At 39.6% G+C, this 72,089-nt stretch overlaps 1 protein-coding gene across 1 annotated transcript; it reads right to left on the bottom strand.

Moving 5' to 3' along the window:
• Positions 1-27,013: 27,013 nt before the first annotated feature.
• On the bottom strand, positions 27,014-68,911 carry LOC139160393 (monocarboxylate transporter 2-like). Its single transcript, XM_070738184.1, is given in 6 exon segments — positions 27,014-28,953; positions 33,409-34,254; positions 38,270-38,413; positions 58,924-59,102; positions 59,104-59,178; positions 68,894-68,911. Coding segments are annotated over 5 exon segments (1,503 nt in total). The 5' UTR covers positions 59,136-59,178; positions 68,894-68,911; the 3' UTR covers positions 27,014-28,651.
• Positions 68,912-72,089: the final 3,178 nt, after the last annotated feature.

Below are 72,089 nucleotides of genomic sequence, written 5' to 3'. Positions count from 1 at the left end.
AGTGTGTGATGCATCTGGCTCACAGGCCACAAGTTTGATACCCCTGGGATAGATCTATCTATCTATCTATCTATCTATCTATCTATCTATCTATCTATCTATCTATCTATCTATCTATCTATCATCTATCTATCTATCTATCTATCTATCATCTATCTATCTATCTATCATCTATCTATCTATCATCTATCTATCTATCTATCTATCTATCTATCTATCTATCATCTATCTATCTATCATCTATCTATCATCTATCTATCATCTATCTATCTATCTATCTATCTATCTATCATCTATCTATCTATCTATCTATCTATCTATCATCTATCTATCTATCTATCTATCATCTATCTATCTATCTATCTATCTATCTATCTATCTATCATCTATCTATCTATCATCTATCTATCTATCTATCTATCTATCTATCTATCTATCTATCTATCAATCATCTATCTATCTATCTATCTATCTATCTATCTATCTATCTATCTATCTATCTATCTATCTATTTATTAGATTTGTATGCCGCCCCTCTCCGAAGACTCGGAATTAATAAGATCACCCCCCTTTTCTCCCAAGGGACTAAATTCTTTGTGGGGTTGATCTTTCTAAGCATGAGATGTCAGGATTGGGGCCATACCTGACATAATATTCCAAATTGCAGGGAGAAGAATTGTAACCAATCTAAGGACTTTAACAATGTAAAACTTGTCTGTTACAGTGAATCTACAGATTGTAATGTAATCTGATTGTAATGTAATCTGACAAATGTGTATACCATGATGCAACTTTGCACAGGTTTGGCTTATGGCTTATGGTTTAGAGTGGCTTGGGAATTATTGTGAGTTGTGTTGGCTGAAGAATATCGTGGCTGAAGACTTGTAGCTAAGTACTGTGACTGAAAATAGTACAGTGGTACCTCGGTTCTCAACCACAGTTCATTCCAGAAGTGTGGTCGAGAACCAATTTGGTCGAGAACTGAATTAATTTATCCCATAGGAAATAATGGAAATGGATTTAATTGGTTCCCAGCCCATTGACTTGCTGGGAACCAATTAAATCTATTTCCTCTATTTCCTATGGGATAAAGATCTGAGGGGATGGGGTGAGAGGGAATGGGAGTCAGGATCCAACACGCCCCTCCTGGCTGCCCTCTTAACAGCCTCCCAGTCTCTACCGTCTAACTGCTCCAAGCTGCAAGAAGGGTAGGGCTGGCTGCAATACCGGCAGCTTCGGGGAGCTCCTTTTCTCAGCGGTTCAGTTCGCTACCTCCAGGCAGCTGCACCAACTTTTTCTTTCTCAGCGGCGGCAATGGCGGCAGCTTCCCTTCGAGGAGCAGCAGCAGCGTTGGGAACGTCATGTGATGAAGGGAAGCCGCCGGAGCCACTGCAGCCGGGAAGGAAAAAGTTGGTGCAGCTGCCTGGAGGTAACAAACTGAACCGCTGAGGAAAGGAGCCCCCCAAAGCTGCCAGTATTGCAGCCAGCCCTACCCTTCCTGCAGCTTGGAGCAGTTAGACGATAGAGACTGGGAGGCTGTTAAGAGGGCGGCCAGGAGGGGCGTGTCGGATCCCGACTCCCATTCCGTCTCACCCCGTCCCCTCAGATCTTGTGGCAGCTGCTTTGCAAAGCTGCCCTGGTTGCACATTTCGGATAGTAAACAAAATTTTCTGTTCAGTATCCGAATTTTTGTTCGGATACTGAAGCAAATTTTTGCAGAAAATTTTCTTCAGTATCCGAAATGTATGAAAACCAAGGTGTTCGAGAACCGAGGTACCACTGTAGATAGAGAATTGTGAGTATTTTGTATAGTAACTTCTAGAGAGATAGAGATACAGCATAAATAGAGAGTGTAGGTTTGCTACTAAAGAAGTAAATATTTTCCTAAGAAACTCTGCAATACTTGTCTTCAAATATCTTCAAGACAACAAGTTCCTAATATCCTGATCTGAGGCAGATTCGCTAGCTGCTTTGGCTATCTAGGTGGGCTAGCTACTGCAACACAATACTTCAACATGAGACACCCTGTTCTCTTTCTAAGACTTTCACTAAGACTAAGACTTTCACCTGAGAAGCTTAGCACCAGCTCCACCATTGCCTGCTTGCTTGCCTACAAGCAGGTGAGCAGGAAGAATAGCCCTACCTGTTTATGTCAGTGTATGAGAGTTCTTGAATTGGAATAAACATGGTAACAGATCAGTCAATGGGGACTGTTTGGTGACTCAGATGGCTCAGAGCCGGGGCATGGCTTAGCTTGACTGATTTGTATATAAGAGTTGCTTTGTAATATAGCCTCTGTATTATATAGCTTCTGAAATTATATTGATTCTGTCCTTCTGGATTCTGATTGCTGGTTCTGGCTTCTGCTGCATGGGCATTGAATACATGCATCATGATTTATATTACTGTATATAAAGTTTCTTTTATACATGAATCCTGCTGACGTATTTACTTATGCTTACCTTTCTGTTTGGTACTGGGAAGGCAGGGATAAGTGACAAGGACACACAACCAGGCACTGGAATTGGCCAAGTAGAAAAGCTACTCAAGGAAACCAGTGACGTATTACCAAGGCAAAGGTGCTCTCAGTTTAGACTTGAATTTCTGGTGGCCATGTAGACACAAACATGGAGGGTTTTTATGGAAATATTGAAGCCAACTGCCCTTGCCAAGTATTAATCAGAACTGTCCTCCTTAACTTCTGGATCAATCATACTCAGACAGGTAAGTTGAAGCGGGCATATTTAATTTTTTTATTTATTTGTCAAGCATTTATATGATTATAGACAATGTATAAACATTGTTTATTATTTAGATTTGTATGCCGCGGAGAGGGGCGGCATACAAATCTAAATAATAAATAAAATATGAATATACTGCTCAAAAAAATAAAGGGACACTCCAATAACACATCCTAGATCTGAATGAATGAAATATTCTCATTGAATACAAATCTAATAAATTGCATACAAATCTAATAAATTGAATTGAATTGAATTGAATACTTTGTTCTGTACAAAGTTGAATACGTACAACAGCATGTGAAATCGATTGTCAATCAGTGCTGCTTCCTAAGTGGACAGTTTGATTTCATAGAAGTTTATGATAGATAAATTAGTGAAGATTGGGCTTAATCCCTGGATAGTTCAATGGATTTGCAGCTGGCTGAAGCGTAGACATCAGAGAGTTATTGTTAATGGCGAGTATTCTGAGCAGAGACAGGTTATAAGCGGTGTGCCACAAGGGTCTGTTCTGGGTCCTATTCTTTTTAATATGTTTGTGAGTGACATAGGGGAAGGTTTGGTAGGGAAGATTTGCCTATTTGCCGATGACTCTAAAGTGTGCAATAGGGTTGATATTCCTGGAGGTGTCTGTAATGTGGTAAATGATTTAGCTTTACTAGATAACTGGTCAAAGCAATGGAAACTGCAATTTAATGTTTCCAAATGTAAAATAATGCATTTGGGGAAAATGAATCCTCAATCTGAGTATTGTATTGGCAGTTCTGTGTTAGCAAAAACGTCAGAAGAAAAGGATTTAGGGGTAGTGATTTCTGACAGTCTCAAAATGGGTGAACAGTGTGGTCAGGCAGTAGGGAAAGCAAGTAGGAAGAGGGAGATTATGATCCCGCTATATAGAGTGCTGGTGAGACCACATTTGGAATACTATGTTCAGTTCTGGAGACCTCACCTACAAAAAGATATTGACAAAATTGAACGGATCCAAAGACGGGCTACAAGAATGGTGGAAGGTCTTAAGCATAAGACGTATCAGGAAAGACTTAATGAACTCAATCTGTATAGTCTGGAGGACAGAAGGAAAGGGGGGGACATGATCGAAACATTTAAATATGTTAAAGGGTTAAATAAGTTTCAGATGGGAAGTTTTTTTAATAGGAAAGTGAACACAAGAACAAGGGGACACAATCTGAAGTTAGTTGGGGAAAAGATCAAAAGCAACATGAGAAAATATTATTTCACTGAAAGAGTAGTAGATGCTTGGAACAAACTTCCAGCAGACGTGGTTGGTAAATCCACAGTAACTGAATTTAAACATCCCTGGGATAAACATATATCCATCCTAAGATAAAATACAGAAAACAGTATAAGGGCAGACTAGATGGACCCTGAGGTCTTTTTCTGCCGTCAGACTTCTATGTTTCTATGTTTGATTTACTTGGAGTTATAATGTAAGTTATAATAGAGTTATAATGTGTTGTTAAAAGGTTCCCTTTATTTTTTTGAGCAGTGTATATAAGAAGCACAAACATGGTTATTATGAGTACATGATATTTTAAGAATAAATGGGGATTTTAGGACAGGGACAATAGGCACACCCCTTACAGACTTCTTCAGAATGGGCTGAGGTCAACGGTAAACAGTTTAAAGTTAAAGTTTTGGGGGTTTGGGGAAGAAAGTACAGGGCCAGGTAATGTATTCCAGGCATTGACCACTCTGTTGCTGAAGTTACATTTTTTGCAATCAGGTTTGGAGTGCTTTACATTAAGTTTGTATCTATTGCAAGCTCGTATATTGTTGTGGTTGAAACTGAAGTAGTCATTGACAGGTAGGACATTATAGCATATAATTTTGTGTGTATACTTAGGTCAGATCAAAGGCAGCGTATTTCTATATTTTCTAGGCTCAAAATTTCAAGTCTGGTGGCATAAGGTATTCTGTTGCAAACAGAGGAGTGTAGTACTCGTCTCGTGAAATATCTCTTCTCAATTGTATTCAAGTCTGATATGTAGTGTGGGTTCCAGACAGATGAGCTGTATTCAAGAATTCGTCTAGTAAATGTTTTGTATGCTTCAGTTAGAAATACAATATTATCAAGAAGAAGCTATGCAAGATTAGGTTAAGCACTCTTAATGCCTTCTTAGCAATGTTGCAGTGGGCACTTAGATCATTAGAGACGATAATTACAGAGATCCATAGTTTAATTGAAAAGTGTTTGCATTTCATATAAAAGAGTCCAGATTTGGTAAGGAAGAGGAGATTAGAATTGCCCCCACCCTCCCTGTCTTTCGTAAACTACTCAAGACTCATTTATACAGGCAGGCATGGGGGAGTTGTGATAGCTCTTCCCCCTAAGCCATTACAAGTTATGCATGGTATGTTTCTGTGTATGTTTGGTTTTATAATAGGGGTTTTGAGTTGTTTTTATTATTGGATTGTACATGTTGTGTTTATTATTGTTGTTAGCCACCCCGAGTCTGCGGAGAGGGGCGGCATACAAATCCAATAAATTATTATTAATTATTATTAAGAGGACCTGGATAGAAATATTTAAGGACTGTTTCCTAGGAAAGGAAGTTAAGTACAGTGGTACCTCTACTTACAAACTTAATTCATTCCGTGACCAGGTTCTTAAGTAAAAAGGTTTGTAAGAAGAAGCAATTTTCCCCATAGGAATCAATGTAAAAGCAAATAATGTGTGTGATTGGGGAAACCACAGGGAGGGTGGAGGCCCTCTTTCCTCCCAGGAGATTCCTAGAGAGGCCCCCCGGAGGCTTCTCCCTGCTTTTCCGGTTACAGTTTTGGAGGCTTGGGTTTGTAACTGGAAAATGGTTCTTGAGAAGAGGCAAAAAAATATTGAACCCCCGGTTCTTATCTAGAAAAGTTCAAAAGTAGAGGCGTTCTTAGGTTCTTACCACTGTATGTTTATGTCTGAAAAAAGAAGATAATATTCAGAAGCAGCTCAGGTAGGGATCTCTCTAATTCACTGAGATGTAAGAAAGAGGGAAAGTACAGAATAATCAAACTTGCAAGATTTTGTTATTGCAGCCAATCCAATGAGTGTGATTGTAATCTTCCTGTGGTATAGATTTCCTGGTCTGGCTTACCTAGTAGGGTAATTCCATGATTAACAGCTGCAGTATTTACTTAAGGTTAAAGTTCTACTTTAGGTAGAAGGGCTGAGAATGTTTCAAAGATTGTTTACTGCAAAGGGCTTCAAACTTGACCACATTAAGACTTGTGGACTTCAACTCCCAGAATTCTCCAGCCAGCTATGGAATTCTGGGAGTTGAAGTCCACAAGTCTTAACTTTGCCAGGTTTGGGGGGCTCTGGTCTGCTGGACAGAAGAGGTGAACAGACATTTCTTCTCAATTCATTTGACCACAGGAAGCTGATATTTCAAGAACCAAGAAGCAATTGTTCCAGCAATTGTGATACATCAATGTACAACATAGGATTGTATTTAAGGCAGTACAAGTACAAAGGCCACTCATACAATGGAAAGTTCCTACTTTTATCTCTCCCACATCCCAGACATTTTTTTTTTTTGGAGAATTTTAGGATGAAGATGGGACTGCTTGTGATAACAGGTTTTGCACAAAGGAAGGAAGGAATAAAGAATTATCTTAGGGCAAATGTCCTTGTGCCGATGGTGCATTGGATACAACTTTGTAAACTCTGTGCTAATAATAAATCAGAACCTACTGTAAGTCAACTTCAGTGACAGTTTTGAAATGTGCTGAGATATGTATCGGTGATTCCAATGCTCAGGAAATCACCTTTGAAAATGAAGCATCTGAATCAATGTTAATCATCTCTAAATAATATAGATGTCCTTTCGCTTAACATTATTTTTTTTCAATATTTTCTTTTTGATCAATCTGCCATTTATTTCTCTCTTGCCCAACCCAACCCTAACTTGTAAGCAGAGGATGGCAAAACGGCCCAATTAAATGCATCAAGTTATATAGGCTAAATCCGAATTTTGAGATTTGCAGGGGACATAAACTTCCCATGAGACATTCTTCTTATAAATACTATAAAGAGAACAGAATGATGGCATAAAAATCAATCCACTTTCATGAAAGAGGCCATTCATTAGGACAAGATAAAAATATACACTTCCTTCCCATTTACAATCATTGACGTTTATGCATGCTGGAGCTAAGTGAAAAATTTTCAGACGCACAGAGAGACTTAATTGATATTTAGTTAAATATTTGGGGGGTGGGTTTCTCCTTAAGAAATAAAGCTGAAATTTTAACTGAGCTTTTAAGAGTCATAGCAATTTCTATAGCTGCTAGCATGGAATAATCTTACGGTGGGTTGCATGTGTGTAGCACCCACCCTCCTTGCCTTCTGAAAAAGTTTAAAGACTTATCTATGCTGCCAGGCCTGGGGCCATTAGATCTTTCCCCTGACCAACGAGTGTTTTAGTGGGTTTCACGGAGTGAATGGTAATGATGTTTTTAATTATATTAGAACTTTTAGGTTTTTTCAATTCCATTAATTGGATCCAGATGTATTGTTATGTTTTTTGATATGTTGTGAGCTGCCCCGAGTCCTCGGAGAGGGGTGGCATACAAATCCAATTAATAAATAATAAATACAAAAGAAAAAAAAGGTTTGCCTTTTTTGTGCTAGAGCAGTGTGCTAGAGCAGAGCACTGCTCATTGTGCTAGAGCAGTGTTTCCCAACCTTGGCAACTTGAAGATATCTGGACTTCAACTCCCAGAATCCCCCAGCCAGCATTCACTGGCTGGGGAATTCTGGGATTTGAAGTCCAAATATCTTCAAGTTGCCAAGGTTGGGAAACATTGTGCTAGAGAGTATCTCAGAAGTCTGAATGGGTGTGTGCGACCTCTAGTGTCCCTATTGCTTATATACAGGAAGTTGCTTTTGATTGATGTATGTTTTTATTACTGTGACTTAGGTGCTCCTTCAAATTTATGACTGTGATTTAATTAGGAGAAGAGTCAGCATGTGCAAAATCACAGTCCTCATTTCTGAATGACGGGCTAAATCTACCCTTCTAGGAGGGAAAGGAGGCTGTAAGTCAAGATGTGCAAAGGTAGAATTTCCAATCCTGCTGAAATTTTCCTTATCTTACATTTTAAGGGCATAAACACAAAGACAGGTCACAAATTCATTTTCTGTTGATGTCCCACCAAATAGCATTGCCTGGAAAAAGTTTTAGAACTTTAGAGAGAAGGCGGACAGCGTTTTTAGATTTGCTTGCAAACTGCATTAGAAAATGTAGGAGCACTTGGGCTGGCAAATATTAAAAGCAGGAACTTTATCAGGAATCTGTGGGGCAGGGGCGGGTTCCTCTTACCTTCTTATCAGTGTGATGGATGTGCATCATGATGTTGTACTCACCCTCGCGCTCGCCACACTTACACATGTGTGTCCTCTTGCGCGATTTTGCTTCCGCTCATACGCAGAGGGACAACTTTCCTTCTGCGCATGCTCAGAGAAGAAAACAATCCAGTCAATGAAGCAGTGGAAGTGATGTGCCGGTGTCTGGAGGCTGTTGGGGTCTGGATGGGTGTCAACAGACTCAAACTCAACCCTGATAAGACGGAGTGGCTGTGGGTTCTGCCTCCCAAAGACAATCCCACCTGTCCGTCCATCACCCTGGGGGGGAATTATTGACCCCCTCAGAGTGGGTTCACAACTTGGGCATCCTCCTCGATCCAATTAGAGAACCATCTTTCAGCTGTGGCAAAGGGGGCGATTGCCCAGGTTCGCCTGGTGCACCAGTTGCCGCCCTATTTGGACCAGGAGTTACTGCTCACAGTCACTCATGCCCTCATCACCTCAAGGTTCAACTACTGTAACGCTCTCTACATGGGGCTACCTTTGAAGAGTGTTTGGAAACTTCAGATCGTGCAGAATGCAGCTGCAAGAGCAATCAGGGGCTTCCCTAAGTATGCCCATATTACTCCAACACTCCGCAGTCTGCATTGGTTGCCGATCAGTTTCCGGTCAAAATTCAAAGTGTTGGTTATGACCTATAAAGCCCTTCATGGCACCGGACCAGGATATCTCCGGGACCGCCTTCTGCCGCACAAATCCCAGCGGCTGGTTAGGTCCCACAGAGTTGGCCTTCTCCGGGTCCTGTCGACTAAACAATGTCATTTGGTGGGACCCAGGGGAAGAGCCTTCTCTGTGGTGGCTCCAAGCCTCTGGAACCAGCTCCCCCCAGAGATTAGGATTGCCCCCACCCTCCTTGCCTTTCGTAAACTCCTTAAAACCTACCGCTGCGGTCAGACATGGGGGAACTGAGACATCTCCCCCTTGCCTATGTAGTTTTTTGCATGATATGACTGTGTGTACGTATTTTATCTATTGGGGTTTTTAAAGATTTTTTAATGTAAAATTGTTATTTTTAGATTTTAAATATTAGATTTGTTACCATGTATTGTTTTTTATCACTGTTGTGAGCCGCCCCGAGTCTATGGAGAGGGGCGGCATACAAATCTAATAAATAAAAAATAATAGTAATTATAATAATCACCAAAAATTAGAGCAAAAAATGGCATTTGCATGGACCGCACATCCCCTAACGTGATTTTGCTTCCGTGCATGCGCAGAACGATTATTTTTGTTCTGCACATGCTCAGAAAGCAAAAAAATAACCATTGAAAATTAGGGGGGGGGAGATGGTGCTGTGCACAGACAGGCAAAGACAGTACCGGAGCCATTGCGCACAAATTGAGCAATCGGTGGGCCACTACTGGAGCAGGGCACTGGACTGCAACCTCTGTTGTGTGGGGTGGGGGGTGGGGGTGGGGTATTTACACAACCATGGGGGGGGGGGGAAACCTTGCTCCTTTAAAGAGCTGCAAAAATATGCTGTGATCTCTGCATTCCAAAGCATCTATTTTGCGTGCCAGTATGAAGCCCTGTGCATCTCTCATGCATACTGTTCGTTGTGTCAACAGTGAACAAATGCAATTCATTTCAGAGATGACATTTGGTGCTGTCAGAACATGTAACTGGTGCTGCTGGGTACTGTGAGCTGAATATTCAGATTGTGTTTATTGGAGATGATTGTCCTTACTTACGGCCTAGTCACCTCAATCTTTGAGTTGCATATTAATCCAGGAACTTTGCAGCTCAGTGTGTGTTTGGAATAGTCAATGAAAGCAGGAAAATATGCTTTTTATTTGTTTTCCTAGGCAAACATTTGACATGGGCATATCTTCCTTTACCTGGTAGACAAGGTAAGGGTTAAAGGTTAATAGTGAAGGGTTGTGGGATTAAACTTCCAGAATTGCCAGCCAGTCAAAGGGTAAAAAGGCTGGAGTGATAGTTCCAACAATAGTTTGATGTAGTGGTGATGGGGCTGACTTAGAAATCAGGAGACTTTGAGTTCTAGGCATGAACACTGGCTGGACAACTTTCTCTCTGGACCCAGCCCACTTCACAGGGTTATTATTGTGTGGAAAATAGGAGGAGGAAGGAGAACTAGGTATATTTTCTGCCTTAAATTGTTTATACAAATAATAAAGGCAGGATATTTTTTCTAATATTAAAAAAACACACCTGAAATGCATTAAAACAGTCATAGACTAATGTGAAGGGGATTTTAGGTTAATGTGAAGGGGATAAGGAGAAACATGAGATAGATATAAGTCTGTAGACATATTCAATCATCCAGGTCATGGTGGTCCCAATATTCAATCATCCAGGTCATGGTGGTGCTTTTTCAGGAGGCAACAAGACTTTCTTGTGTTTTTTCTTTGAAGCTCATCCAAGATGTTTCTTCAGCACTGAAGAAACTAATTTTCTTGGATGAGAGTGAAGAATAGAAAGAGAAAAATACATGAAAGTTGTCTCCAGTTGCTTCCTGAAAAAGCATCCTTGGGACAAAGAGACAGATATCTAAAATCACATGAAGATAGAGAACATGTTTTATTCCTTTCTCACAAGATTAGAACTCAGAATCCAAATATGGGGGAAATTCAGGATGGGTTTTAAAAAAGCACTTTTATACAGTGGGTAGTTAGATTATAGTTAATGTGCCAACAAGATCAGAAAATCAGACTCTTAATTGCAGGACTGATGGTTGCAATTTGCCTCTTGAATTTTAGGAGAAATGTCTTAAATAGGAACTATTAAGAAGCAGCAGTGGGAGGGAACTATTGATCCCAACCCCTCTTCATTTAGCTTTCTGAATTAACATGATTGGCCACAATGCAATGGGATGCTTAATTGTGAGCCTTGAGCAAAAATATAAGTGCATTCATTAAAAGTAATTTACCATCCCAATCTTGGATATGCTATTTGTATGTGCAATGGTCCATGAGCCAATTCTGATTCCTGCCAGAGGGTTTGAACCCCATAAAGTAAGAACTGGCGATGCACATCTAATGATTCCCTATAAGGATGAAACAAGTGTGGTCACATACTGCCTCCTGATGATTGATTTAATTGGTGAGAAGTGAAATTCAGGATCTATATTTCATCCTACATGCAGCTCATCATTAATCTCTAATTGCCAGAATCTTATGGAAGAGGGATGCGATTCATCTTCAGACTTTGCATTTTAGGAAGTTATCCTTTATTAAGTCAAACCATTGCACCATCAAAATACATGGAACTGATACTGCAGATAGTAGGACAAGGTAAGACGATATATGATGAGCAGAATCCAAGACCAAGCTACAAGAAATAAATTGGAATCACTCTATAATATGTAAATAGATATATTGCTCTTGGGTCAAGTGGACTATATAAGAAACACCCCCGATTTGGTGGTGGGGTATGTGCGTGTATCTGGGTGGTGGGCACATTTCACTATGCACTGTTTTATGTTGTGTGTATATTAAACTTGTTAAAAGTTAATAAAAATATAATTTAAAAAAAAGGTACTGCAGATAGTTCAGAAACTTCAGTTAGCAGCAAAATACACAACAAAAAACTGGAAATGAGGTATATAAACATCAGCCTATTTCTTTGTGATCTTTACTGGCTCCTATTACATTTGAAGTTCCATTGATTGATTGTTTAATTGATTATGTGCTATCAGCTCTTAGATGGGCAGCTATCTAAAATTGTTAAATAAAATGTTAAAATCCATCACCCCGAAACTGATTGCATCCATGTTGCTTCTTTTTATCTTCTGCTTCAATTTCCTTTCAGACGCCAATTTCACATTGATTGATTGATTGATTGATTGATTGATTGATTGGTTTTGTCCAATACACAATGAGGGTTTTAGTGGGTATACACATAGTAAAATACATAATGAAGGTTATAGAGGATATACTCATAGTAAAATATATCTAAGAAAGAAGAGAAGAGAAGATATAGTAATAGAACATATCAATGAAAGAACAGAAGAAGAGATATAGGAATAGAAGAAAGGTATAGGAGATATAGGAGAGCAATAAGACAGGGGACGGAAGGCACTCTAGTGCACTTGTACTCGCCCCTTACTGACCTCTTAGGAATCTGGATAGGTCAATCGTGGATAATCTAAGGGTAAAGTGTTGGGGGTTTGGGGATGACACTATGGAGTCCGGTAATGAGTTCCACGTTTTGACAACTCGGTTACTGAAGTCATATTTTTTACAGTCAAGTTTGGAGCGGTTAATATTAAGTTTAAATCTGTTGTGTGCTCTTGTGTTGTTGTGGTTGAAGCTGAAGTAGTCGCTGACAGGCAGGACATTGCAGCATATGATCTTGTGGGCAACAATTAGATCATGTTTAAGGTGTCTTAGTACTAAGCTTTCTAGGCCCAGGATTGAAAGTCTAGTCTTGTAGGGTATTCTGTTTCGAGTGGAGGAATGAAGGGCTCTTCTGGTGAAGTATCTTTGGACATTTTCAAGGGTATTAATGGCTGAGATGTGATATGGGTTCCAAACAGATGAGCTGTATTTGAGGATGGCATTAATTAATGTTGGCATTAACTTCTAATACCCTTCATATGATCATATTATCAAAAGACCTTTTCAAATTCCTACTGATATCCTAAGGTCAACTTTAAAGGATCCTTTACTGGTGTCTTCTTATCCTGAAGTGTGGTAAACAGCAATGTTGGGTTGCTACCGATTCAGACGGGTTCACACGAGCTGGTGGCGGAAATTTGGCCCTGTTCGTCAAATTGGTAGTGATAGCCCACTTACCATCACTACCGGCTTGCAAACTGCGCACTTCCAAACCAAACAGAAACCCACCTTTGGTAAATGGACTGTTCAAAGAGGGATATTTTCATTGGCAGACCCACCATCTTTTTAAATACAGTTCCCAATATCTTACAATCTGGTGCCATCTTGATGACCAAGAGTTGTGGTGGTCTCCTCAAAGCCTGATAAAATTCAGTTGACAGTTTGCAAAACAACTAGCAGGAGACCAGACACATTGCAAATATATTTAAAAAAAACATTAGGAAAAGATTGAAAAAAACCTCAAATACAATGAAAAATAAATTGGGTTCTAAAAGGAATCTAATTGTTGAGCTTTCCATAACTATAATATATTAATTTTCTCTGATATTTTAAAATTCCTTACTGCTGTTTTTATTATCTATTTAATAGTTTTGTTTGTTTTATCTTGCTTATTTTGTATTTTACCATGTTGTCAGTATTAATTTATTTGTTTTTTTAATTTTATTATAAACTTCTGTTTTTTTAACAAGGAACAGTATATTTATTTATTCAGGTTTTTTATCACCCTCTGGCTGTAATGTGTATAATTTTATATACATTATATATATTACAGACTCAAACTCAACCCAGATAAGACGGAGTGGCTGTGGGTTCTGTCTCCCAAGGACAATTCCATCTGTCCATCCATAACCCTGGGGGGGGAATTATTGACCCCCTCAGAGAGGGTCTGCAACTTGGGTGTCCTCCTCGATCCACAACTCACATTCAGCTGTGGCGAGGGGGACGTTTGCCCAGGTTCGCCTGGTGCACCAGTTGCGGCCCTATCTGGACCGGGACTCACTGCTCACAGTCACTCATGCCCTCATCACCTCGAGATTCGACTACTGTAATGCTCTCTACATGGGGCTACCTTTGAAAAGTGTTCGGAAACTTCAGATCGTGCAGAATGCAGCTGCGAGAGCAATCATGGGCTTCCCCAGGTATGCCCATGTCACACCAACACTCCGCAGTCTGCATTGGTTGCTTATCAATTTCCGATCACAATTCAAAGTGTTGGTTATGACCTATAAAGCCCTTCATGGCATCAGACCAGAATATCTCTGGGACCGCCTTCTGCCGCACGAATCCCAGCGACCAATTAGGTCTCACAGAGTTGGCCTTCTCTGGGTCCCGTTGACTAAACAATGTTGTCTGGCGGGTCCCAGGGGAAGAGCCTTCTCTGTGGTGGCACCGACTCTCTGGAACCAGCTCCCCCCAGAAATTAGAACTGCCCCCACCCTCCTTGCCTTTCATAAACTTCTTAAGACCCACCTCTGCCGTCAGGCATGGGGGAGCAGATATGCATCCCAGCAAGACCGAACTTGCATTGCAGCTTAACTAGAGTTTTAATATTAACAACAGAAATGAAGAGAACACCAAATGCATTTATAAAATAAAACTTCTGCGCTGTCAGGGTATTGTAGGGTTGGTACAAAGTTATTGAAAAGGCAAGTTAAACAGCCCTTTTCAGCAACATATGTATATATATTTACTTTGTGGGAGTTAATGTGAACTTTGGAGCCATTTGAAACAGTTATATTACTCTTGAATCAGTTTTAGCAGCCACGTGATCCCAGGAGATCAGTTCTCTTTGGCAATTCAGCCCAAGTTATACCTGGGCTGAATCACCTTGACCCTATTAAGGAAAACAAAAGCACCATGCACAGCTTTAGAATGTTATTTCCATTGGCAAAAACACATGCTTTTCTCTTAATTTTCCTGTGTTCTCCCTCCTTCTTGCAAAGATTAAGCTGCCCGATAAAACCCCTAATATTTCAGACTAAGCAAAAGAATGACGTGTTACCAGTGGTGGGATGGGACCGGTTTGGACCGGTTCATGCGAGCCAGTGGTGGAAATTTGGCCCCATTTGTTGAACTGGTAGGGATGGCCAGCTTGCGACACACCCCAAATCGGTTCCCCAATCATCACTGCTTGAAAGCAGCTGGCAACGAACTTTCTGTGCATGTGCAAAGGCTTCTGCGCATGCGCATAGGGTCACGATAGAATAGAATAGAATTTTTATTGGCCAAGTGTGATTGGACACACAAAGAATTTGTCTTGGTGCATATGTTCTCAACGTACATAAAATAAAAGATACATTTGTCAAGAATGTGGTACAACACTTAATGATTGTCATAGGGTTCAAATAAGCAATGAAGAAGCAATATTAATAAAAATCTTAGGATATACGCAACAAGTTACAGTCATACAATCAACATGGGAGGAAGTGGGTGATAGGAATGATGAGAAAAACTAGTAGAATAGAAGTGCAGATTTAGTAGAAAGTCTGACAGTGTTGAGGGAATTATTTGTTTAATAGAGTGATGGCGTTCGGGAAAAAACTGTTCTTGTGTCTAGTTGTCTTGGTGTGCAGTGCTCTGTAGCAACGTTTTGAGGGTAGGAGTTGAAACAATTTGCGTCCAGGATGTGAGGGGTCAGTAAATATTTTACCCGCCCTCTTTTTGACTCGTGCAGTGTACAGGTCCTCAATGGAAGGCAGATTGGCAGCAATTGTTTTTTCTGCAATTCTGATTATTCTCTGAAGTCTGTGTCGGTCCTGTTGGGTTGCAGCACCAAACCAGACAGTTATAGAGGTGCAGATGACAGACTCAATGATTCCGCTGTAGAACTGAATCAGCAGCTCCTTGGGCAGTTTGAGCTTCCTGAGCTGGCGCAGAAAGAACATTCTTTGTTGTGCTTTTTTGATGATGTTTTTGATGTTAGGTGACCATTTTAGGTCTTGAGATATGATAGAACCTAGAAATTTGAAGGCCTCTACTGTTGATACTGTGTTGTCTAGTATTGTGAGAGGTGGAAGGGTGGAAGGGTTTCTCTTAAAGTCTACCACCATTTCTACGTTTTTGAGTGTGTTCAGTTCTAGATTGTTCTGGTCACACCACAAGGATAGTTGTTCTGAATGTAACGCGCATGTGCACTTCCAATGCGACACACACACTTCCAAACTGGTAGGGAAGGTAAGAGAAACCCACCCTGTGGGTTAGAATTTGGATGCCCTCCTTTCAACGTGAATGCCTACATTTCCCCCCCCCCAAAAGCACAAAATGTGAATTTTACTATGGTGGTGCTCATCTCCATTTCCAGGTCACTGAGCCAGCGCTGTCCAAAAACATTTCGGAGTTCTTGTGGCCACCATGATGTCATGCAGCACAGTTACCTTCCCACCCAAGTGGTACCTTATAGTTCATAAAATATATTATACTTAAATTGTTTTTAAAGTACTTTAAAATGATATGGGATTATTTTCTTGATTGCAAATAGAATTTGCAACCAGGCCTAATTTTCATTTCAGTTTCTAAATCGCCATAGGAATCTTACCTTCTTACTCTTTCAGCATTATAGTCTAAAAGAAAGATGCAACCTTGTGTTGTATACTGATTTTTGTACCATCCCTCAGTCTCAATGGTACTGGCTCTGAATTTTAGTACTGACCTTTCTAAGGACAGCTGTGACAAAATTATTGCCATTTCTCATTGAACTGTGCATGAAAAATGTTCATGGAAAGGATTATGCTTTCTTTTTTTATATAAAAAACCCTTTTTGTTTTATTGGAGGGGGAAAAGAACAGAGAATCATGTTGCTGACCTTTCTTTGGTCTTAATGAGGTACTTTCAGAGTAGGAAAATAATCATGACAAAAAGAGGATGTCTACTTATATTTGGCTGCAGGGTGATTTCATTGTGGGGGGTTTGACAGGAGCTACCTTTCATATATTAGAGCAATACAAATATGTCTATGTAGAATGCCATTATCCTTGCCGATATATACAATGCATTAAGTCATAGCAACTAATCTAAAAACATAAAGCTAAGCCTGATTAGTATTTAGATGTGAGACTACCAAAAAATACCAAGATCAGACAGGAAAGTCAAAAGACATATTGGAGAAAGTCAATCAAAAACTACCTATTTACTGTTGCTAAGAAAAGCATTAAAGGTTTAGCGTTTTCCTTCCTCCGTATGATGCATTGGATAATTCCCCCCACTCCAACATTTTGTATTCTTTGTTGACTGATTCCGTTTTTGATTTCCATTTTATTGGCTTTTATTGCTATTTTATTGATGATGTCTGCTGACCTAAGTCATAGGTGGCTAAAGGAATCAAATAAATAAATCAACCAACACAAAATAGATATCTATGTAGTCACCAAGAGTGAAGTTCAACTCAAGGAGATTTTATTTAAGTATATTAAATGGCAAAGCTCAGTGCTGGAGGAACATTGTTGTGTCAATATTACCATCCCTCGGTTAAAATTGAATTTATTTAATGCTGAGATTGATCTAAGTGCTGACACAGAAATGGATGATTCAGTTTTGAATGAGGGTATCCAATTTTGTGTCAATAGCATCATTTTCCAGAAATGGCTATGTGTTACACACCATTTTCAGTTTAAGTTTGCGTTGAAAGTTAGAATCAAATCTTGACTGCTGCTACATATTGTCCATAGTTAATATTATATTATTTTGTTCTCTTCTCAATACCCAGCCACTACAAAAGCGCACAGAAATCATGCCTGGGCCAAAATATTTAAAAAAATCATTAAATCCTGAACGCTTATACAAAATTGCATTTCAAGAGAGATATTGGCTTATAAGAAAAAGGTAATACAGTGGTACCTCTACCTAAGAATGCCTCTACTTAAGAACTTTTCTAGATAAGAACTGGGTGTTCAAGATTTTTTTTGCCTTTTCTTAAGAAACATTTTCTACTTAAGAACCCGAGCCTGGAAAAATTTCCGGAAATGTGAGAGTGGCACGAAGGCCCAGCCAGTTTCTTGCTGTTCCCCCTTTAATCCCAGCCGTCTCGGGCTTTTCTGAGCTGCCAGAGGAGCCTTTCGGTGACACTTAAGGAGGTTTTGGCAGTCCAGAGCAAACAAAGCATTTTCCTTTCTCTGGGCACTTGGAGAGGGAATAAACCTGCCAGCACCCAGAGAAAAGAAACACTCCCTTCGCTCTGGGCAGCGACTGTCCTTCTCTTCTTCCTCCTCCTCCTCCCACCCAAATTCTGAGCTTTTATTTCTTTCCTAATGGGTTTGCATGCATTATTTGCTTTTACATTGATTCATACGGAAAAAATTGCTTCTACTTACAAACTTTTCTACTTAAGAACCTGGTCACGGAATGAATTAAGTTCTTAAGTAGAGGCACCACTGTACTGACTGGAAATCCTGGGAATGGTATATATAAGTGTATATTATCTGTATATAATTACAAATTCATACCTGTGTGTGAATTGACCTGAAGCAAGGGGCAATTTGGTCACTGCCATTTCTGCTTTTATTGTAAAAAGCTAGCTAACCCTATTATTCCCCAGTTCAATTCACAGTAAGATCGCAACTTAAGCAACTATATTTTTAAAAGAAAAAAAAATAGTGGCTGATTTCATCATCTGCATTAAACACATTCAAGAGGCCTTGCACAGCCATTTGTTTAAAAGATAGGTACTTCATTTGACACTTTTAACTAGATTTGTGGCCATCACTCTACTCTTGTGTAATAATCAAAATGATTAGCATTTAACTGCTTTGGAAAAATGGTTAAATGAAGTAAATTGGATGTTTAAAAAGCCAAAGGTCAGGTAATGAATTAACGGCAAAGTTCACATACCAAGGAGAAGGTCTAAGACAGCACAAGATTGAACTCTAGTGGTTCTTTTGAAACATTGCAAACAGCTTTGAGCATTGTCTCCCAATAACAGACATTTTGCTTTCCGGGTCTTGAGGAAGACATCAAACTAATAGTCAAAATGCTCCTGGAGAGGACGAGCAACATATGTTTTCCAAAATAAAGGTAGTGGAAGACAAGTTTTCTAGCACTAAACAGAAATCCTCTCTATTCGGAAATCAAAATCAAAGACGTCTCTGTTTCATTCGGGCCCTGTTGTCTTCATTTGTTCTTTCCAGGTGATCAAAAAACAGTATTTTCCCCTTGCATACATATTAGATTAACAGCTAGAGGGGTTCTTTAATTTAGCATCCTCAATTTTATTGACTCAATTGGAATGAAATAAAGGCACACCTTTATCTACAGCTTTCAAGCTTGTGATTTAGTTATTGTACTGATGTCATTTTCCCAAGAGCTGTAGCGAGCTTATACCGGTACAGGGATGTCTACAGAGTGTGATTAAAATAAAACAAAAAAATCCAGTGCATTGCAGTGCAATCAAAGCAAGTGACACACATAAATGAAGCAGTGGAAACATTTTGAGCTGAATGGCAAGGTTTACGTCTATACTAGCAGCCTAGTCGGTCAGTCTCATTTGCCTATGAATGGCCCAAAAGTATGCTATAGAAATACTAGTTCTAGGCCAGAGGCCTGTAGTATATTATACTAGGCCACAGGCCTTGCAGAACAGGGGTCATTTACAGGGGTCATTAGGGGGGAAATGGATATCTCAGAAGAGATATTATTCCAGAGACCAGGTGATGCAACAAAGAATGCCCACTTCTGGAGTCCTATCAGATGCCACAGCAAAACTCAAAACTGATAACTATGTTGGATCAAATACAGGTTTATTGGGGATGGATGGTCCCTCAGATAACCATAGATACCCCAATGCCATGCAGGGATTTATAGATTCTTTTAACTGTGCATACACAAAATGTTCTGTGCATGCACACAGTGTTTACAGAATCCAAATGATAGTGTCCGGGTGGGAGGGCGGATCCTTTCTCTCCGTTTGTGACCCGCTCTCTGATGATGGACAGCCACGAGTGAACTGGGAACATTTTATCCCTGGTTTCAATATCGAAGCAGTTGCCACAAAGAAGAGGAAGTCAAGTTATTCTCCAAAGCACCTTCAGGCAGAACGAGACGCAATGGATGGAAACTTAAGCAAGGAGAGAACCAACCTAGAATTAAGGAGAAATTTCCTAAAATCATACATGGGATAGAAAAGGTGGATAGAGAAAAATTATTTTCTCTATCACACAATACTAGGACGCGGGGGGACTCCCTAAAGCTCATAGGTAAGAAAGCGAGGACAAATCAAGGGAAATATTTCTTCACCCAGAGGATCGTTGGTTTATGGAATTCACTTCCAGAAGAGGTTGTGACAGCTGTCAGCCTTGATAGCTTCAGGGCAGGATTAGACAGATTCACGGATGCCAAGTGTATTGGTGGTTATTGAAACAGATGTCCATGTGCCGCCTCAATGTTGCTTGAGGCAGGCAGGAATCCCTTGTGTACCATTTGTTGGGGGTCAGGGGAAAGGGAGGGTTTTGCCTTCTCTTTCTGCTCAAGATCCCCATGGACAATTGGTGGGCCACGGTGTGACACAGAATGCTGGACTCGATGGGCTTTGCCCTGATTCAGCATGGCTCTGCTTATGTTCTTATGACCCCAGGGACCACTAAATTCAAAAATTTAAATCCCACTGACCACTAATATGATTTGCCTAATCAGTTGCTGGGTGGAGATAGCTACATAGTCATGTGACCGAGTGGGCATGGCCAACTTGATATCACTCATGTCAAGGGGAGCCTCGCCAGCCTCTGTTTGCCCTTCCCCTCCCAACCACTCTTTGCCTGCCTGCTCTTAGGGCCCCAACAGAAAGCAGTTGTTCGAGCTAAGCAGCCACTATGAGAAAGAGCTGGCTCAGTTCAAATTGGATCTGACCGAGAAGGAAGCTCAGCAGAAGCACCTCACTGAGGTCTACTAGCATAGGCTTTCCAAGCAGAGGAAAGACCTGTGGGAGTGCAAGTCTAGGTACCGGCGGCTGTAGGCTCAGCTGGTTGAGATTGTCAGCCAGTTCCAGGCCACGATGCAGTCCCTTTGGAACAAGGCCACCTGGCTCTTGGTCACCAGCAGTGCTTCCCTCCAGCCTTTTCCCAAAGCTCCATGCCAGGAGGAAAATCCCCAAGTTGGATTTTCTGTCCCCCTCTGACCCGCACAAAAAGACCCTGAAGGGGGAAACTCTTTGCAGCAACACAAGCATTCATTGCATGTATCTGTCTGAGAGGCTGTAGTTTGAGGACCCCTGATTTAGTGCAACATAAAAAATGCAAATAATTTTTCTGTGGACCACCCAAATTTTCTCATGGACCACCAGTGGTCCCCGGACCATCAATTGGTGACTGCTGGACTAGAAGACCTCCAACTCTTGTTATTCTGTTAGTATGCCCTGCAATGCCTGGGCCACCACATTCTGTAATTTGTATCAGCTGCAGCTTTTGAATAGTGTTCCAGGGAAATCCGTTGCAGAACATGTTCCAACAATGCCAATGCAACAAAATATGAGTGACTATCTAGAGGACCTCTCAGTCCAGAAAGTCAGTGTACAACTGGCACACAAGACGTAACGTTTGTAAAAATGCTCCCTTGCTATTTTTAAAATTAGGTATGGTACCATCCAGTGGTGGGTTCAGAGCAGTTTGCATGAGCTAGTGGTGGATATTTGGCCACCTTTGTCAAACCGGTGATGCCTTGCCTTGCTGCCTTGCCACCCCCACCCCCCCGAACTGATTCCCCGATCACCGCTGCTTGAAAGCAGCTGGCAACGAACCCTCTGCGAATACGCAAAGGCACAGGGGGTCGGAATCTGGATGTAACGTGCGACGCATGCACTTCCTGTGTAACACGCGCAGTTCCGAACTGGTAGGGAAGGTTAGAAAAAACCCACACCTGGTGCCATCTGTATGATCCAATAGCAAGAACATGGGGGGTTTGTTCTGTTCCTAAAAGAAATTAGCATTTCATTCTTGTGTTGTCTAATACTGAAACTCATAAAGAACACCAGGATGCTGTTTCTTTGATGCTTGCACAACAGCTGTTGTTTTCTTTGAAGTCTCTTACCTGATATTTGCCCAGGTAGCAACATTAATTGATAAAAGACCTGCAAAGGCTCTGTTCTGTTAGTGCTCAAAAACATTTGCATAAAGAGGAAGGGAAAGATTGATGTATACATTACTTTATCAAGTATATTCCACTTCTTAGACAATGTCTATGGTATGTGTGTGTATTCATATGGACTGCATTTTTATTAACGTCTGGCCATTATATCCTAATGCAACAAATGTTAAAGCATCAGTAATGCTTTAGTAATGACAGAACCACAACTATACAGGTTGCACAACTCCTGGGAAGCCATTTGTAAACTACAGCTGGGAACCACCTAGGGAAAAATGAGACACTCTACTTGAACAGCATGTATACATTAGATGGTGAAATTTCATCACACGAGGGAGATAAACATCATTTTCCAGTACACCTTCACCTCAGCAAGCATTACAATTTAAAGCTAGTAGGGAAACTACCGCCACGTATTTACCTTCTGGGAGATTCTTTTGAAATAATTTGTTTTCCTGTTACAGATTGTACCTGATTTTGATTATTCATTCTCTGTAACTACATCTATTTTTCAGTCATTTCAGATGTGATGAGTACACAGTGAGTATCCTAGGAGCAATTAAACATTACTAAGCATGGAAAGAAATCTCCAATAAAAAGAAAACTTGAAGGGAAGTTATTTATAAGAGGGTTTCATTTGAACAATTTGAATATTACAAAAAATATACCACGCAGTTAAAAATAATGAGAATATTAACAAATGTGTAGGGAGTACATTTTCCCACTTTGGGATAAGATAGCAAATTCAAAAATTAAGAGCAGATCTTGCAAACTGGGATTCTAACTATTATTGTCATCCCTCGTGGCAAAAGTATTCTATAAAATTCAGCTTCAATGTTAATTAATTTAATAAAAACTTTTGTAATAAAATCCATAGTTGCATTAAAAGTATATTTCATTTGTAATAATGCTTATAATGAATAGAATAGAATGCATGCAGGGAAGCAATAAAACCTCACCAAAATGTGCCTGCATGTACATCCCTGTGCGCGATTTTGCTACCTGAACAGGTGCAGGAAGCATAATTGTGCTCGATTGTACAATCATGTTCTAGAGCCACCGGACTGCGTGCAATTGGACCGGACTGCATGCAATCAGCCCACCTCTGGATGCCAATGACAGATACCATACCTGAAGCAACTTTAATTTATCTTTTAAAGATTCTAGCTTTAATAGAATGCTGGGGGGGGGGGAATACATTTTATGTTGAACACAAAAGATTGCTAAATATGTTTTATGATGATATATCAATCCACTATTGTTAATTCTCTAAAATTGCTTTAAAATAAAGCTACTGAATCTCTTTTTTTCCATATTGGGTGGCAATGTTGTGAATGTCTACATTTCTGGAAAAGGATTTGTACTTGATTGAAACAAAATTTAATAGCTTAATTTCCATTTTAACCAGAAGTAGTCTTATTAAAGCTTACTAAATCATATATTTCCCCTAACTATACTGAATCAGCTTGGTATATGTTATTATATGTTTCTCACAGAAAAGGATGTCTAATTCCCTCTTAACCAACATGCTTCAATTTGCAAAATAATTTTAAATTGACAAAACCTTAATTAAAATAGGACACTAACTCTGACTTATAACTCGATATAAGGATTTGTACTCATCCAAAATTTGAGTTTTTCTATGCATACAGTCAATATTTCAGTCCTATGGGATGTTTAAAGTAAAACAGATTTTTAGTTTTGATTGTATTTATTGTAGTTTATGATTTTATTTGGCAATGTATACTTGTTGTTCATTGTTCTTAATTATCCCTGCTTGAAGTTTAATTATGATTTTAGTCATTTTTAAATGATTTATTCAATCATTCCAAATTAATTTATACCAGGAAACTACCATCTCTTTGATATTTTGGGTCCCTTGTACATTTTGCTTTTTCTCTTTGTGTTTACTTTATGTAAATTTTTTCCTCAAAAGCTTAATAAGTAGAGGGAAAAAAATCAAGATTTTAGCCTTAAAGAGCTTCTTTTCTTCCAGTTCAGCTTTTGCAGTGGATTTGATCTGCACACTTCTTTGGCAACAGATGAAGTCAGGGGTTAGGATCTGCCCAGCTTTTATCGGCCACAGACCTCCACTAACATTTTGCCTTGCAAAAAAAGGAGAGATAACACTTATCTGCCTGTGTCATGCTTGGTCTGGTATATTCTATAACATATAGCATATCCTACACGAGCACCTTATATAAATACCAGTATTTATAAGAGGTTTGTACCTAGTTTCAGAAATAGACCATCTGATAGGCATGAAGGAAAGGTTATCAAAAGTAATGGAAAGCATTTTGCTCTGCCAGTTCCTTAGTAATTGCCCATTGTTTGCTAGGCAACTTATGAAGTACATAAACCCACCATTTTAAGCATCTGCCTATGTTCATCTAACCCTGCCACAGTTGTTAGAAAAAGTGATGGGTAACTTTGGGCGGTAGGAAAAGCAAGTAGGATGCTTGGCTGCATAGCTAGAGGTATAACAAGCAGGAAGAGGGAGATTGTGATCCCGCTATATAGGAATCCTCAATCTGAGTATTGTATTGGCAGTTCTGTGTTAGCAAAAACGTCAGAAGAAAAGGATTTAGGGGTAGTGATTTCTGACAGTCTCAAAATGGGTGAACAGTGCAGTCAGGCGGTAGGGAAAGCAAGTAGGATGCTTGGCTGCATAGCTAGAGGTATAACAAGCAGGAAGAGGGAGATTATGATCCCGCTATATAGAGTGCTGGTGAGACCACATTTGGAATACTATGTTCAGTTCTGGAGACCTCACCTACAAAAAGATATTGACAAAATTGAACGGATCCAAAGACGGGCTACAAGAATGGTGGAAGGTCTTAAGCATAAAACGTATCAGGAAAGACTTAATGAACTCAATCTGTATAGTCTGGAGGACAGAAGGAAAAGGGGGGACATGATCAAAACATTTAAATATGTCAAAGGGTTAAATAAGGTTCAGGAGGGAAGTGCTTTTAATAGGAAAGTGAACACAAGAACAAAGGGACACAATCTGAAGTTAGTTGGGGGAAAGATCAAAAGCAACATGAGAAAATATTATTTTACTGAAAGAGTAGTAGATGCTTGGAACAAACTTCCAGCAGACGTGGTTGGTAAATCCACGGTAACTGAATTTAAACATGCCTGGGATAAACATATATCCATCCTAAGATAAAATACAAAAAAATAGTATAAGGGCAGACTAGATGGATCATGAGGTCTTTTTCTGCCGTCAGTCTTCTACGTTTCTATGTTTCTATCTCCACTAGCATATGATGATTCGTAAGAAGAAAAAGATTCCAGGAAAATCAACTAATCCCTTTCTTTAAAATGCCTTATAACTGATCAGTATGAACGGAACCATCCACTGACTTGGTTGTAGCAAAAGAGATATCAGCAGGGCCCACACAATCTATACCACCAATTTTCCCCCCGAGTCAGCTCAAGGATTGATGGTTAGCACTTCAGATTTGTTTTGAGAAATGGCTGTGCAAAATTTCTTATTAGGACAAAGAATCACTTGGAGCGTTTAGCTTAACAGTTATCCAAATCCTTTTTAAAATTAGAAACAGCAAGTCCTTTACAACAAGTACCTTATTATTATAGCAATAACCATAGAACTTATATACTGCTCCATAGTGTTTTACAGTCCTCTCTAAGCAGTTTACAGAGTCAGCATATTGCCCCCAACAATCCAGGTCCTCCAGGATGGAAGGCTGAGTTAACCTGGATGAAAATCCTGGCAGTGGGCAGTTGGCCTGCAATACTGCATTGTAACCACTGCACCACCAGATTCTATGATTACGGTTAGTGACAATCAGCCAGATGTTTACACTGAACTTGGCATTTTTGGTCCACCTATCATCATGTCCTTTTTAAAGATGTGGAATTGCCAGATGTTGATGTTGAATAATACTAATGCTATTGTCACAGGATGCACGCTGTTCTGAGTCAAGTTGCCTTTTGCAATTGACTGATGCTGATTTTGTCTATGCCAATGGTGTTCAAGTGGTGCCTCCAGTATTTTGGGATTGCACCCAAGATACCTCTTATCATTGGTACTATCAGTGCTTTATTTTGCCACAGTTGTTCCACTTCAATTTGAATGTCTTTGTATTTTGTGACTTTCTCCAGTTCTTTTTCTTCTATACTGCTGTCTCCAGATATGGTCAGGTCCACTATCCAGATTTTTTTTTCTTATCTTTCGTTTCAACAATTGTTAAATCTGGGGTGCCACATGGCAAGCATTTGTCTGTTTGCATTCTAAACTCTTTAGCACTTTAATTCTTCATTTTCTATTATTTTGGCTATTTTATGGTCTTACTAGTTCTTGCTTGCAGGCAAATGGTATTGACTGATGATGCAAAGTAGAATCATATCATAAATACCTATATGGCTTAGATTCCTTCCTTTGGAAAGTGAAAAATTGGGGTTTTCCCTTTTTTAATCTGCATTTTCCATATGATTATTCCCTAAACTGACTCACTGATATTTTGATAACTCTGGGTTGATGAGGTGCTTTAAGAGTTTTAATTTTTCCAAACCCACCGCATAAAGTCAAAAGTAAAATAGAATGGTTAACATAATGCTGAAATAAATATTGTTCCTTTTTTAAGATAAGTGTGTTATATTAAGTTATTGCTTTGGTCCCTATGTGTTTGTTTAAATCAATGGACCTAGCAATATTCTGAAATGGCAACTGGACATGTCTCTGTGAGTTTTCTTTCAAGCAAGCATATCTCACTATTTTATTCTATATAGAAGATTACCTTCAAATACAAAGCAATTAAAAATACCATGATTTTTTTTTTAAACTTCTCTGAGATTTTTCTTACAGAAACTTTTTGCAGACCTGGGTTTTTTTACTGGAATGTTGAGGACCAAATCTTGGATCTTCCAGTATAAAAAAGTGCTGTGGGTTGTTTGTGCGTTGTTTTAAAGAAAAAAATCTTGCATTTTCTATTAAACATTTTTTTCCTCTTTTAGTTTTGCTAAAATAGGAACAGGAGTACAGGTCAAAATTCAAGTATATATATATATATTTATCAGCTAGGGCAAGTATACTCTGAGTTCTTTAGTAAAAGCAAGGTAAGTGTTGTGGCCCGCCAGCAGCCCATGTAGCTGATAGCGGATTCCGTGCGAGAGACTGATTTGGTGATGCGCCAGCAGTCTGTGCAGCTGGCACCCGAGTCAGTCAGTGAGGAGGGTGACGAGGACTTGGAGCCCGAGGCCTTCGGAACTTTCGGCATGATTGATTTATTTATTTATTTATTTATTTATTGGATTTGTATGCCGCCCCTCTCCGTGGACTCGGGGCGGCTAACAACAGTGGTAAAAACAGCATGTGACAATCCAATAGTAAAACAGCTAAAAACCCTTGTTATAAAAACCAATCATACATACAAACATACCATGTATAAATTGTAGAAGCCTAGGGGGAAAGAATATCTCAGTTCCCCCATGCCTGATGACAGAGGTGGGTTTTAAGGAGCTTACGAAAGGCAAGGAGGTTGGAGGCTATTCTAATCTCTGGGGGGAGTTGGTTCCAGAGGGTCGGGGCTGCCACAGAGAAGGCTCTTCCCCTGGGTCCCGCCAAACGACATTGTTTAGTTGACGGGACCCAGAGAAAGCCCACTCTGTGGGACCTAACTGGTCGCTGGGATTCGTGATGAGGAAGAATAGCCTTCTCCTCTTAATGCAAGAGCACGCAGAGCTGCCAAAAGGCAGGAGTGATTACTCGAGGAGGTCTCCTCAGGAGTAAGACTTGGGGCGAATTGGCCACATCCCTAGTATACTTAAGGACAGCAGAGGCAGCTAAAAGGCTGCAGGAAGCAACGTTTTAGAATCATGTATCCATTACAAGTACCTCGTGTCCAGGGATGTGCTACTGCCCAGACCGGGGGAGGGGGATGCAATGGGTAGCAAAACTGGAGCTCCACCCCTATTTGCACTAAAAAATGTTGAAAGAAAATGCAGAGCGTCCTGCATAAGCCACACCCACAGTGTGGTAGTAAAAATTTTGGTAGCCCTTCACTGCTTGTGTCTAAGAAAATCTCTACTCTGTTTTTCTACTTCGGATTGCTTATCAGGAAAGACTTCTAGGCATTTTGCCCAGCCTTTGAAACTTTGTGAGATAACAAGATAGAATTGCATGGCTCTGATTTAAGACTTTGGTGACTTATGCTAGCTGCTAATGAAGATTAATTAGTAGCTGAGTTTTTTGTAAGAAAATATTGCTTTTAGATTTGTGTGTTTGTGTCCACTACTAAGCCAGTTATTAATAGTGGTTGATTGATTACATTAAGTTCATCCAAACTGTGTGTTTGCTACATTCTTAACTGGGGCAGAACAATAATGCTTAGATTTGCAGTACTGTAAAGCCAGCTCTAAGTAATTGTCATGTATCCATATAAAATGTGACTATTTTAACATTTAATTTCATACTACAGGTAGTTCTCCACTTATGACCAGAATTGAGTCCAAAATTTCCTTTGCTAAGCAAGGCAGTTGTTAAGTGAGTCATGCCCCTTTTCACAACCTTTTTTTCTTGTTATGCTTCTTAAGCGAATCATTACAGTCTTTAAGTGAATCATGTGGCCATTAATCTTTTGATCTGGTGTCCCCCATCGACTTTGAATGTCAGAAGCTTCCTAGGTACAAATGACAATCACAAGGCCCTGAGATGCTGCAACCACTGTAAATTCATGCTGGTAGCCAAGAAACCTAAATCTGATCAAATGATTGCGGGAATGTATAAGAACTGCTCATAAGTCACTTTTTTCAGTGACGTAACTTTGAACAGTCATTAAAAAATGGTTGTAAGTTGAGGACTACCTGTATATTTTTAGTCATTTTAAGGAACAATTTTCCATTCAGAAAACTTTGGATTGGACTTAAGGTTCAGTTGCAAGGTTTGCCCCATTCTTGAGTCCATTCTCATCACTCTTCAAAGGAGCTGTTTCATTAACATCTTGGAATTTTTCTACTGCTTTTAAGTTTCCTTCATCGCTTTCTGTCCTTGCATCCTCATGAACTTTATTTTCTCTGTCTTCCTTCATCCTTTCCTTCTGTTCTTTTGCAAGCGCTCTGTAGTTGTAGTAATTCATAATGAAGAGGAATGTCCCAGCCAAGACCATCACTGCCCCACATTTAATGAACATGTATTTATAGTCTCCAAAGGTGTCAATAAGAGTACCTGTGAATGGAGAAATGACATCTTAATTATTAGGGAAACTTATTGATCAACATAGAATAAGGCTGCACAGATTCCAGGCAAATTTTGAATCGAGAATCGAGAATGGTTAAAAAAATGGTATCTACTCAATCCCACAATTAAGGATAGGCTTTTCTTAAAATAAGAAATATCAGCAAATCCTAGGCTAATTTTGAATCAATATTTTGACCCTTTTTTCACTTTCACTTTCATCCTCCAAATTAATGTGCAATCATGGTTTTCTTTGACCATTTTCTGTCCTTGAAATACTGTGCATTTAATAACCATGGTGAAAATTTATTGAAAGCATGGTACTTAATTATTCTAATGTGTAGTCAAACAAACCACACATTTTGTAACAAAGATGAGATGCTTCCAGCTTGGGTGGATAAAAATACTGCACCAAGGAGCAACATAGCCCACGTTCATGCTTTAATTTGGGGGCATTAGCAAAAACATCAAACAGAGGCTAATTGCAGCTATTCTCAATTTCTGCTAATCAGGATGACCTTAAGATCTGCAAAATACATTTCAATGAGAGTTTTAATGAGAAGAGTACTGGAAAATTCAACAGTAGAAGAGTCTTTCCACATCCTCCTTTGAGAATAAGAGAAAGACATAAAGCACACCAGGAAAAATTACTTAGTCCATTAAAGCAAAACCCAGTAGTAGGTTGTTAAATGCCAAAGAACCAATCAATTTACCACTTATTAAATAGGGAGCAGCATACTGAACTCATATCGCAAAGTATTATAAAGCACTTTTTAGCCTCATTAACAGTCTTCAACAATTAGCCCTAATCTGCTTCTTAAAACTACATACTGAAGAAAACATGCAAGCTGACCTCTCACTCTAAGACAGGGAAAAGAAGCTAAGCCTTTGCATTAAAAAAGGATAATTGAATAATAAACTTGTTTTTTGTAAAAGCCATTGAAACCACTTTTTTGACAATTAATGGCCCTCTGGTATAAGTTGAAGTGTCATCATCTACTGAGTCCCCCAGGAGTTGGGCAGCATACAAATTAGATAAATAAAATAAACATCTGTATTTCAACAATCCTCTCATTTAAACCACATGCATTTAAGGGTACAGCTTTTTGTCCAAAGCTATTTTAGTTCCACTACAGTCAACAGGGTTAAAGCAAATTAAATCTTGTGGAGTAATTATTTTCTTAACAGCAAACTGCAATAAATTAATATAGATTGCAGTAATTTTGAACCTGCCACACATGGTCCTTAACGTCTTCGATTCAAGATCTGAAGGTCAGCGGTTCAAATCTCATCACCGGCTCAAGGTTGACTCAGCCTTCCATCCTTCCGAGGTGGGTAAAATGAGGACTCGGATTGTGGAGGCAATAGCCTAGCTCTGTTAAAAAGTGCTATTGCTAACATGTTGTAAGCCGACCTGAGTCTAAGGAGAAGAGCGGCATAAAAATCGAATAAATAAAAATAAATAAAATAAATAAATAAATAATACTGTTTTTCCAGAATAGAAACATCCTGTATCTAACGTTTGTGAAAAATCTAATTAAATCATACTAAAATAATTCAAAAGAAAATGGGCACATAAAAGCAGTGGATTCTCTCTTGCTGGCAATTTTCAGATAAGGATGGCTTTCAGGGATGATTTAATTGATTCCTGCAATGATCAGAGAATCAGATAGGCTGATCGGTAATTCAAACATTCTTTACAATGGCACCTCTAACTAAGATCGCCTCTACTTAAGAACTTTTCTAAATAAGAACTGGGTGTTCAAGATTTTTTTGCCTCTTCTTAAGAAACATCTTCTACTTAAGAACCTGAGCCTGGAAAAATTTCCCAGGAAATTTGATAGCGGCATGAAGGCCCGGCCATTCACCCTTTAAGCCCGGCCATCTTGGGCTTTTCTGGGCTGCCAGAGGAGCCTTTTGGTGGCGCTTAAGGAGGCTTTGGAGTCTAGAGCGAACAAAGCATTTTCCTTCCTCTGGGCACTTGGAGAGGGAATAGACCATCCTAAGATAAAATACAGAAAATAGTATAAGGGCAGACTAGATGGACCATGAGGTCTTTTTCTGCCGTCAGACTTCTATGTTTCTATGTTTCTTTCCTAATGGGTTTGCCCGCATTATTTGTTTTTACATTGATTCCTATGGGAAAAATTGCTTCTACTTACAAATTTTCTACTTAAGAACCTGGTCAAAGAACGAATTAAGTTCTTAAGTAGAGGTACCATTGTAATTCTTACCAGCAGTAATCTCCAAGAATTTATTAGGAAAATTAAACATTTACCTTTGACCCAGCTGCATCCCTTTCATCTTATCTTAGCAATATCCTCTGATAAAGATTTCAAATGTTTTATGAAATTCTTAAACGTGTCTTAAACATATGTCTTCAGCATGTGAACAGTATTGCTATATATATTCACATTTCTTTGAATGGTGCCCCAAGATGTTACCAGTGATATAGAAGGCATCTCATTGTAATCAATAAAAATAAATGAAGTGTAAAAATCTGAATGATTACTAGATGGTGATAAATAATTAGAACTGTCAATGTATTTAATATCATCAAGTAGTCATCTGGATTTTTGTAGTTTAGTTGGTGAACTATTTGTATATTTTGTCTTTTTAACTTTATATTAAGAATAATTAAATACTGAGGAGTGCATAAATATAATGAACAGAGATCCTATTTATAAATTTACTAAAATAAATTACATGAAGATATATATGTGAGCCGAGGTGGCGCAGTGGATAGAGTGCAGTACTGCAGGCCACTAGATCTGACTGCTAGTTCAAATCTCATCACTGGCTCAAGGTTGACTCAGCCTTCCATCCTTCTGAGGTGGGTAAAGTGAGGGCCCAGATTAGGGGGGCAATATGATGGCTCTGTTAAAAAGTGCTATTGCTAACATGTTGTAAGCTGCCTTGAGTCTAAGGAGAAGGGTGGCATAAAAAAATTGAATAAATAAAAATAAATAAATAAATAAAATATGTATCTTTTAATACCACTCATGCATCATCATTAAATCTCCAGAATTGAAAAAACCTAAAAACTTGAAACTTGGCACATATGTTTCTCTTGACTTCTAGGTACTTGCAAAGAAAGGATTTTTTAAAATGACCATCAGATCATTAGTTATTCTTATATTATGATGCCAAGGACTTAAGACGGTCTATTCCCCATCCCCACTTGAAAAGAACTCTGTTCCAACTGCCAGTCCGGCCTGTGGGCTGGGAGTTTAGACATTCTACTCCATGCTAATGAGTTAAGTTTTGTAGCAAAGCATGGCCACTAGTATATTATGTTAATCTTTATCCAAAATCTATTAACTTGCCAGCAAAGAAGTTTGAGGTTTTGCAATGCACAGAACATTTAGTTAGCAAGTTTCATCTACACTGATTTTTAAACAGCCTTTGGGTAGTTTTGACAGTTTAGTTCTGCAACATCCATTTTAATGATTGTAAAATTCCAAGGGAATGAATTTTCTTGTTGAGTGATAGTTTTATTCCTTGAGGCATACTTCTGATAAACCTAGTCTAAATGAAATTTGAAAACTTCGGAGAATCTGGAATTGATCAGGACAGTGCAGAATCAAGAAACCAGATTTTAAGAGTAAAAGGGAAAGCATTAACACCTATTGTTTTTTCCTTGAAATTAAAAATAATGATTATTTTTTATTATTGTTGAGCAGACTCCGGGATCGTCTACTGCCGCATGAATCTCAGCGGCCGATAAGGTCCCACAGAGTTGGCCTTCTCCAGGTCCCGTCGACTAAATAATGTTGTCTGGCGGGCTCCAGGGGAAGAGCCTTCTCTGTGGCAGCCCTTGCCCCCTGAAACCAACTCCCCCCAGAGATCAGAACTGCCCCCACCCTCCTGGCCTTTCGTAAATTGCTTAAGACCCACCTATATCACCAGGCATGGGGGAATTGAGACATCTCCCCCGGGCTTATATAGTTTATGTATGGTGTGCTTGTGTTGTATGATTTTTAACGACAGGTTTTTAGATAATTTTTTAATATAAGATTTGTTGCATTGTATACTGTTGTGAGTCGCCCCGAGTCTGTGGAGAGGGGCGGCATACAAATCTAATAAATAATAATAATAATAATAATAATAATAATAATAATAATAATAATAATGTCAAAGGATCTCAGCGGACATTTGAAAACCATTGGAATTGACAAAATCTCCATCTGTCAATTGCAAAAGGCCGCTTTACTGGGATCGGCAAACATAATTCGCTGCTACATCACGCAGTCCTAGGTGCTTGGGAAGCGCCCGGCTGGTGATGAAATACGAAATCCAGCATAGTGATCTCGTTTGCTGTGTTGTATTGACATAATAATAATAATAATAATAATAATAATAATAATAATAATAACAACAACAACAACAACAACAACAACAATAATAATAATAATAATGGAAAAAAAGGAGTATAAATGTTCTTACCCCCAATAGGTGGCCCGAGTAATATGGTGCAACACTCCACTATGGTGACTAGTCCTACGGCACTTGTGAAACGGCTGGCACCAACAAGATCCATGAGAGTTTCAAAGAGCATTGCACAAACCATACCAAAGGCCAGGCCAAAAAAGATAGAATAGATGACTAAGCCCATGTAACTTGTTGCCAATGGGCACAGCAGGTGGCAAACACCATTAAAAGCAATGGAGAAGCTGAAAAAATACTGAATTCTTGGCCTCACCCATTTGCTATTTGCAATGAGCCCAGTAGCTGGCCTGGCTATCATGTCAACTATTGCAAGAATGGAAAGGAGAAAAGCTGCTGAATATTCATCAATCCCACGGTGCTTTGCATAAGGAGCCAAAAAGACAATCGGTGCAAAAAATCCTAAAAACATCAGCACGTTCCCTATCAGATAGATCAGGAAGCCTCTGTGTTTAAAAAGTGAAAAGTCAAGGAACTTGTTGAAGTTTTCACAACAATCTCTGTCTTCCTTTGTTTCCATATCCTTGTCCCTCATTTCAGCAACGCTTCCATCAGGTTTTTCGCCTATGGCCTCTTTTGCATCTTTGTTTTTTTGCCTCTCAGGCGTCGGTCCAATTGGTCTGAAGAGGGCTCCAGCTACGCAACAGTTCAGCAGAATTGCCCCGAGAATAAAAAAGCTTCCCCTCCATCCAAAAGTGTCAAAAAGGAACTGGTTCAAGGGTGCAAGGGTACAAAGCATGACAGGACTTCCTGCCATGGCAAGTCCATTTGCAATGGGACGTCTTTTCAGGAAATACTTCCCAATGATGATTACCGAAGGTTGGAGGTTCAGAGCAAGACCAAGTCCTATAGTGAGAAAATAAGAGAAATGTTATTTCATTAGATTAAAAACAACAACCCAACATGCGCCGAGGTGGCGCAGCAGGTAGAGTACAGTACTGCAGGCTACTAAAATTGACTGTAGATCTGCAGGTCAGCAGTTCAAATCTCATCACCAGCTCAAGGTTGACTCAGCCTTCCATCCTTCTGAGATGGGTAAAATGAGGACCCAGATTGTGGGGGCAATATGCTGGCTCTGTTAAAAGTGCTATTGCTAACATGTTGTAAGCCGCCCTGAGTCTAAGGAGAAGGGCGGCCTAAAAAATAAAATAAATAAAATAAAAATAAATAAATTATCATAGAGACTGGTCAGTTAAGTGCATTCCAAACAGTTCTGTGGCAGGAGCATATTACTAAATCTACTTTGCCCTAACTCGGGATTCTTTGGTGGTCTACATGTTTTGAAATTATGTTTTGAAACATCTTTTGAAACTTAGTGGTCTACATGTTTTGAGACTACAGATCCCAAAATACTCATCATCACCAGGTCTGGCCCATTTAAAGGTCAGATACAGTGATACCTCATCTTACAAGCGCCTCATCATACAAACTTTTCGAGATACAAACCCGGGGTTTAAGATTTTTTTGCCTCTTCTTACAAACTATTTTTACCTTACAAACCCACCGCCACTGCTGGGATGACCTGCCTCTGGACTTCCGTTGCCAGCGAAGCACCTGTTTTTGCGCTGCTGGGATTACCCTGAGGCTCCTCTCCATGGGAAACCCCACCTCCGGACTTCCGTTGACAGTGAAGCACTTGTTTTTGCAATGCTGGGATTCCCCTGGTGGGATTCCCCTGCAGCATCGCAAAAACACAGAAGTCCAGAGGTGGGGTTTCCTATGGAGGGGAACCTCATGGGAATCCCAGCAGCGCAAAAACGGGCACTTTGGCTGGCAAAAGGGGTGAATTTTGGGCTTGCACGCATTAATCGCTTTTCCATTGATTCCTATGGGAAACACTGTTTCGTCTTACAAACTTTTCACCTTAAGAACCTTGTCCCAGAACCAATTAAGTTTGTAAGACAAGGTATCACTGTATTTCTAAAACTCATCCTCATGAAAACTGATGTGCAGGTTTATTTTTAATAAACTTTTCAAAAGTAAACAATAGGTTTGCTAACAAAATATGTAAGAAGAATCTATACACAGCAGTATTTTGGACAGCCCTATCTAAAGAATAAACTGCTGTGAAAAGGGCATTATTTTAAAGTCATGACAAGAGCCAGAAATACCGTACATATAAGCGGACAAACTTTTTATAGCAGAAGGTTCACGACTGTGCTTTGAAAACAAAATAAATTGTATCTATTTTCTGGGTCTATTATAAATCATGACCAGCATGTGAAATAAAGAGGTCTGGCAGCTATTCTTTCTCTTTATACCACATTTCTGAACTTGTTCTGAAAAAAAGTATTGTCATAGAAGGTTTTTTTAATTATTATTTATTTATTAGATTTGTATGCCATCCCTCTCCGGAGACTCGGAGTTTTGAGGATATGGTAGTCAGGAAATTAAATAAGTTCCATTAACTGCTTTTAAATGAGAATAGTCCGTCCTTGATTACACTTTATGCTTTGGTATCACTGAATATTAAGTGCTTATTTTCTATTTTACATTTATGCTGCTTTTCTAGGAAGAGCCCAAAATAACATAGCAATAAGGACAACAAATTGATGAAGGGAATTGTGGAAACCATAGAAACATAGAAGATCGACGGCAGAAAAAGACCTCATGGTCCATCTAGTCTGCCCTTATACTATTTCCTGTATTTTATCTTACAATGGATCTATGTTTATCCCAGGCATGTTTAAATTCAGTTACTGTGCATTTACCAACCACATCTGCTGGAAGTTTGTTCCAAGAATCTACTACTCTTTCAGTGAAATAATATTTTCTCACGTTGCTTTTGATCTTTCCTCCAACTAACTTCAGATTGTGTCCCCTTGTTCTTGTGTTCACTTTCCTATTAAAAACACTTCCATCCTGAACCTTATTTAACCCTTTAACATATTTGTTTCGATCATGTCCCCCCTTTTCCTTCTGTCCTCCAGACTATACAGATTGAGTTCATTAAGTCTTTCCTGATACGTTTTATGCTTAAGACCTTCCACCATTCTTGTAGCCCATCTTTGGACCCGTTCTATTTTGTCAATATCTTTTTGTAGGTGAGGTCTCCAGAACTGAATACAGTATTCCAAATGTGGTCTCACCAGCGCTCTATATAAGGGGATCACAATCTCCCTCTTCCTGCTTGTTATACCTCTAGCTATGCAGCCAAGCATCCTATTTGCTTTTCCTACCACCCGACCACACTGCTCACCCATTTTGAGACTGTCAGAAATCACTACCCCTAAATCCTTCTCTTCTGAAGTTTTTGCTAACACAGAACTGCCAATGCAATACTCAGATTGAGGATTCCTTTTCCCCAAGTGCATTATTTTACATTTGGAAACATTAAACTTCAGTTTCCATTGCTTTGACTATTTATCTAATAAAGCTAAATCATTTACCATATTACAGACACCTCCAGGAATATCAACCCTATTGCACACTTTAGAGTCATCGGCAAATAAGCAAACCTTCCCTACCAAACCTTCCCCTATGTCACTCACAAACATATTAAAAAGAATAGGACCCAGAACAGACCCTTGAGACCCAGAACCATAAAAATATACTACGGGAGAAAGGATTTCTCTGCCACCTATAACTTGCCTGAACTTGTTCATGAACTTATAGGCCAAAGTGTTCACTCCACCAAAGTAAATCTTGAAGGAAAGTGAGGGCTCTGGAGAATTATATATATGTTTTTGATTCTGATTCTTGTTTGACTCTTGAGAGTCTTATCTTGGGCTTTTGGCAAAGTGGCTTAATACAGTATGTGATCGTAAGAGCTCAGTATTACTATAGCAATGCCTAAGTATACAACATCATGGTCAGAATGTGGCACCATACTCATAGGTAAATGAATATCATCAGGTATCTCTGGGGTCTTCTCTTGGGACATAAAACTTCTGTAAAGTGGGCTGTGGTGGCACCAGTGGTTAGAATGCAGTATTGCAGTCTAATTCAGCTCGCTGCCAGGAGTTCGGTCCTCACCAGCGCAAGGTTGACTCAGCCTTCCAGCCTCACAAGGTCGGTAAAATGTGGAACCAGAAACATGCCAGTTCTGTAAACCACTTAGAGAGGGATGTAAAGCACTATTCCCAGGTTTGCCTGGTGCATCAGTTGCAGCCCTATTTGGACAGGGAGTCATTGCTCACAGTTGCTCATGCCCTCATCACCTCGAGGTTCGATTATTGCAACGCTCTCTACATGGGGCAACCTTTGAAAAGTGTTCGGAAACTTCAGATCGTGCAGAATGCGGCTGCGAGAGCTATCGTGGGGTTTCCTAGATTCACCCACGTTTCTACAACACTATGTGGCCTGCACTGGCTGCCAATCAGTTTCCGGTCACAATTCAAAGTGTTGGTAATGACCTTTAAAGCCCTTCATGGCATTGGACCAGAATACCTCTGGAACTGCCTTCTACCGCACAAATCCCAGCGGTCGATAAGGTCCCACAGAGTTGGCCTTCTCCGGGTCCCGTCAACCAAACAATGTTGTTTGGCGGGGCCCAGGGGAAGAGCCTTCTCTGTGGCGGCCCCGGCCCTCTGGAATCAACTCCCCCCAGAGATTAGAACAGCCCCCACCCTCCTTGTCTTTCGCAAGTTACTCAAGACTCACCTATATCTCCAGGCATGGGGGAACTAAGACATCTCCCCCAGGGTTTCTTATATGTTTGGTATGTATGTGTTGTATGGTTTTAACAGTTGGAGTTTTTAATTTTTATTATTAGATTTGTTCCATTGTTATACTGTTTTTATTACTGTTGTGAGCCGCCCCGAGTCTTCGGAGAGGGGCGGCATACAAATCTAATAAATTGAATTGAATTGAATGAAGAGGTATATAAGTGCTATTGCTATCGAAAAGGGAAAAAAATTACCTGTGATGAGTCCAGCACAAATGTATAATTGAAAAATGCTGGTGCAGAATGCTGCTGAAACCATTCCTATGCCACATAGTAGCCCTCCAAATATGACCACTGGCCGGCTACCAAAACGATTCACCAAAACGCTGCTAAGGGGACCTAAAAAAATGAAGGGAGGGGAAAGAGGGAATGAATCATTTTTAATGTGACACACTTTAAACATTGATAGGTTAGACTGATAGGTTCTTAAATTCAGGAATCAGAATAAGGATTAATTAAGGTGTAGGAATAACTCCCAGCTGAGTAGGAGAAGAAAGATGCCTGTACAGAGTCTGTCAAAAATATCATTTTTGGAAACATTTGTTTATATAGCTAGCTAACCCAACCACTAGCCATAGCATTTGAAAAGAGAAAACAACATTTGACATAGGGGCATCTAGAAAGAAATTGAAAGGAACGGAGAGCAAAAGAAAACAGGAAAACAAAGCTTGCTTAGCAGTAAGTATCATTATTGTATGATCCACAGCTACAGTACATGCAGTGACACAGTAAGATTAGAGAGGATTGTCGCATCTGATGATGGATAATATCAAGAGAGGGGAGGAAAGAGAGGGAGAGAAGAGAGAGGGAGAAGAAAAGTGAGGGAGGGAGAGAGGGGAGAGATTCATTCATTCATTCATTCATTCATTCATTCATTCATTCATTCATTCATTCATTCATTTGGACTTCTAGGCTGCCCTTCTCCAGGGGACATGGAGACAGAGAGACAGAGAGAGAGACAGAGAGAAAGAGATGAGTCAAACTTAATTTGAGAAAAAAATGTTTTCCTTAAATGCAGAAAGAGCATAATCACACAATATTTTTCACAGGTTCATGACACTTGGTCTTTCTATTTCAAATACAGTGGTACCTCTACCTAAGAACGCCTCTACTTATGAACTTTTCTAGGTAAGATTTTTTTGCCTCTTATCAACAACCATTTTCCACTTACAAACCTGAGCCTCCGAAACTGTAACCGGAAAAGGCAGGGAGAAGCCTCCGTGGGGCCTCTCTAGGAATCTCCTGGGAGGAAACAGGGCCTCCACCCTCCCTGTGGTTTTCCCAATCGCACACATTATTTGCTTTTACATTGATTTCTATGGGAAAAATTGCTTCTTCTTATAAACTTTTCTACTTAAGAACCTGGTCAGGGAACGAATTAAGTTTGTAAGTAGAGGTAAGAGTTTGTCTTTTCACTTGTGGGCCAGAAAAAGATATATTGTTAAAGACATGAATGCAGTGTTCTTTTTTTTTTCCTCATTAGGGCTCCATACCTGAGCTGCCAAACTCTAGCTGATTATAAATGGTAATAGACCATTTCTTTGCTGACAGCTAGTGATAGTCTGGGTTTTTAAAGGTCAGATCTGATAGCCATAACAGAGTATTGCCCAGAAGTAAGCGCAAAACGTAAGATAACATGGGAACTATCATAATTCACTATAGAAACACAAGTATGTTTTATCACGAAGATAATACAATGTTTACTACTAGATTGCTAGATGCATTAGTCTACCAAAATGAAAACAATAGACATTAAACTCTAACCAATCTTTTATGATATACATTTATATGTAATAGAAATGCCAAAATAGTTGGATAGAGATTGTATTCATAAATAAACTGGAAAAAATGTTAAAAGTGGAGAAAAAGCATATGAAATACAAGACACCCTGTTTACATTTCTTTCAAAGCTCAAATGTGATTTGGAAATATGCAATGATAATGTATAACAGCAAAACCTAACAAATGCTGGGAAGATGATATTTTTAGCATTTAATATTCACTTACCTTTGGTGCACATATTTTTATATAGATAGATCTGAATGTTCTGGCTTCATTGAGCTCACTTTTCCACTAATGCTTTTCTGCTTTCCCAATACAGTACAAGTTTTGCTGATATGCAAAATGGCTTCGGTCAGGATTCGGTCCTGCGCTTCTTAGTTACTATACAAGTCTAACATACTTTTGAAAGAGTACTTAGATTATCTGGATTTTTTCCAACCCAGATTCAGATCTGGGTATGCAATGACAATAACATTGATCATACTTCTGAGTGACCTCTAGCACAGGCAGGACAGGGTTAGATGACCCTACATCACCTTTTAGCAGCTTTTGATACTATTGACCATGATATCTTTATGGATCAGCTCAGAAGGTTAGGAGTGGAAGGCAAGGTATGGTTCACTTCCTTCCTTTAGGGTCAATTCCTGAACAGTAATGATTGGGGAGGAGAGGATTCATCCTCACTTTTAGAGGTTTTTGTGCTTTCTCATGAAATTATGATTTATGGCTAAGTTTATTAGAAAGAAAATAGATAATAGAAAAAAAATTGTAGTTATAGTTATATTTGCTGGAAAGCTAAGGTAATTTTGTAATTATATTTGCTTCAAAGGAAATTGGAAACTATTTTCTACATCTCTTTATTCTTTCTTTGTACACTTCTTGTCTTATTTTCTATTTTCCTTTCTTTCTTTCTTTCTTTCTTTCTTTCTTTCTTTTTTCTTTCAATTAAATAAATAACTAAACCTCCTACCACTTATCCCATCCCATTGGGCTCACCAATGGTGATTACAGAGAATGAGGTACAAGGTCTATTTCACAGACCAAAGCCAGGAAAAGCACCAGGCCCAGACAAGATAACTCCTTCTGGTTTAAAAACTTGTGCTGACCAACTGGCCCCCATCTTCATCTGTATCTTTAATAAATCACTAGAAATGTGCTATGTCCCTTCTTGCTTCAAATGCTCTGCAGTGCGGAAGAAAACCTCCATCTTCCACTGAATGACTTCAGACAGGTTGCAGTCATAAAGACTTTTGAAAGGCTAGTGCTGGCCCACCTGAAAATCATCACAGATCCACTGTTAGACTCTTTGCAATTTGCCTACCAAGCAAATAGTTCAACAGATGATGCTGTTAATATGACTCTGCACTACATCTTACAACATTTTGAATCTCCAAAGACCTAAGCAAGGGTCCTCTTTGTCCAGCTCAGCATTCAATACCATCATTCCAGATAGTTTTCTAACTAAACTAAATCAGTAGTTTAGCAGTACCTGACCACACATGTAAATGGATGATAGGCTTCATAACAGACAAGAAGCAACAGGTAAAGCTAAGCAAAATCACATAAGATACCTGTACAATTATCACAGGAGCCCCTCAGGGCTGTATACTCTCTCCACTTCTCTCTATACACCAATGACTGCATCTCAAAAGATGTTAACATACTGAAGTTTGCAGATGATACAACAACTCGATTGAGATAATGATGAATCTGCATATAGACAGGAAGTTGAACAATTTGTGGTGCAATCAGGACAATCTTGAACTAAATACACTCAAAATCATAGAAATGGTGGTAGATTGGAAGAAATGCTCCTATATTACCACCTCTTACATTACTAGACAACAGAGTATCAACAGTAGAGGCCTTCAAGTTTCTAGGTTCTTTCTCAAGACTTAGAATAGAATAGAATAGAATAGAATTTTATTGGCCAAGTGTGATTAGACACACAAGGAATTTGTCCTGGTGCATACCTTGTGTTCACAATTCCTTGTGCTCACAGAAAATGAAGACCTAACATCAAAAATATCATCAAAAAGCATAACAAGTGCTTTTTGACTCTGTCATCTGCACCTCTATAACTGTCTGGTTTGGTTCTGCAACCGAACAAGACCGACACAGACTTCAGAAGATAATCAGAACTGCAGAAAAAAACAATTACTGCCAACCTGCCTTCCATTGAAGTCCTGTATACTGTGTGAGACAAAAAGAGAGCTGTGAAAATATTTACTGACCCCTCGCATACTGCACATAAATTGTTTCAACTCCTACCCTCAAAATGACACTATAGAGCACTGCACAACAGAACAACTAGATACAAGAACAGTTTTTTCCCCTAACTCAATCATTCTGCTAAACAAATAATTCCCTCACCATTGTCAAACTAGTCACTATGGCTGCATTACTATTACTATTACTATGTCTTCTCATCATTCCCATCACCCATCTCCTCCCTCTTATGACTGTATGACTGTAATTTGTTGTTTATATCCTTATGATTTATATTAATATTGTTTCCTCATTGCTTATTTGTACCCTATGACAATCATTAAGTGTTGTATCTCATGATTTTTGACAAATGTATCTTTTCTTTTATGTAAACTGAGAGCATATGCACCAATGACAAATTCCTTGTGTGTCCAATCATACTTGGCCAATAAAGAATTCTAATTCTAATCTAATCTAACAAAGAATGCTCTTTCTGTGCCATCTCAGGAAGCTCAAACTCCCAAGGAGCTGCTGATTCAGTTCTACAGAGGAATTATTGACTCTCTCATCTGCACTTCAATAACAGTCTGGTTTAGCTCTTCAACTAAACAAGACAGACACAAACTTCAGAGAATAATCAAAACTGCAGAAAAAATAATTACTGCCAACCTTTCGTGCATTGGGGACATATATATTGCACAAGTGAAAAAAAGGGATGTGAAAGGGGTCTACAGATCTCTCAATCCTGGACATAAATAGTTTCAAATTCTACTCTCAAAACAATGCTATAGAGTAGTGCACACCAGAACAACTATATACAAGGACAGTTTCCCCCCCGAATGCCATCACGCTGTTAAACAATTCCCACAACACTGTCAGATTATTTACTAAGACTTTATTACTACTATTCTTCTCATCCTTCCTATTACCCATCTCTTCCCACTTATGGCTATAACCATGTTTCTTGCATTTTTACAATTTATATTGTTTTGTTTCCTAGGACAATTTGATTGCTTATTAGTAACCTATAACTATCACTAAGTGTTATTATTCTTTATTTTTATGGGGTTTTTTCTTTATGTACATTGAGAGCATATGCACCAAAGACAAATTCGTTGTGTGTCCAATCACACTTGTCCAATAAATAATTATATTTTTATTTATTCTTATTCTATTCTGCTCAGTTTCATCTTTTCAAAACCCTTAAGAAAAATATTAAAATTTATATTTTAAAAAATGAAAGAAAGATTCAAAGGACCAGGTTATGGATAAATTTTCTCATCATGGAGAGAATTTATCTATGTGGTTACTAATAGTTTGCCACTAAATTGGCAGATAATAATCAGACCAACAAAAAAATCAGAGTAGCCTACTTTTTATCCAGCCCAAAAACTGGAGGAGTGGACATTCATAAAGCCATGAGAAAGGCCCTTTATGCAGACTTTTTTTCCTAATATATATCTCTACATATATTCTACAAACTGAAAGGATGTACTGTATTTCAAATATATTATGATGATTTGGGGCTAAACTGGATAGAATATACCGTACAATTCTTTAATTTTAATTGCTCTTTTAAGATTTTCTGGGAGGGGGAAAGAACTACTCTTATAGTTCTATCAATGAAGGGCTACAATTTTTTTTTACTACCACACTGTGGGCGTGGCTTGTTTTGTGGGTGTGGCTTGCTGGCCATGTGACCAGGTGGTAGTGGCCTGATGATCATGTGACCGGGGGTGGCTTAAAGGTCATGTGACTGACTTAAAGGTGGCCAACTTGACATCACTCACGTCAAGGGTTTGGGTTACGGTGCCTGGCCTCTCCTCGCCTCAAAGAGATACAATTTCCATATCTATTTACTGAACATCCAAAATATACTATTTAATTCTATGTATATATGCCATATGTGTACATACATATTATACACAGGCACACAAAAATATACATTATAAACTATATAAAATGTATGTACACACATACACACACACACACACACGGACAGCTCTTCTAAACTTATACACATTCAACCTTATTTAATGCGATAGGAAAAACATACCCAGAGCCCAGAAGGGAAAAAAAAGAAAAAAATTCAAAATTTTTCTAGCTGTCCTGTGTACCTGACCAAATTTTTTTACCGATCCTACGTACCTGACCGTACCTGTAGGAGCCCATCACTGAGTTCTATGTAAAAGAATTGATACTCTCAGACTATATTTTGGATTGTCCTTCATTGTATAGTCTCTGCTACGTTTCCCCTTACTTTTTACGAAAGGCTTTAAAAGGTGTTTAAATGTGTGCTTCTTAATTAAGAAAGCAAGGTGAGAATGAAAGCAGGAGAAACAGCTGGCAAGGATCTTCTGGTATACTCATAAAGCTGCTCTTTACTTGTCTTGACCTTGCTGAGAAAGTGATGGTTGTGTTGATAGATTCCCATGAAACTTTTCAGAGCTCAGGAAGTGGCCTCAGAGGTCTAGTCAACAGCTGCTGAAAGTTTTATCAATATGGCCTGCAGCTTTTAAAAAATGGAAGGAAGGGAAACCACCGGAGAACAATCATTACTAGTTGCTACGTGGAGTCAAACAAACAAATGCCTGGCTCCTCATAATAGGAAGCTTAAAAGATTCTGTATTGACCCTTCTATCAATTAAAGACAGCTGCCTGCCTGATTTGATGAACCAAATACAGGATTTTAAGAACAAATATCTCAGTGATCCAATTAGACCAATTATTTTCTTTTAGTCTCCAACTCAAGTGGGAAAAAACAATTATGTATGCAACTTTGGCAATCTTTCAGATGCTGTCCATTATTTTTTACATATTTTATGCATCATCTCTCTGCAGACAAAAGAGCTGGGGGGGAAACCACAGAAAATAAAAAGAGGCATCTGATTTTTATTCTGCAATTAAATTATGAACTAGAAATTACCAAGATGAGACACAATCTAGGGGATAGACTTCGTAATTTTCATATGAAGTCCATGTATACAATAGGGACTCAAATTCATACCAACCATATTTTAGACTAAGATGCATTGCATGAACCCAGCCCATGTGATTTGGGGTTGAATAAACCAAAGTTAATAACGGTGTTACAAAAACTAAATTTGTTTGTTTGTTTGTTTGTTTACTTACTTACTTACTTACTTACTTACTTACTTACTTACTTACTTACTTACTTACTTACTTACTTACTTACTTACTTACTTACTTATTAGATTTGTATGCCGCCCCTCTCTGCAGACTCAGGGCGGCTAACAGCAATAGTAAACACAATGTAAAATACAAATCTAATATTTAAAAACTAAAAAACCCATAATTAAAAAACATACACACAACATACACACAACACACGAGTCTTCGGAGAGGGGCGGCATACAAATCTAAGTAATAAATAAATAAATAAACATACCATACACAAATTATATAGGCCTAAGGAAGATGTCTCAATTCCCCCATGCCTGATGGCAGAGGTGGGTCTTAAGAAGTTTACGAAATGCAAGGAGGATGGGGGCAATCCTAATCTCCAGGGGGAGCTGGTTCCAGAGGGTCGGGGCCGTCACAGAGAAGGCTTTTCCCTTGGGTCTCGCCAGCCGATATTGTTTAGTCGACAGGACCCGGAGAAGGCCAACTCTGTGGGACCTAATGGGTCACTGGGATTCGGGCGGCATTGCTGGGAGAAGTAGATGAATAGAACCAAAGTTTGACCATAGAGAATAAAGAGTATGTATAAGAAGGTGAAGAAATAAGGATGTCAATTTTGACATTAGACAAGAACCAGAGATAAAAATGTTATCTGCCATGTAGTTTGCAAGGCACATTTGACCTAGTAACCTAAATGTTCAACCAAAGGACAGCTTTCGTGATGATGAACTACAGTTGACAAAGAATGTAAACGGAGATGGAACACATCAAAAACTCCTAATGCATGCGCACCACTATACAGGACAGTCTTGTCTTTCCCAGTCCCTGTATATCACTTAATCAGAGTACAGTCAAGTGAATACAAATGGGTGAGTAATGCTTACACAATTGTAAGCTTTTGTAGGTTCATAAAAAGCAGGAATAGGGGATGCTATGGCTTCTATACACAGCCCTGGACTCTAGAATATCTTTGCAACTTATTGGAAAACACCCAGAACTTTGGGAGATAGTCCATATCTCCATTCCCATTGTTCCTGCATAAGAACATAAGCAGCATCTTGTTGGATGGTCCAGCAGCCTGTTCTCATAGTGGCCAAGGATGTCCACTAGTTTTCTAGTCAGTCTGCATCATAGCCATAGATCTCCAATTCAAAATCTCTTTTGAAACCAGCCAAACTGGTAGCCAGCATCATATCTAATGATGGTGAATTCCAAAAAATGTAAACGTATCTACATGTGTGTATATGCCTGTATACCACAGTCATGTCTCTTCTAATTCACTTTCTTTCTAAGCATATTGCAAGAAGAGAGTGTCCCCACAACCTTGAAAGAATTGAATACATCCATGTGGATGGCAGCCAATTGCTGCCTAGAACTTTTTGGGTATGTGTGAGACGGTCTACTGATAGGAATCCAGTTGAACTTCATCCACTAAACTTTTATACCTGTGTCCTATGACATCATAGAAGCCAAAGGAAATAATGCTTTGGGGAAGGGGAATCAACATAGACTCCAAAATCAGATATGTTCTACCTTGAAAAACATTTTGAAATGATGGTCTTCTGCCTCATGTATCCAAGAGGATGGTTAGGTCCCACAGAGTTGGCCTTCTCCAGGTCCTGTTGGCCAGATAATGTCATCTGACGGGACCTAGAGGAAGAGCCTTCTCTGTGGCGGCCCCAGGCCTTTGGAATGAAGTCCCTCTGGAGATATGTACTGCCCCCTCCCTCCTGGCCTATCGCAAAGTTTTGAAGACTCATCTCTGCTGGGCATGGGGGCCCTGAGCACTGAGATTAACTCTGACCGATAATATGAGTGACTGGATTAGATGAATGTGGATGCTTGTGTTAGGATAAATGGGTTTTTAGGAATTTTTTAGTTTTTGTAGTATTTTTAATATTAGGTTTCTATCCATTGTACTGTATTTATTGTGTTGTATGGCGCCCTGAGTCGGTTGAGAAGGGGGCATAGAAGTCAAATAGACAGACAGACAGACAGACAAATTGTGGCTCTACAACCAAACAAAATTAAGAAAAATTCTTATATTTTTACGGTGTGTTACTTCAACATGGCATGAGTCCCAGGTCAGGTCCCACAGAGTCGGCCTTCTCCAGGTCCTGTCAACTAGACAATGTGCTTGGCGGAACCTAGGGGAAGAGCCTCCTCTGTGGGGGGGCCGGGCCTCTGGAATCAGCTCCCCCCCAGAGATTCGTACTGCCCCCACCCTCCTTGCATTCCACAAGAATTTGAAGACTTACTTGTGCTATGGATGCGTACTTGTCCTATGGATGAATGTATGTTGAATGGAAAGTATGTTGGTGGATTGGAATGACTGTTTTTAAATTAAATTGGGGTTTTAGACTAGCTGTTTTAGTTATTATTGGATTTTAGAATTGTATCATTTTTACATATTGTAAGCCGCCCTACGTCCTCGAAGAGGGGCGGGACACAAATCCAATAAAATAAACAAATTGTTTAAAGATTGCCTATCAGGGAAATGATGCCACCAGAACATTAAAGCTAAGCTTCTTTTAAGACAGGCTATCTTAACAGTATTCTAGAAGTCTGCTTATGTTTTAGCTTTCCTTCCTCTTATCCTGCATTGAGGGAGGGAGGAGCCAACCTGAGCCTCTTCCTGACACTATCTCCTTTCCCAGGGCTGAAGGAATGTTTCTGTCCTTTTTGTTTCTGTAACAACTTCTGAATCTTCCCATCAAGGTTATCTCTATGCCTCTCTGCAGTTAATGTCAATAAAGATGGCAACACTCGCTTTTCCCAAACATGAATATGCTTATTATCAGAATAAGCTTCAAGCTGTAGGTGAGAGATCATAGTAGAATGTTACTAGTACAAAGCATTTCTCTCTTCTTGAATTCTCAGGTATCGCTTGGCCAGAATACAGCAAACTAAGCAAGTAGAAGCATGCATTTCAAATGACAGATTGGCAAGGTAGTCCAGGTATACAGAAAGAAGTATGTTATTTACATTGAACGTGTACAGCGTGAGAAAGCTACATGTACATGTGGGCATTCACCCTAGTAAGGTGGTGGTCACAAGATTAAAGCTGGACAAGGATCGCAAAAAGATCTTGGAACGCAAAGCAAAGTCTCGCCAGGTTGGAAAAGAGAAAGGAAATTTCTTGGGAGCATGATACCATGGCCTTTCGAGACTGAATGATGCCAATGCAATTGCTTAAGCAATTGAAATTAATAAAACACTTGAAGATTCTCTGTGTTCTGGGTTCCCTTGAGTATTCTCATACTGCATAAACTCCTGAAGTTCAAATCTGCAACAAATCTGTAAATGCGATATGCACATATAGCCCAATGCTCTTAGAATAATATTTGGTTTGTCCACCAAGGGAGCCCTACTTTAGATAAATGAATGAAGCTCAAGATAGTATTGTATGTACAATTTATGCATGGTATGTTTGTGTGTGTGTTTGTTAGTAAATGGGGTTCTTTTTAAATCTTTTTAAATATTTTAAATTTATTTGGATTTGTCATGAATTGCTATATCTTGCTGTGAGCCGCCCCGAGTCTGCGGAGAGGGGCGGCATACAAATCTAAATAATAAATAAATAAATAAAATAGTTTAAGGCAGCATCATATGCTCATTTTATCTGGGTTCATACATCATGATAAGCCATCACTTGTTTAGTAATATAATGAATATGCCACAAATGATTGAATTAACACATCATGCTAAGCCACAGATGATTAATTTAAGAACAATTTTCGATTTGGGGCTCTAGGTATTTCATATGTAGGTTTTTAATGTCACGAATTCATCGTTTTAAAAATTCATTTTTTGAAAATGTTTATTATTAGCTGCCCAGATTTTGTGGATGCTGACTGCATACAAATCTTTTAAATCAATGCCACTACACTGAAAATATGCATTTTATTTTCATATTATTTATTGAGCCAATGGATGGACGGATGTGACAATGGATCACCGTGACAATGGATCACAGAACTATAAGATGAGCCAAGAACCCATTCCTATGACAATAGAGACAATTTCCTAATGCACAAAACAATGATTTGGTGTTTCTCAAATGTCATTTACAATATTGCCCTAAACAGGACTTCTCTTCCATGCCATTATAGTACAGGAATAGGACTGACTTTGAGAGTTTAGAATTTGCTAGAGCAGGAATGGTAGCTATTTTAGACACCAACTAACACTTAGCACCAAGTCTGAGAGATACAAAACAAAGGAGAGTTTGTTAGGTCATAGGAACAGCAGGGGGGGGAAAGCTAGATTTTCAGATATCATTGAAAACTCCTACTGATAGTGAGCAATTAGTTGCTTAAAATGGCTTTCTTATCTAGCTTATTTAATTTTGCTGTGTTGATCTCTGGATTAATTTTTCAAACTTGTACAGAGGCTTAAAAGTTGGGTTACAATTCCATCTGATCTTCAAGGATTGGAGGACTCATTTCACCATATCATTTGAACTGTATATTCCAAAGAAGTTGTTTTAATAGAACTGTTCTTGATTTGGCATAGGGAATACAAGAAGGACCTGTACTGCTTTAGAAACAACACATATAGCTGGTTTCACATCATTAATCTTGATTGATTTGGCATTGTAGCTTACTTAAGTCTTTTGTTATTAATATACCGAGGTCTTTAACTGAGTGGGGGTTATCTGTGATAATTTGATTGTTCAGTTCGTATTTGGAGTTCAGATTCTTTTTCCCAATGTGTAGGATGGAGAATTTGCTGGTTGAGATTTGGATTCTTGATTGCAAGAAAAACTGTTACAAAATTAGGCATCCTTTGCTAACCCATTTTAAGTATTACCTAAACACGTACCCGAGTCTACGGAGTGGGGCAACATACAAATCTAATAATCTAATAAATAATAAACAATTATGCAAACAACATCATTCTGGTATATCTTATAGACAAAGGTGAATGAGAACAAAGTTCCTACAAAGATATTTGATCTGTGAATAACTACAGTGCAGCTGGAATGCCTTCGCAGTGTTTGCAAAAACCACTGATTTAGAAAAAAAATCTCTGGTCAGCAGCTTCTAAGCCTCAGTGTAATGTTTTCCTTAGCTGATTCCACTTCCGGAAATATTAGGAGATTCTGAGCAACCTGAATAAGTCTCCGAGTAGAGGCTGTGTAAATTCCATCTTAGTTTTCCCCAAGGTGGGTGTCCACCAAACGTGAACTTCAATTCCCAAAATTGAACCTCAGCAATGATCATGATTGCTGGGAATTGTCACCCATATCTAAGAACCTTGTCCTATCAGATACAAAGGCAGAATCTCAATCCATGAATTCAACATACACATGCTACTCTAAAGGTCTTGAGAATAAAATGGTTACCAAATCTTAATAGAAGACTAATGGTTAATTGCTGCTGAGCTCTATACTGGAACCTCAAATTAGGCCAGTCCTTCTCAACTATTTTCTGTTACGCCGCCCCCTCCCCCCCAGAAGAAGCAAACATTTCATGCCGCCCCAACTCTCAACTGTGATTGTAAACAGTCCCCAAATTGCACCCCACTGTGAGACACACGTCCTACCTGATACTTGTACCGGTACTTCCACTGCGTTCCTTGGCGTTGTGTCCAGAGCAGCCCATTCTAAAAGAAAATGTCTTGCGAGTTCAAGAAGTTTGATTGAAAACGCAAGATGTTTTCTTTTAGAATGCTGAGGAATGCGACAGAGGTACCGATAAAATTGTCAGGTAGGATGCATGTCCTATTCTTTACAGCAAAAAAAAAAAAAAAAGCTCATTTCCTAGGGTCACACACCTCCTCTGGCATCACTTGGGGGGGCACCCCATTATTTGAGAAGCACTGGATTAGGCTAACAGTCTTCATGCCACCAAATGAGAAGGAAGGACTCACTGGAGAAGAGCCTAGTGCTGGGGCAAAAGAAGTCGGGAACGACAGAGAAGGAGGTGGCTGGCTGGAGTCAATGAAGCAGGCGGTGTGAGCTTAAATGGACTCTAGAGCAGTGTTTCCCAACCTTGGCAACTTGAAGATATCTGGACTTCAACTCCCAGAATTCCCCAGCCAGCATTCGCTTGCTGTGGAATTCTGGGAGTTGAAGTCCAGATATCTTCAAGTTGCCAAGGTTGGGAAACACTGCTCTCTAGAGGATGGTAGAGAACAAGAAGGCGTGGAGGAACATTGTCTATGGGGTCACAATGAGTCAGACACAACTTTGCGACTAACAACAACAATGGCTCCCTGGCTGTTTGACTTGGAAAGGCTTTGCTTCCTTGTCCAAATATTTATTATGTTATCTCTACCTATGTCAACCTTCTTGGATAAACCAGGCAGGAAAGATGACTATATGAGCCATATCTATTTTGATTTGATTTTGATTTTATTTTATTGGATTTGTATGCCGCCTCTCTCCGCAGACTCGGGGCGGCTAACAACAGTAGTAAAACAGCACATGACAATCCAATATTAAAACAGTTAAAAACCCTTATTGTAAAACCAAACATACATAGAGACATACCATGCATAAAATTGTAAAGGCCTAGGGGGAAAGAGTATCTCAGTTCCCCCATGCCTGGCGGCAGAGGTGGGTTTTACGAAGCTTATGAAAGGCAAGGAGAGTGGGAGCAATTCTAATCTCTGAGGGGAGTTGGTTCCAGAGGGCCGGGGCCTCCACAGAGAAGGCTCTTCCCCTGGGTCCCACCAAGCGACATTGTTTAGTTGACGGGACCCGGAGAAGACCCACTCTGTGGGACCTAACTGGTCACTGGGATTCGTGCAGCAGAAGGCAGTCCCTGAGATTTTGTTGTAAGGCTACATTAACAGAATCTTGCAAGTATGAAAGTTCAAACTTTCTACCCATCAAATTTAATTGCTGGACCCATTAGGGCAGATTTTCCTAAGTTTTGTTTTTTGACTGTTAAACCAACTGCAATTAAAACCTCCTGCCTCTTTTGTCTGATTGTTTCCTAGGCAGCATCTCCTCTCTCCTTTCCTCAAAGTTATCTATGCATTCCATTGCATCCCCTCTCGAATCATGCTTTCAACTTCACTCAAGGTTCTGCTTAAATTATTGACTCGGATTCATGCATTACACTAAGTTGTAATGTGGGAGTTTAAATTATTTTCATCATAAATATTCTATCTTAGATAAAAGATTCGCATGGCTCCTTCCAGTTCCTGAACATGTTTACAGTCTTCCGATTAAACTAATGCATTATTTAATTTACATGATGTTTATATTTTGTAAACTATTTATTCACATTCTACTAAAATTATTGGAGTATTAGCAGCTTTACTGCACTCTCATCTGAGTCCATACAACCCAATTTCTGTATTTGGGTATAACTGAATTTGTCTTTTGCCGGATCAGACTAAACATGTTACCAGCATTTGTATTTGATTTCTATCAAAAGGTTGATGCATTCTGTCTAAGTAATTACTAAAGAGTTTATGCAAGACTTGGTTTTAAGATATATTTCTTCCTCTGTCCAGTTCCAATTGGTAATAAGATTCTCATATGAAACTTCTTTGTGGACAGGTCTCTACATAGGTAGACTTTTGCAATCATTTCTGTGACCAGAATGGTACACTTTCCAGTCTTTGGAAATTCCAATAGAAGAGAATATATGTATCTCAGGGTTGAACTGTGGAGTTCACATTGCCCTCTGAGATTGCTTGTTTCCTTGTAGATATTTCATTCCCTAACATAGTCAGGGAATGAACCATCTGAAAGCAAACAATCCATGGACAGACAAATATTTCTTAAAAAGAAATATTTCAAATATATTGCAGAGTCTTACGGGAAACATATTATGTAATCTTGTGATCCATGTTTTGGCTGCTTTAGTACAAAGTTGGAGCCCTACAGAACAGGGGTGTCAACTGACTGGCTTTTCCCCAAAGGAAATTATTTCAACTTTCAGAGAAGGGGTGGAGGGGAAGGGAAGAGAGGAGGGAGGGGAAGGGAGGGGAGGGAGGGAGAATGAAATAATCATTTTCTGTCTTTTTTCCTTCTTCTATAAGGATACTTGGCTACATTTCAGTATAACTTCTGCAAACAGTTCTTTTTCCTGCATAAAAATATATGAACATAAATTCTGTATTTTTTGGAGTATAAGATGCACCATTTTCCTCCCCAAGAGGCTGAAAATTTGGGTGTGTCTTATACTCTGAATGTAGCTCCCCCCCCAGCTTTATTTTTTAGCCCTAACTAAGTGCTTCCCAGATCTTACTTTGCAGGCTTTTTCATTTTTATTCTCACCAAAGAATGTTTTTCCAGCCCTAAATCTTTTTTTCATTGCTCTACTAGCTCCAAATAAGTTTCTTTCCAATCCTAACAAGGTGCTAATGATGTTCCCCGCTCTTACCGGCTTGCAAGCTCTTTCAATGTTATCTCTCCAAATATGGGTTTTTTAAAGCCCTAACCAGGGGATAAAATAATGTGCTGAAGCTGACCAGACTAAGAATGCTAGCTAGATGAATACCTAGTAGGCAGATTTTTTCCCCTCCTATTTTCCTCCCCGATGCACTCTGGTGCATCTTATACTCTGAAAAATAAGGTAAACATATATAGCAGGCAGATAGTGTTGCAATATATGGGTGGCTGCTTCTCTTTACACAATAGTATCAATCACCCCTTCACAAAGGCAGCGTTATAGCTCTTTGCTTTAGATTCCGTGCAAAATTTTAAGCTCCAGAGAACTTGCATATCACCAAAGCACCATGCCATTTATCTTCAACTTAAAGTCACTTAATCGTTATTAATAAGTTAGTATAATGTTTATATGAATAGGTAGAGTAGAAATAACACACATGGTGATGTCAGTGACAAGTTAATGAGCTACTGTCATCTCTTCATCACACACACGGAATAGCTAATTACAGTGGATGGATAATTTTTTCCTCCAAAAATGTAGAAGCGGATGTTTCATTAAGAACTTGCTCAAGAACAAAAAATTGGTTTTAAGATGCTAATTTCTCGGTTTATCTGCTGTGAGTTGCAACTACAAAATCAGGCTTTATTTTTATGTCTCAGTTAGACCAGGCTTTCTGTTATCTGCCACTGTAATTTATAATAAACGTTGGGTAATAAAAGTATACAGATTTGAGTGTATCGAAAATATTCAAGGTTAGTTGCCTACTAAACTTCATAAGTGTAGTGCAATGACCTACAGGCCAGAGATTCACTAGTTGAGAAACTGCTGGCTGAAGAAAAGGTTCGTTAATATCACAGGGATAAAAAGAGCTTCAGGATTATATATTCCAGAGTTTAATCCAATACTTTCAAAGAATAAACAATGAAGGCCAGTAATTAGGAGATCTGTACAGTATCTCAGATTAACGATGTTTCAAATACTTTGGTACATATGTAGGCATATTGAAGACATATACTGCATGTTAATTTTGTAAGATTTTTTTTGTAATTCTTTTGTAAGAATTAATTTTTCATTAATTAATTAAATTTGCCTGCCACCCATCTTCTCATGAGGTGATTCTGGATGGCTTACAAAATTAATTAATACAGTATCACCCTTTATTCTTTTATATGCTTTATACATGCAACAGCCTTATTATACACGAAACTATATTGAACCAAGTTGCTGTATTCAGCATAAATTTCTGAAGAGCACTCACATGACAATATATTTCATCAAACATTAACCCTGCAATTCTGTCTAAATTGGTGCAATCCTATCTGAATTAGTGTCTGATCGGTCTAAAATAAATGGTATTCTTTCCTTCCACAGTATTATAATCTATATATCAAGAAGCCTTCCCTGGATCCAGCCGTACTTAATAACTATCGCCCAGTCTCCAACCTTCCCTTTATGTGGAAGGTTGTTGAGAAGGTGGTGGCGCTCCAGCTCCAACGGTCCTTGGAAGAAGCCGATTATCTAGGTCCCCAGCAGTCGGATTTCAGGCCCGGTTACAGCACGGAAACTGCTTTGGTCGCATTGATGGATGATCTCTGGCGGGCCCGGGACAGGGGTTTATCCTCTGTCCTGGTGCTTCTTGACCTCAGCGGCTTTCGATACCATCGACCATGGTATCCTTCTGCACCGGCTGGAGGGGTTGGGAGTGGGAGGCACTGTTCTCCAGTGGTTCTGCTCCTACCTCTCCGGTCGGTCGCAGTCGGTGTTAGCGGGGGGTCAGAGGTCGACTCCGAGGTCTCTCCCTTGTGGGGTGCCTCAGGGGTCGGTCCTCTCCCCCCTGCTATTTAATATCTACATGAAACCGCTGGGTGAGATCATCCAAGGGCATGGGGTGAGGTATCATCAGTACGCTGATGATACCCAGCTTTACATCTCCACCCCATGTCCAGTCAACGAAGCAGTGGAAGTGATGTGCCGGTGTCTGGAGGCTGTTGGGGCCTGGATGGGTGTCAACAGACTCAAGCTCAACCCGGATAAGACGGAGTGGCTGTGGATTTTGCCTCCCGAGGACAATCCCATCTGTCCATCCATTACCCTGGGGGGGAATCATTGACCCCCTCGGAGAGGGTCCACAACTTGGGCGTCCTCCTCGATCCACAGCTCACATTAGAGAACCATCTTTCAGCTGTGGCGAGGGGGGCGTTTCCCCAGGTTCGCCTGGTGCACCAGTTGCGGCCCTATCTGGACCGGGATTGCTCACAGTCACTCATGCCCTCATCACTTCGAGGTTCGACTACTGTAATGCTCTCTACATGGGGCTACCTTTGAAAAGTGTTCGGAAACTTCAGATCATGCAGAATGCAGCTGTGAGAGCGGTCATGGGCTTAACTAGGTATGCCCATGTTTCACCATCACTCCGCAGTCTGCATTGGCTGCCGATCAATTTCTGGTCACAATTCAAAGTGTTGGTTATGACCTTTAAAGCCCTTCATGGCACTGGACCAGAATATCTCCGAGACCGCCTTCTGCCGCACGAATCCCAGCGACCGATTAGGTCTCACAGAGTGCGCCTTCTCCGGGTCCCGTCAATTAAACAATGTCGGTTGGTGGGCCCCAGGGGAAGAGCCTTCTCTGTGGCGGCCCTGACTCTCTGGAACCAACTCCCCTCGGAGATTAGAACTGCCCCTACTCTCCCTGCCTTCCGTAAACTCCTTAAAACCCACCTTTGCCGTCAGGCATGGGGGAACTAAAACACCTCCCCCGGGCATGTACAATTTATGCATGGTATGTTTGTATGTGTGTGTGTGTTAGTATATTGGGGTTCTTTTTAAATTTTTAAATATTTAAATTTATTTGGATTTGTTACGATTTGTTGTGTCTTGTTGTGAGCCGCCCCGAGTCTGCAGAGAGGGGCGGCATACAAATCTAAATAATAAATAAATAAATAAATAAATAAATAAATAAATAAATATGTGATTTTTTTTGTCGAGTCGCCCTGGTATACCCAAATATGGAAGGAGAATACAGCTTCCTTTTTGCCTCTCAGTCCCACCAGAGGCCATATTCCAAGGCAGATAAACTTTTTTATAGCCAACAACTATAATCTATAACATATTTTTGCTGATAAAGAAAAGGAAGAGACTAGTATAGATCTAGTTTGATCTTATTTGCTCTTGTCAGCCATCCATACCCTTACTGGGATTTGATCTATAGACGTATAGATATATAGAGTAGAATAGAATAGAATTTTATTGGCCAAGTGTGATTGGACACACAAGGAATTTGTCTTGGTGCATATGCTTTCAGCATACATAATAGAAAAAGATACATTTGTCAAGAATCATGTGGTACAACACAATGATTAAGTGGTCAAATAAGCAATGAAGAAACAATTAATAAAAATCTTAGGATACAAGCAACAAGTGATATAGTCCTAAGCGGGAGGAAAAAGATGATAGGAATGATGAGAAAAACTAGTAGAAATAGAAGTGCAGATTTAGTAAGTCTGACAGTTTTGAGGGAATTATTTGTTTAGTAGAGTGATGGCTTTCGGGGGGAAACTGTTCTTGTGTCTAGTTGTCTTGACGTGCAGTGCCCTGTAGCGACGTTTTGAGGGTAGGAGTTGAAATAGTTTGTGTCCAGGATGCGAGGGGTCAGATCTATAGATCTAGATGTATTTATTTATTAGATTTGTATGCCGCCCCTCTCCGAAGACTCGGAGCGGCATCTAGATCTAGATATGTATCTTGTATCTTGTTGCTTCATGATACCAGATATTTTTTTCAATGTTCAAACGATTAACAGAAATACAGAGTATTAATTATTTAAAAGTAAAAAAGCATGGAAAAAAATTAAGTATTCAGAGCAGTTTTGAAAGATACAAGTTTTAGAAAAGGACCATTATATGATGCTTATTTATAATTACTTAAATATATTTCAGTATTATTGTTGGTTATATAACAATTACCTGTAGCAAGATAATACTACTATAAATTCATATGTTTCTATGAGACACTATTTTGCATTTTTTATTTCCATTACCCCCTTTCATAATGGTTATGTACCCCATGTGCAGATGAAGAAAGAAACGAATACAAGCCCATCTAATATAAAGTATTATACATTTTCATGAACATATAGTGAATGCCATGATTCATTACTTAAAAGTTGAGAATTCTGCCTGCACAACTGAAAAATCAATGTAAAAACACAAAGTGATCCTTTATAAAAGGAGTTCAATACTCTAAAATTTTAAGGACTCTTCAAATATGTCTACAACCAGATAGCACTTGACCTGTTTACAAAATGAAACCCCTCCAGCAATATCAGAGAAATAGCATCCTTCTCTTGCAATCACACTGAGTTACCCATCTTATATTGCTTCACAGCAGTATATCAATGGTTTATATTGCTTTATAACTCAGGTTATAAATTGTTTAGGATGTATAAAAGCACTTCAAATTTATTATGTAATGTGAACAAGAAAAAACATTTCATCATGTTTGTAAGATGTGCAAAAAAGCTTGAAAACTCTAATTCAGAGGATTTTAAAGATTAATATACAATTGAGAGCAGAAGTTATTCTTTAGGGAACAATGCATAAACAGTTGGAAAAAGTTATGGAACTTTATTCCCATACATAATAACTGCAGTGAGATTTTTGCATGCACAAAGATGGGAAGATTCAGCACTACCCACAAGGAAGGAATGGTTGGTAAATGGTTGGTACTTTCTGATTGATTGAATTCTTTGATAAGAGAAAAGACAGTATTTATGTTAATAGTGATTGCAAATCCCAAATCTCACTTTTTGAATGAAACAAAAAATACTTTATTTCTAATTTATGATTTGATAATTAAGTAAATTATTGATAAAGAGAAGAGCCATGTTGTGACAACCACAGAGTAAGAGATATAGCTAGAATTGTACTTATAACTGTTGTAGAATAAATTGGAAATTATTTCTTTGTATCTGTTTTCTTTTCTGATTTTCTTTTATTTTTTTTCCATTCTTACACATTTAGGTTTTTTCCACTTTTTTTTCTTTTTCTTACTTTGTATGAGTTTATATTCATTTTAATATTTCTTGTTGGGAAAAACATTTAATAAAATAAAAATAAAACTTCGTTTCCCAGCATTACTACTGCAGCAAAGCAAACACGAAACATCTTGCACCCAACCTGGTTACATAAGATCAGATTTGAAGAATTCAGAAATAGAGTTGAATAATAAAACCAGTACCATGGACTACTATGTGTAAACATAATGTACCTGCCAATTTCAATAGTGTCCGCAGTTTAATTTGGGGACATTTAACTCCTACAAGTCAATGCCAAGTTAACAGATTACAGTAGTCTCTTCTACTTACCTCCACCATATGTAGCTGCCAACATAATTGAAGAAACCCATGCAATCTCACTGTACGATGTACCAAAGAAATCCTGGATTTCTTTGTAGAAGATTGCTATTCCTTTCGGGAAAGCATATGAAAATCCAATGGAAATGAATGCTCCAAAGACCACTGCCCATCCCCATTGACCATCTGGTATAGGCTAAACCCGTGTCTGTTGGAGGTGGCATGGCAAGACTAAATTAAGTTCCTGTAAGCACTTTTCTGGAAGCCCTGAAAAACAAAGTGCACACCCATAATAAGATAATGACACATCCTCATAATTAGCTCATTACTTTGGCATAATTTTTTCTTCTCTCTCTCTATGCATTGTATCTCTGAATTGCGGCAGCTCCTCCAATGCACAAAAGAATTGCTAGAGATACTTAGAAATCTTATTTTCAAGAAAACATTTACTCAGCAGCATGCATCTGATTAGAGGTATTGATGGATTGTTTCTGCCCTTCAGCTACCTTCCTGTAACTTTTAGGATTCTCAAAATCGTTACAAAAATAATCTCCAAGAACATGAATGATTTATCTGTGGACTTTATCAATGCAATGTTGCATTTCTATTTACATCCTATATAATATCCCAAATGACTATATTGTAGTCACAATCACAGATTAGTTAGAACGCCTTCTTCTGACACAAATCACTGGGTATCCCCCCCCCCCCCTCTCTTGGTGCCTTTAAGTCAGCACTGATACCAAGTTCATTAAGTTTTCCTGGTATGGTTTTTCAGAAAAACTGACTTGCCATTTCTTCCTCCTTAAGGCTTAAAGTGATTGACCCCCAGATCATCCAGATGGTTTTATGCCAAAAGTTGAAATAGAACTCCCAATCTCCTGGTTCCTAATCTGATTTTTAGAACATGTCAATCTTGTTTAAAGACTGAAACTTGTCATATGAGTAAGTGCCAGGGATTTAAAACAGAATCAGAACTGTAAGAAAAATTAACCTATAAGACTAATTTTAACATCGGGTGCCTATGTAATAACAATACAACAAAAAGTAAGTGGCACAGAAATTATTCATCAGCAAACAAATGAATCACTAGTTTTTAAATAAATTGGAATTCCTGGGCAAAAAGGAATAAGAAGGAAAGTTATTAGCAGTGGTAATAACTCCCATTGGATGGCAACATACAAAATATTTGTATTAGGAAATAAATGATAAGTAATAAATTGTTGTGCTGCTTCCTAACCGTTAATGCTCTGATATTAACCATACACTTGGTTAAAATGTACAATATAGAAAATTTGACTTTTCCCAATTAAACCTTCCACAGAAAATCTATTGATGTAACAAAAATGCTATCCATATCAAGAGAACTTCAGAACAAGGAAAGGCAAAAACCCCTCGAGGTATGCATCCTACTCCAAGCTCTCTAAGGTGCTCCAGATAATTCAGTTTAATTTCCAAAGGTGAAGTACATTTTTTTTTATTTCTGCAAAAAAAAAAGTGTCACTGACAATTCAATCTTCATGAGGGAGTAGCCTGAAAACAAGAACCAATTTAATAAAATCCCTCTCCTCCCAATTCAATACCATCTCACACAGTTTCAAACTTCTATACTGTGTCCTGAAGAATATATTCAGCTGATGACAGGCTTATAATAAGTTAAGACGTTGTCATGGTTGTCACTGTGGCCTGAAATCTCAGTTGGTGGCAGCATGGGAAATGAAATACTTTGGGATGACTGTCTTGTGGTGTTGGTTTTTTCTAGCTCTGTCACATAGATTAATAAGTGGGTTTGCTGGATGATTTTCCACTTTGTTTTTGTGTTAGTACCTAATTAAAAATATCCAAATATTCATTCACCATTGGAAAGCTACATCTATTGCTTATTGATGGAGAAGATTTCTTATTGATGGGGAAAAAAACCTGTCCCTGGGCCTCTTTTTGTATTGGACTGCATACTTATGCAGATAGAGATTGAGAGATTTATTCTAACCATTTAACTGTAATAATGAATCTTGCCAGATGTTTCTCCTGTAAGTCCATAATTTTCCATCTTGCACTCTGGAATGATGGAAAACATCATCTGACCTCTGAGGTAACTGAGGTATGCTTGTGGTATTGGATAGATCCTGGTTGAATGGTCTTTTAATGTTTGGGGGTTTTACATTTTGTAATCGTTTTTATACTGTAAGCCGCCCTGAGTACACAGGAAAAGAGAAGCTTATAAATGAAAACAAACAAACAAACAATCTTTTAAGTATTTGGAAAGCGACTATTCCTGTCATCTCAATTTTTTCAATTACTCTTCATGGGCCTTAGTTTCTAAACCTCTCATTCTCCTTTCTACTCTTCCAAAGTTTCTTTCATTGTGGCTTACTTCTCAGGATATTTCTCACCCAGGTTTATGTAATCTGAAAATTTAATAAACATTTGTTCTACCTTATTGAAATATTAACAAAATGTTAAAGAGTGTGGGGATAAATACTCCATTTGATTCTTCTCTAGGGTTTGGCAAGTATTTTTTAAATAGAATTTTCAATCTGCTATCCAGCCCACACAAACTGATTTATTATTATAAGAATATATTTTCCTTCCATTGAACTACCTCAGTTTGCTTTACATGTTTTCTTGCTCATATACTATATCTTGATATATCTAACCATCTTATTTAACTGGGTTATCGAGGCTTCAGCCTCAAACATTTCTAGCTTTGACTATTGAAACAGGATCCTCTATTCTATTTTTTTTCTCACTTGTAAAAAATAAAAGGACTGCTTAAATAAGTGCAGGAAAAAATAGCCCAAATATATAAAGAAGCAGATAAACAAAACAATGGTACAATTTTAAAAAACCTTTAAATTGTTAAGTTTAATGGGAAAAATATTGATATTATTTGCATGGTCTGGGTTTTAAAATTAGGCTGAGTCATTCTTTATTCCTTTTTATTTATAATTTCTCTTTTTTAAATATATTTATTAAACTTTTTCCCATTTTAAAAACAATACATATTCATATTTACATATTTACATATTTATTTATAATTTCTTTGAATCCAAGAGATGCAAAGAATTATCCATTCACATACGATTTTGCTCAAGCACTAAGGATTATCATGAAATAAAGTCTCTCTCTAGATGTCTATGGAGATTCTCAATAATACAGGTCATGGTTATCCCAAAGGTATTTTTCAAAAAGCAACTGGACCTTCTTTGTTTTTTGAAAATCTTTTCTTCCTGATCTAAAAACTGAAGAAGCTTCTTGGATGAGAAGCAAAACGTCTTCAAAGAAAAAACAAAGAAAGTCCAATTGCCTTTTGAAAAACTCCTTTGGAACTCTCTCTGGATTCTTCATTGGGTAGAAACTGGAAGATGCATCTTGTTTATAGTCTACTTTGATCTACTTGCCCTTATTTATTTATTGGATACAAAATTGCTAACTCCATTTAGATTCATGAAATCTTACAAAAATCAGAGCGTGCTGTGATGATGTCATTATTCAAACAAATAAAACATCATGGTAAGCATGAAGAATAAAATAATGTCTACAAAGAACTGTAACCAGCATTAACAAAGAACTGTACAATCAATTAGACTCAGTAATTAAACTATCTTAATTCAATTACACAAGAGAGCAACTCATCAATTGTAATAATAAGCAATATTCAGCCTTCAAATCTCTTCAGAATAATTCAGTCTTTAATGTTTTCTGGAAGGGAATCATAGGGGCACAAGTCTAACATTTATAAGGAGGCTGTTTCATAAGTCAACGAAGCAGTGGAAGTGATGTGCCGGTGCCTGGAGGCTGTTGGGGCCTGGATGGGTGTCAACAAACTCAAACTCAACCCAGACAAGACGGAGTGGTTGTGGGTTTTGCCTCCCAAGGACAGTTCTATCTGTCCGTCCATTACCCTGGGGGGGGGGGAAATTATTGACCCCCTCAGAGAGGGTCCGCAACTTGGGCGTCCTCCTCGATCCACAGCTCACGTTAGAAAAACACCTTTCAGCTGTGGCAAGGGGGGCGTTTGCCCAGGTTCGCCTGGTGCGCCAGTTGCGGCCCTATTTGGAACGGGAGTCATTGCTCACAGTCACTCATGCCCTCATCACCTCGAGGCTCGACTACTGTAACGCTGTCTACATGGGGCTACCTTTGAAAAGTGTTCGGAAACTTCAGATCATGCAGAATGCAGCTGCGAGAGCAATTATGGGCTTCTCCAAGTATGCCCATATTACTCCAACACTCCGCAGTCTGCATTGGCTGCCGATCAGTTTCCGGTCACAATTCAAAGTGTTGGTTATGACCTATAAAGCCCTTCATGGCACCGGACCAGAATATCTTCGGGACCGCCTCCTGCCGCACGAATCCCAGCGACCGGTTAGGTCCCACAGAGTTGGCCTTCTCCAGGTCCCGTCGACTAAACAATGTCTGGTGGGACCCAGGGGAAGAGCCTTCTCTGTGGGGGCCCCGACCCTCTGGAACCAGCTCCCCCGAGATTAGGATTGCCCCCACCCTCCCTGCCTTTCGTAAACTCCTTAAGACCCACCTTTGCCGTCAGGCATGGGGGAACTAAAACACCTCCCCCTTGCCCATGTTGTTTTGTTGATTGATTGTGTGCCTGTTTTTTATATATACTGTTTTTATGAGATTATTAATTTAAATTGTAACTAGATGGGTGGGCGTTGGATTTGGTATTATGTACTGTACTGTTTTTTTATTATTGTTGTGAGCCGCCACGAGTTTGCGGAGAGGGGCGGCATATAAATCCAATAAACCTAAACCTAATGCATGAGCCAAAACTAAAATGCATCTTCTCCTGGTTTAGTTTCCACACACTAAACTATGTGGAAACTAAGAGCTGTTCTAGAGCTGTTGTTGCGCAGTGATTAGAATGCAGTATTGCAATTTCTGCTGACTTCCAGGATTCTATTTGTACCAGGCTCAAGGTTGACTCAGCCATCCAACTTTCCAAAATCAGTACAATGAAGAGCCAGATTGTTGGGAGCAATATGCTGACTCTGTAAAATGCTTAGAAACAGCTGTAAAGCACTTAGAAATAGTATACAGTGGTACCTCGAGATACGAGTTTAATTTGTTCCGGACCTGGGCTCTTAAGTCGAGCAGCTCTTATCTCGAACGACTTTTCCCCATAGGAATTAATGTAAATTATTTTAATTGGTTCCAGCCCTCAAAAAACTCACAAAGTTAGTCTAAATTATGCAGAAAGACATGTTTTTAATGAAGAAATGTACATGTACATATAAATGAATAATGAAGTTTCTTTCACTTAACTTGTAAACTTTCTTAAACTTTTAAATTTACATATGTTCAACTTCTCTGCCACCCAATCCTGTAGGACAGAGGTCCCCAACCCTTTTTGCACCAGGGACCGGCTTTAAGCGATCAAGAGAGGAATGGGTGAATGAATGGACGGAGGGTGGGAAGGAAGGAAAGAGGGAAGGGACAGGAACAGAGGAAGGAAGCAAGGAAACTTATGAAAGGGGAGAGTAAGAGAGGAATGAGTGAAGGGAGGGAGGGAGGGAAGAAGGTGGGAAGGAGAAAGAAAAGAAGAAATAGAGGAAGGGAAGGTAAAAGAGAGAAAGAAAAAGAGAAAGAAAGAAAGAAAGAAAGAAAGAAAGAAAGAAAGAAAGAAAGAAAGGGGGAAGGGACAGGAACAGAGGAAGGAAGCAAGGAAACTTATGAAAGGGAAGAGTAAGAGAGGAATGAGTGAAGGGAGGGAGGGAGGGAGGGAAGAAGGTGGGAAGGAGAAAGAAAAGAAGAAATAGAGGAAGGGAAGGTAAAAGAGAGAAAGAAAAAGAGCAAGAAAGAAAGCTGCAAGCACCCCCCCGAGCCCCCCAGGCCGGCTGCAACCTTTTAAAACACGCGCGCCGCTTCGCAGCTGTCTCCTGAAGCCGAACGCGGAAGTTAGCGTTTGGCTTCAGGAGACAGCTCCTTGGCGCTTGTATCTCGAATTTGGGCTTGTAAGTAGAACAAAAATATCTCTCCCCTCCCAGCTCTTATCTCGAGTTGCTCTTAAGTAGAGCAGCTCTTATGTCGGGGTTCCACTGTATAAATCTAAGTGATATTGCTATTCTTCTTCAGCGATGACCATTAATGGTTAGAGAAGACAGCTGTAAAGTTATGGAGAAGGATATAGAATTTTCTTGAAGTACTAAGATTAAAAATGATAATTGCCTTACAAAAATATTGTACAAATTAAGTTTTCCTGCTTTTTAAAACTTGGTTAAGAGCATACACGTCCATTTCTAATTACTAATCAACATACTAAATGATGATGATACCAGAGACAAACTAAAAAAATCAAAAGCTTTGCACAATGGCATGATATACTTCCATCAATTGTCCTCCTGCCCCCAGTTTGGATGCTGAACTTTCACTATGTTTTTAGTTGGATGTTTGGGGCTTTTTTAATGCAACAATTCATTTCAAAGGATGTGGCTAGAAGAATGTACAATTTAGGTAAATAGAATGCCTATTATCTCGATGGTTTAAATAGGGGTTTTCAACCTTGGCAACTTTAAAGACTTGTGGACTTCAACTCCCAGAATTCCTCACTCAGCAAAGCTTTGTGGACTGAAGATTTCAGGAGTTGAAGTCCACAGGTCTTAAAGTTGCCAAGGTTGGAGAACCATGGCTTGAAACATTTGTCTTATTTTAGGGTATTGAGTGTACTACTGTGGTCATGGTGCTTTTGCAAAGTCTATGGAAAGTACAGTGGTACCTCTACTTAAGAACACCTCTACTTTTCTAGATAAGAATTGGGTATTCAAGATTTTTTTGCATCTACTTAAGAACCCAAGCACGGAAAAAATTCCCAGGAAATTTGAGAGCGGCACGAAGGCCTGGCCAGTTTCCTGTCATTCCCCGTTTAATCCCGGCAACTCGGGCTTTTCTGGGCTGCCAGAGGAGCCTTTTGGTGGCGCTTAAGGAGGCTTTGGCAGCCCAGAGCGAAGAGAGCATTTTCCTTTCTCTGGGCGCTTGGAGAGGGAATAAACCACTTCGCTGTGGGGAATCCCTCGCGCTGCCTCCCATACACCCAGCGCGAGGTTGCCTCCCAGGGCGTTTGGGCACAGAAAAGCAAAAGGGGGCGCTTCGTCCCGGCCAGATCAACTCGTCTTCTGCCAAATCGAGGAGTCACCACAATGAATGAACGAGTGAGAGCAGAGGGGAGCCCTTCAGCATGGGAAGGAGGAGGCAGCAGGTAGCAGCAGCAGCCGCCTTTCGGTCAAAGGAGCAGGAGGTTCCCCCCTCTCACCCGCCTGAGTTTCTCTCTCTGGCACAGTGTATGGGAGGCAGCCTCGTGCTGGGTGTATGGGAGGCACATGCTCCTCCTCGCCGCCTCAGAGTTCCTTTTTTTTTTTAAAGCCTTAAAGTTTTGGATTTTTTTGATTCCCCTCCCCTCACCTTCTTCCTTCCACGGCGACTGTCCTCCTCCTCTTCTTCCTCCTCCTCCTCCCACCCAAATTCTGAGCTTTTCTTTCTTTCCTATTGGGTTTGCACACATCATTTGCTTTTACATTGATTCCTATGGGAAAAATTGCTTCTACTTAAGAATGTTTCTACTTAAGAACCTGGTCACCGAACAAATTAAGTTCTTAAGTAGAAGTAGCACTGTAATTGCACATTTCTATTGGCATCATAATAGCATATGTTAATTACTAACAAGGACAACAAATACTATTAATTATATTCAGTATCAGTTATTACTTAAAACCCAGTCCATGTTAAAACTTGTTCTTAGCTTCTAAGCAACTGCTCTGAACAAAGGGAACTGACCAAAGATGCAAATCAAGTCAAAACCTGATGCAACCAATTGTTGTTTTCCCAAGGTCTGCTTCTATTGCTCTTTCTTCATACTCTTATCTAATCATCGGTGCAAATTTCGCCAAAGGAAAATGACACGTGAGCTGAATATCATTGTAAATATTCATGTTTAAAGAAGTGTTTGGCAAATATAAAAAAGACCTGATTTTCATGCAATTATCTGCATGTTAGTTTAATATAAGTAACTGGATAGTGAGACGCAACAGCTAGTGGCTGATTGCAACACAAAGTTAATTAAAGTAGGGCCTGCATACTTCTTGGATGGGAGACCACCAGGAAAAGCCTTGTGGGGCAGAATAGGAAGTTGAAAAAAGCATCCTAGATGAAGGCAATAGCTGACTATATGCATAGACAATTAAAACTATTCGGCTAGTCTCCACATTCCAGCTTTGCTTTATAAAAGTAAAATCAATAGAGGTCATAATCCTCAAATAACAAGTTTCTTTGTACTTCTGTTTTTGTACACAAAAATGCACACAGAATCACAAGCTGCTTTTCTTTACAGACAATGTGGTTTCATACCAAAACAGGTTGTAGTTTTGGCCTGCAAATACTACACTGCTATATGGAAGCGTGTCATCCATTACCTGTATTTGAAAAGTAGTACACACAGGTAGATTTAAGCAGGTAAAACAAGGCAGCAGCTTATGCCTCTCAGCGATGCCACTTCTAGCATGCGGCCCCAAAACAACACATCCATTCTCTTTCCCAGACTGAAATACTCCTTGCTCAAATGCCAAGAAACACACCAGAATAGCTGAAAGGCATAAACTATTATTTCTTTTTATTTCTGCCTTTATTGTTTTTATAGGCAACTCGGGGCAGCAAGATAATCCTTGTTCTTCCTCTTCCTCTTCTTATTTTCTTCCATGACAACTCTGTGAGGTGAGCTAGGCTGAGAAAAAGCAACTGGCTCACAGACACCCAGCTGGCTTTACAATTATAGAATAACAGAGTTGGAAGGGACCTTGGGGGTCTTCTAGTCCAGTGTTTTTCAACCAGTGTGCCGCGGCACATTGGTGTGCCGCGAGACATGGTCAGGTGTGCCGCGAAGCTCAGCAAGAGAGAGAAAGATAGAGAGAGAGAAAGCAAGAGAGAGAGAGAAAGCAAGAGAGAAAGAGAAAGAGAGAAAGAAAGAGGGAGAAAGATAGGCAGGGAAGGAGGCAGAGATAGAAAGAGCAAAAAAGAGAGGAAGGAAGGAAGAGAGAAAGGAAGAGGGATGGAGAGAGAGAGGAAGGAAGGAAGAGAGAGAAAGAGGGATAGAAATAGAGTGAAAGGGAGGAAGAGAGAGAGAGAGAGAAAAAATTTTGTCCAAACTTTTTTAAGCCCCCCCACTCCACCCCGCTCAATGTGCCCCATGAATTTGTATATGTAAAAAATGTGCCGCAACTCAAAAAAGGTTGAAAATCACTGTTCTAGTCCACCCCCCTGCTTATGCAGGCACCCTAAACCACTCCGGACAGATGGCTATCCAACATCTTAAAAACTTCCAATGTTGGAGCATTCAAAACTTCTGGAGGCAAGCTGTTTCAAGGATGAATTGTTTTAACTGTCAGGAAATTTCTCCTTAGTTCTAAGTTGCTTCCTCGTTGATTAGTTTCCACCCATTGCTTCTTGTCCTGCCCTCAGGTACTTTGGAGAATAGCTTGACTCCCTGTCCTTCCTTCTCCTCTTCCATGCCTAAAGCAGGATCAGCAATCGCTGTCCCCTAGTTTATAGCCTGGTGCCTTAACCACTCCTGGACCAAACATCCCCCAGCGTGATGGGCACATGCAACTCTGTAGCAGATGGCGCCGTCAGAGGCTGTATCGTAGCCTCTGCAATGCCCTAGCCATGGTAACAGACCACGCCGGGGATGAAACATTTCCCTCGTTTCTCGGGACGCACCGAGCGCACATTTGTTAAACGCGCACTCTTGCACAACCGCAGGACACGCTGGCAAGATGACGCGCGCCCACCAAGTCCCGGCGCTGCCGAGCTCCACGCGCGTATTAGTTTAAAAAGCCGCCTGCGGAAAGGCTTTTCCCTCCTCTTTCCCTGACAAAGTTGCGACTTTTGGCGCTCTTTTCCCTCCCCACCTCCCGCAGCTTCTGCTTGGAGCCAGCGGCGGGGCGGGCGCGTGCCCGCGCGCGGCAGGAGCTCTTACCTTTCGCTCTTCAGGCCGTGCAAAAAAAAAAAAAAGTATGTCCGAGCGAGCTGGGGACACGAGGCGCTGGAGTTAGGGGGGCGGAGACCCGGGTAGGCGGAGTTTAGGCGGGGAGGGCAGGGAATCTCCACCACCACCACCACTCCCCCCTCGGCCCTACATCTGACGCAAGAAGGGCGAGCTCCTCGCGGTATTTCGCCTCTGTGGGGAGAAACCTTGCCCCGGTCAGCGCGGGCGACCTGCGGCCTTTTAAATGGGTGCCGCTCTGCCTCACGCTGCCCCCCCCCCCCGGGGAAAGCCTGGCTGTGCTTTCGAGGACTTCACTGAAGGCAAAGCACAAAGTGAAATGAAATGACGTGCACCAGTGTGCCTACCGTCCCTGTCCCAAGTCTCTCTCATATTAGTACCAATCTCATGTATATAAACAGTGTTATTTCTTTATATACTACCAATACATACTTGACAAAAATAAACAAATAAAATAAGTGAAGTTCACATGAAGTGTTAATACCACTTTATAAGGCCTTGGTAAGGCTACAGTTGAAATACTGAATTCAATTTTGGTAGCCAGTGATGTAAAAAGGATGTTGAGACTCTAGAAAGAGTGCAGAGAAGAGTAACAAGGGTCATTAGGGGACTGGAGGCTAAAACATGAAGAACGTTTGCAGGAACTAGGAATGGCTAGTTTAATGAAATGAAGGACCAGGGGAGACATGATAGCTGTATCCCAATATCTCAGGGGCTTCTACAAAGAAGGAGTCAACCTATTCTTCAAAGAACCTGAGGGCAGGACAAGAAGCAATGGGTGGAAAATTAACAAGAAGAAAAGCAACTTAGAACTTAAGAGAAATTTCCTGAACAATTAATCAGTGGAACAGCTTGCCTCCAGAAGTTGTGAATGCTCCAACACTGGGAGTTTTTAAGAAGAGATTGGACAATCTTTTGTCCAAGGTAGCAGGGCCGCTATCAGGAATTTTGGGGCCCCATACAGCCTAAGTGTCTGCCCCCCCCCCGCCATTTTAAAACTACTTTATTTTGCGACATACCAATTATGTATTAAACCGCCCCCTCCCCCATTTTTCAATTTGGCTGGGCCCCTGACGCCAGTAGCAGTAATACTGGCCTATCAGTAGCCCTGCAAGGTAGTGTAGGGTTTCCTGCCTAAGCAAGGGGTTGGACTAGAAGATCTCCAACATCCCTTCCAACTCTTGTTGTTGTTATTTTATTCACAAAAAACAAACGCACATTAACCTCGGGCAAACGAGGTTGATATGCTGGATTTTGTATCACAATAACATAAGTTGAACACTTCCCAAGCGTCTGTAATTGTTATAACAAGCAGGGACATCCCCACCCCAACCCCCAGAAATTAAGGCGAGGAGCATCTTTTTGGAGATTTTAAATCATGCAGGTCATGGGGGGTCCCATAAGTGCTTTTTCCAAAAGGCAACTGGGCTTTCTTGGGGGTGGGGAGTTGTTCATTTGTAAGCGTTTCGCTTCTTATCCAAGAAGCTTCTTCAGTTCAGAACTTCTTGGATGAGAAGTGAGAAGTTTTCAAACAAGAAAAACAAGAAAGTCCAATTGCCTTTTGAAAAGGATGGGAAAAAGCACCTTTGAGATCACCATGACCTGAATGATTGCAAATCTCCATAGAGAGAGCCAATAAGGCTCTTTACTTTAATTTCTGGGAGTCTTCTGCTGGTACTTTGCCTTTGGCTTCAGGGAAGTCTTGCTGCCTGCTGTACTTTATACCAGTGTTTCAATTTGAAACACTGATACAGGTTGAAGATTTATGGGCTTCAACTCTCAGAATTCTGGGTGTTGGAATTTAAACACCTTATGCCAGTTTAACACACCTGCCTCGGGATTGAGAAATCCATCCATCTATCTATCCATCCATCCATCCATCCATCCATCCATCCATCCATCTATCTATCTATCTATCTATCTATTTGATTCCTATGCCACCCTTCTCCTGGGACTCAAGGTGGCTTACAACAAGTAATATCTCAATCTGTATAGTCTGGAGGACAGAAGGAAAAGGGGGAACATGACCGAAACATTTAAATATGTCAAAGGGTTAAATAAGGCTCAGGAGGGAAGTGTTTTTAATAGGAAGGTGAACACAAGAACAAGGGGACACAATCTGAAGTTAGTTGGGGAAAAGATCAAAAACAACGTGAGAAAATATTATTTTACTGAAAGAGTAGTAGATCCTTGGAACAAACTTCCAGCAGACGTGGTTGGTAAATCCACAGTAACTGAATTTAAACATGCCTGGGATAAACATAGATCCATCCTAAGATAAAATACAAAAAATAGTATAAGGGTAGACTAGATGGACCATGAGGTCTTTTTCTACCATCAGTCTTCTATGTTTCTAATATAAGCATGATAGAAATCTATATAAATAACAACTAAAAATCCCCATAGTTTAAAAACCAACCAAACAGATTCAGACATTATGCATCAGACATTCATTCATTTGTCGGGGCAAGGCATATACATTCAATGGCCCCAGGCCTGCTGGCAAAGATGGGTCTTTAAAGCTTTAAAGGTAGGGAGAGTGGGGGCAGTACGGATCTCTGAAGAGAAGTCATTCCATAAGGCTGGGGCCACCACATAAAAGGCTCTTTCCTAGGCCCTGTCAGACAGCATTGTCTGACTGATGGGACTTGGAGAAGGCCAACTCTGTGGGACCTGAGTGGCCACTGGGATGTATGAGGCAGAAGACAGTCCAGTAAGTAATCTGGTCCCATGCCATGTAGGGCTTTATAGGTCATAAAACCAACACTTTGAATCGTGTTTGGAGACTAATCGGTAGCCAGTGCAGCTTGCGGAGTGCTGTACTGACATGGGCATATCTACAGAAACCCATGATTGCTCACACGGCTGCATTCTGTACTACCTGCAGTCTCCAAACAAAGGTAGCCCCATGTAGAGAGCATTGCAGTAGTCAAACCTCAAGGTGATAAGGGCATGAGCCTTTCGTAAACTCCTTAAAACCCACCTCTGTCGTCAAGCGTGGGGGAACTGAGACATCTCCCCCTGCCAATGTAGTTTTTTGTGCATGATATGACTGTATGTATGGTTTTTTTTATATTGGGGTTCCTTGCTTTTTAGATTTTTTAAATGTACCATTGTTATTTTAGATTCTAATTATTAGATTTGTCATTATATATTGTTTTTATCATTG

This window comes from Erythrolamprus reginae, chromosome 2, assembly GCF_031021105.1.
Source record: "Erythrolamprus reginae isolate rEryReg1 chromosome 2, rEryReg1.hap1, whole genome shotgun sequence".
Classification (NCBI taxonomy): Eukaryota; Metazoa; Chordata; class Lepidosauria; order Squamata; family Dipsadidae; genus Erythrolamprus; species Erythrolamprus reginae.
This window is presented reverse-complemented; position numbering and strand designations above follow the sequence as displayed.